The 72,089-nt window shown below is 40.1% G+C and overlaps 1 long non-coding RNA gene across 2 annotated transcripts; it reads left to right on the top strand.

The window, feature by feature from the left end:
- The first annotated feature begins 26,068 nt into the window (after window positions 1-26,068).
- On the top strand, window positions 26,069-55,065 carry LOC138752313 (uncharacterized). Of its 2 annotated transcripts, none has more exons than XR_011350513.1 (4): window positions 26,069-26,155; window positions 40,285-40,391; window positions 44,414-44,458; window positions 52,885-55,065. It is a non-coding gene; the product is annotated as an uncharacterized lncRNA (long non-coding RNA). The 2 variants fall into 2 exon arrangements; XR_011350514.1 differs by lacking the exon at window positions 52,885-55,065 and adding an exon at window positions 46,630-47,003.
- Window positions 55,066-72,089: the final 17,024 nt, after the last annotated feature.

Raw genomic sequence — 72,089 nt, 5'->3', positions numbered from 1 at the left:
GCGCTCCTCTGGAGAAAATAACTTATAACCTGAGAAACATATACAGTCCCTTTCGTAAGACATGGCAGCCACGCATGCACTACATAGGCGCAAGGAGGTGATTGGTTTCCCCGTTCCTTCCTGCGGCTTCCTTTCCTTCACACTGATCCCGATCAAGGAAATTCAGGAATGAATATCAGCCCAGAGGCCACCCATTGAGCTACTACAATCCCTGCTCCTGGTGTTAAAGTTTTGTTGTTGTTGGTTGAAGTTCCAGTGAGTGGTCTTGTTTTATGTGTGGGGAGACGGGGGTTGGAAGAGACACAGGTCTGTGTATATATATATATATATATATATATATATATATAGTCAAAAAGAAAATGAATGTGAACTGGCATTGTTGGCATGACACTGGATATGGGTGGACAAGCTTGTGTGAAAATACAAATAAAATATTCAGAAAAAGGTGGGAGGGAAAAGATTTATAAGGGACCTGAGGAACACCTTTTTCACAGATAAGGTGGTAGGTATGTGGAAAGAACTGTCAGAGGCAGAAGAAGAGGTGAATACAATTTCAACCTTCAAAGAACAATTAGGCCTGGAAGTAGATGGGCAAGGTTTAGAGGTTTATGGGCCAAATGTAGGTAAATGGGACTAGTTCAGAGACAACTTGATTGACATGGAAAAGTTGTACCGAGGACTCTTTTCATCCTGTAAAAATCTGTGACCATTTGCTTTTCCTTTGAGAATTCTCCATGTTTTGGATTAAATGGGTGTCTTGAAATTTTCATCATAAGATGACAGACACAGTGAAAAGGTTGTTGAGATAGGGAAATTATTCCAAGGCAATTAAGTATTTTGACAGAGTTAAGGTACTTTTCACAACTAATGATATTTAGGTGATATTTGTCTTTTTTACCTGCTGATTGTGATTTAAGGCATCAATTAAAACCAAAGTTGTTCTCTGGAATCGAAACTTGACCATTTCTTGAAGGGTGTGTTTTTTAAAAAAATACACCATGGTAACAGGCCATTTCGGCCCATGAGTTCATGCTGCCTAATTTACACCCAATTAACCTATACCCCCAGTACATTTCGAACATTGGGAGGAAACCAGAGCCCCCAGGGAAAACCCATGTAGACATGGGGAGAATGAACACTCTCTTTACAGACAGCATGGGATTGGAACCCTGGGCCTGATTTCTGGTGCTGTAAAGACATTGCACTAATCGCTATGCCAAATGTGCCACTCATACGCCAATCGTCTTGCCCATGTTAAAAGGTAAAAGGTAAAAAATGTAAAGGTTCCATTATTGCCACTTAATACTACATTTAGAATGTAACATACATGAAATTCTTTAACTTTGTCTACCGTAAGGAACAAAAGGAATTGCCATTTTGTCAAGTGCCCCTCACAGAAATGAGGCCCCAGTGAGGAAAAAAACCCACAACCCTGGATTTACAGGACCAGTTCTTTATCCATTGAGCTATCAGAGCCTAAACAGAAGTACATTACACACACTTATAGGTGTCCTAATGATTATGGGGTGAGGGGGGGGGGGCAATTTAAAGATATAATTTTCTGGTGATCTCTTCACAAAATGATTCCTGGAGCCCTTAACCAAGTCAAATAAAAGAAAAAAAACACAAAAGCTGTAAAAATTGGAATCTTGAGCAAACAATGAATTGCTGAAGGAACTGAACAGGTCAGGCAGCTTTATGTCTGTGTGCTGCTTGGGAGGCTTCCTAAATAACTCAAAGATGCAAGATTCAAATAACAGAAGAGATTTTACTTACTGATGCCTTCCACCATCTCAGGGAACTACACACACACACACACACACACACACACACACACACACACACACACACACACACACACACACACACACACACACACACACACACACACACACAAAACATACATACACCCCACAGTGATGCATTACATTTACTACAGTAAGAAGGGTGTATTCTTACATGGCTACAAAATAGTTCACATTTTCCTGACTATATAACATCCCTCCTTCTCAAGATAAAGAAAAATTTAATGTTCTTTGTCATTTTATTTCCATTGTAACTTAAGTAACTGAACTTGTACACTAATTTATTTACACAACTATTTTTAAATAGTTTTTATCGATATCGCACAGGTGGTATAGTATGTTGCTTCACCATCGTATGGATTTGGCTGCAACCATTGGGTTCTGTGTTGCTGGTCCACGTGTAGGTGATGTAGCTTGTTGCATTTCACCTGACAACTGCTGTGTTGATGTTTCGATATTAGTGGTTGTGGTCTCTTCACTTGATACCTCACTTGATATTGGTGTTGCAGGCTTTGCTGGTATTAAAGCTTTCTGCTTCATCACATCTTGTGTCATCTGGATGTGAATTCTGTTCCTCCTCAGCTGATTGTCAGAGTCTGTCTTGACAATGTATGATCTTGGTGTTTCAGCTTCTGTGATGACCTTTGCTGGGGTCCATGTTTCCAACATCATCTCTTGAATATGCACATGCTGCCCTCTGACGAGTTCTGGCAATGTTTGTGTATGTTTGTTATAATGTTGGCGTCCTTCTTCTTGTGCGTCAGCCAGTCTTCTTCTGGTTTCCTCCTGGTCTTCTGGAGGATGTATTTTGCTTGGTAGATTTATTTAATATATCCTGCCATTTAGAAATTCTGTGGGGACTTCACATCAGCCCTTAAAGGTGTTGCTCGTAATGATAGAAGAGCGAGGTCTGGGTCTTCTTTTGTTTCGCAACACTTAACTAGTGTGCGATTTACAGTTTGCACTTGTCTTTCAATGAACCCATGGGCAGTATGGGGATGATGTAGTGATAACAAACCCATACTCTGCAGCCAGCTTTCTGAATTATTGTGACATGAACTGTGTTCCATTGCCACATATTTCCTGCTCGGGTATTCCTTGTTCAGCAAGGAGCGCTCTCATTTCTGAGGTGATAGTTGATGCTCTCAGGTCTTTCACCCTTTTGATGAATGGAAACAGAGTAGTAACAGGCTGCTATTAAATACCACTCTTGATTCTCTGTGAACAAGTCTGCTCACACTGTGTGCCATGGCCTGGCAGGTACTTCTGTGGAAATCATTTCCTCTTTTTGTTGTGTGTTTCTGTTGATCCTTTTGAATATCTTATTCATCTGGACTTCCTAACTGACAGAGATCAATTACAATTCCTGGCAGCTATCCAGACCTAGAATTGCTGGTCCATCTGCGTCTACCATGTAGAATGTACAGAGGATGTTCTTTCCCTTATGGCAGCCGTTGATCTTAGCTCTCTCTAGCTGCTCGATCATGGGCCAACCATAGGCCATTAATGTGACATTTGCTGTTTTCAATGCACCGTCTTTTGGACACCCTTTTATTATGTTCTCTGGGAACATCTGGTGATAGAGTTTGAATGGAAGGAAGTTGGTTTATGATCCAGTATCCAGTTTCACCTTTAGGTTAAATATCGTAGGCTTGTTCTGGATTGTCCTCTGTTTTTGGATCCTTGTGTGAAACTCGCTCCCTTCCTTCATCTCACCCGACATCTTGTGAAGGTGTATGGATTCTACCTCCAGTATCTGGGTGTCGGAGACCTCATTGTTGTTTCCTTTTATGTGGTGGATCTTCTTCTTTTCTTTTTTCTTCACTGGTATTACTGTTTTCTTCATACCAGACTTGCACATCTTCACCCAGTGGTTTGCTTTACCATAGGCTCTATATTCAGAATTGTATGCAGGGCATTTGTTTTGGTCATTGAAGGGATGTTGTCTGCCACACTTCTTGCAGGTCTTGGGGATTTGCACTTTTATGATTGTGTTCTTTCTAGCATCAATCCTTCCTTCCTTTTTCTGTGGGTGGGTCTGCATTGATAGGGATTTCATTTGCGTCCTTGTGGTTTTGAAGGCTTTGGCTGAGTCTATAGCTTTGGCCAGCTTCAAGCTATCCTTCTCTATAAGAGACTTTTGCACTTTGGGATGGGCACTCCCCCACATTAGTTGATCAACTAATCTTTCCTCTATATCCTTAAATCTGCATTTTGTAGCAACAATTTTTAGTCTAGTGAGGAAGTTATCAACAATTTCATCAGTCTCTTGCATTAAGCCTTGAAATTCATAGCATTTAATTCTCTGATTCGACCTGGGTTCAAGGTGAGAAGCAAAGTTTGCAAATATCTGCTCTGGATCATTTTTCTCCACCCCTGTAAGCTCCCAGCTATGAAATAAGTCAAAGCCTTGCTCCCTTGTCCAGAGAAGTATATAATTAACCTTCTCCTCTGCTGTAGCATTTTAAAAATAGCTCTTGAAGGCTAAATTGCACTTCTTCTGAAACTTTTAAAATGATCCAACAATGTTTTCATCCTCCCCAACCATCACTGCGTTAACTGCTGTTGCTCCATCCATTTTTCCAGTCATGCTTTTTTCTTCTTCCTCTTCATACAAACAATTATATGGCGTTATTCCTGTTCTCTTATACCACTGCCACCATGTGTTATTTGGGAGGCTTCTTAAATAACTTAGAGATGCAAATTCAAATAATATAAGAGATTTTACTTACTGATGCCTTTCACCATTTCAGGAAACTGTTCACAGACATGCACTATACATATACTTATGCCCTTCAGTGGTACACTATGGTTACTACAGTGAGAAGGGTGTATTCTTATACAGTTACAAAATAGTTCACATTATCCTGACTATATAACAGGCAGTATACATGGGCAAAAAATATGAACCCTGCTCAGGCAAGAGAGAGGAAGGGAAGATGAAGAAGAGACCAGAAATAGCATTTAAAGACATCTCAGCACCTTCCTGGATTTCTGGAGTTTAGCTGGGTGGAAAAGTCAAGCATTTGAGGGGGGAAATAATGACACTTAACTTCATTTCAAAACTTACACTGAACCCTTACTGTGATGACTCAGTTTCCATTCCAGTGATAGCTGGTGTCACGTACAGAAGTAATTATGCTATGATCTGCATCACTTGACTTGTTGTTGACCAGGATACAATTATGATTGAGCACTCTGCTCCCACAGGAGTAACCCAGAAACCAGGCAGATAAGTGAGATACAATGTAAGTATGAGTCGTACCTCACATTAAGTTTACCCCCCACTCAGAGGTCCCTTCCAGAAATGCACATCCCACCTGATCCTACAATTTCTCATCCATGTCCACAATCACTCACACCTCCCCACACCGTGGCCCCTCCCACCTCTCCTCCCCTACAGTCCTTTCTACCTTTCCTCCACTACTCTCCCTCCTGGCTCTCCACACCTGCTCTCTCCCATATCTCCACAACCACTCTCCCTCCCACCTCTCCACACTCACTTCTCCTCCTACCTCTCCACACCCACTCTCCCTCCCACCTTTTCACACTCACTTCTTCTTCCACCTCTCCACAGCCACTCCCCCCACCTCTCCACATCCACTCTCCTTCCCTACTGTCCCTCCCACCTCTTCAAAACCTCTGTCCCTCCCATCTCTCCACAGCCACTCTCCCTCCCACCTCTCTCCACCTCCTGTCCCTCCCACGTCTCCGGCCTCACTTTTCCTCTCACATCTCTACACACACACACTCCACCCTCCCACCTCTCCTTACCCAGGGACCTTCCCACATTACACAACTACTCATCTGGTATTGGATCCCTCACTTTTCGCCCACATCCGTGAAGGTGAAATCTTGGCTTGTACTCCCCAGCCCTGGGAGTGGAGGTCTTGCTGGCCCATTGTCAATTGATTTTTGACGCAGCGAGACCACCACAATCACTGGCCACTAATTATCATCATTTTTAAGGTACAATAACATTTCTAACTTGTAACACTAGACAACAAATTTTTTCAAAAGGTTTTCTTCCTGAAAAAATTGGGGATTATGATAGACAACTTCAAGCTGAACACAAAGATAATTTCAGATTTGCTGTATCATGTTGGAATTTGAAGAAACATTAAATGAACTTTTGCGGATGACACAAAGATTGGTGGTGTTGTGGACAGTGGGGAAGATTACTGCAGATTAAAAGGTGATTTAGGAAGGCTGGAGGTGTGGGCTGAGAATTGGCTGATGGAATTTAATACAGATAAATGTGAGGTGCTACATTTTGGAAAGGCAAATTTAAATAGGTCATATACATTGAATGGTAGACAATTGAGGTATGCAGAGCAACAAAGGGATTTAGGAGTTATGGTAAATAGTACCCTCAAGGCTGATACTCAGGTAGATGGTGTGGTGAAGAAGGCATTTGGAATGTTGGCCTTCATAAATCGGAGTATTGAATTCAAGAGTAGGGAGGTTATGATGAAATTGTACAAGGCTTTGGTGAGGCCAAATTTGGAGTACTCTGTACAGTTTTGGTCACCAAATTATAGGAAAGATATAAACAAAATAGAGAGAGTACAGAGAAGGTTCACGAGAATGTTAACAGGATTTCAGGGTCTGAGTTACAGGGAAAGGTTGTGCAGACTGGGGCTTTTTTCTCTGGAGCGTAAAAGATTGAGAGGGGACTTGATAGAGGTGTTTAAGATTTTAAAAGGGACAGACAGAGTAAATGTGGATAGGCTTTTTCAATTAAGAAAGGGGGAGATTCAAACTAGAGGGCATGGATTAAGGTTGAAGGGGGAGAATTATAAGGGGAACATGAGGGGAAATTTCTTTACGCAAAGGGTGGTAGGGATGTGGAATGAGCTTCCGACAGACATGGTCGAGGCAGGATCATTGGCTACATTTAAGGAAAGACTGGATCGTTACATGGATAGGAGGGGACTAGAGGGGTATGGACCGGGTGCTGGTCAGTGGGAGTAGGAGGGTGGGGATTTGCTACGGCATGGACTAGTAGGGCCGAACTGGCCTGTTCTGTGCTGTAAGTGGTTATATGGTTATATTGAATTTAGCATGTTTAATCCCATCATGATGTTGACACATTGTGTTCATTCAACCTAAAAATGCTCTGCCGCTGATTTTCATTTGTACTCAGCATCTGATGCCTCTCCTGTCAGCCTGCATTGATGGGTTCCAGTTTCCCTGATACCACTTTTCCATGGTTGCAATGTCCTGGTGAAACCCTTTACCATGCTCATCACTGACTGCACCAAGATCAGCAGGGAAAAAGTCCAAGTCCAAATGCAAAAAAAAAAATTCAATGACATGTTGCTCTTCATGGTTTTGTAGCTTGAAGTAATCTTAAAATAGGACAGGAAATCACAAAAAATTTATAACTAAAAAACAGTATGTGATAGAAAAATTTTAAGGTTATATTTATGACCAGCAGCCCCAAATTCATAAAATACACCCAAAAGTGTTCAGGAAACAAAATATTAATTGTCCAGTGTAATCAAATCACATGGAATTTGACCAGAAAATGGATTGTGGGTATGTGGCTTGCGTGACTGAATTTATGCTGAGGGTAATGTTTGATGAAAGAATGCAGATATGAATATGGTCATTAAACATTGGAGAAATTGCACTGTCGATGAGGCAAAAGATTATTCAGCAGGCAGTCCTCTGAGAGTTAACTCTGTGTTGATGTGGATGCTAGGGTTACGTGCCTCCAGGTTTCATTCAATGGAATAAATGCGAGAGTTCACACAAAAGTCTTTTGCTGCATTTTGGCCCCCAAGTTAGTGTGATTGAGCTGAAAGAAATTCTGTTTGATTCAAAAATTGATGATGGACAGGCATTCAAAGAGTGCAATGACAATTTTCAAGTTGAAGGTTGAAGATGCATTCTGCTTTCTCCAACAGTGTCTGAAGTAAAAAAAATAATGTCATACTATTCGAGGTAAAAGAATATCAGTCCAGATTTGTTAAATCATAATTGTTGAAAACTGTTGACATATTGTACATGATTCTAAAGAAAATTTGATATATGTGCATTACATGACTTTGATGGTATCAGTTCCAAAACTATATATGCTATATCAAATTAAATTGTGTTCTGGGAATGCACTGATAGCTCATGACTACTGTCACTACCCCAAACCATCTACGAGGCTACTCTGGGGTCTGACAAAACAAACGTATGATTGGAGGCGTAGCCGAGCTTATTGTGCTGTGGCACTTTCGTGTGATGAATTAGGGAGGAGTGCACAGGAATGATCTGCAGGAGAATTCAACCATCCAACCCTCGCTGTGCAAATCATTCAGGCCATTAATCAGAACCTCATCAGTTATGTACAATTTTAATCCTGTTTCCCTATTGAGAGTTGAGCAGGTGAACAGCTCAAAAATTGCTGAAGGGGGTCACCCACTGATGTCTCTCTCTCCCTATCATTCATTTTCCATTTTACCCTGACTTTTTGAGCAGGCAGCAAGAACATTCATTGCATCCTCCTTTGGCTGCACAGATTGGCAAAACCTTTGGTTCAGCTTAAGGTGCCATCCTGGCCAAGTCAGGATTGTTGGTATCTGTAAATTTTACCTTTCCAAAATTGCTCAATAAGAATTAATCATTTTGGAACTCACAGCATACTGTTAAAATTTAAGGTTGACCCAAAAATAATGTCAATATTTAAATTTGATTGGACTGGTAGCTGAAAGTAAAAGGTGTGAAGAAATATTGGAATGGGGAGGTGCACATGTTTAGAACTATTAGTTTATCTGGAGAGAAATGAGTGTATTTGGATGGCACAGGCTTGTGGGCTGGAAGGGCCTTGTACTGTGCTGTATTTTTAAATTAAAATTCAATTAAAAATGGCACATTGGTTGCTAAGTCCTAAATGGCCCATTACTGTGTCGAAACATTTATGTACTTGTTAAATGAAGCACTGTTCTAATTGCCATTCTGCAATCCACAAGGTGTTTACAGCAGACAGTTAAAGCTATTTAGCAGATTGAGAAACGCAGCAAGTGATTTAAAGTAAATAGCAGCAAAATCTTAAAATTTTGATGAAGATTAATGTGCACTTGATATCCCAGATGACACGTGATGAAGGGAATGACAATTTGATCATACTTAATAATTAATATACTGCTAGAAATTAAAAAGCTGTCAAAGAGTAATCATTAGTCTGTTAATTCCGATCATTGCCTACTAATGTTTAAAAAAAAACAGATCGCTGGGTCCAGTTAATGAAAGATAATGGTATAACAAACACATCAAAGCTATTAATATAACAATATGGGAATTCTAAAATAATAATTGGTTTAATGATTATGGTGTGTCTAGACACACACAAGATCTTTACTCTCATTTCGTCTGATTTTCCATTATTGAACATATCTTTCACAGCTATTTTGTACAATAATTTAGATTTATTTCTATACTCTAGGTTATTGATATTCTATACAATAATTGGAAAATATCTCATCTTCAAATTGCTATTTAGCTAATTTTCTGGAGAAAGGGGAGTGGGTACACATTAAAAAAGTTGTGACTGCCTAATTATTTGTGATTAAAAATGAAAATATCGAAGCAGGTTCTTTGTTGAAACTGAAACACACCATAAATATCAACTTTGTCAATTAAACACAAGGAATCAGAATCAGAATTTATTGTCATGAACCTGTCACGAGATTCATTGCTTTGCGGTAGCATCACATTGCAAACATTGGTATAAATGACATTTCAAAAATAAGTAGTGCAAGAAAATAGGAGGAAGTGAGGTAGTGTCTGTGGTTCATTGTCCATTCAGAAATCTGATGGCAGGGGGGAAGAAACTGTCCTTGTGCCGCTGAGCGCCTGGCTTCAGGCTCCTGTATCTACTTCCTGATGGTAGCAGTGTGAAGAAGGCATGGCCTGGGTGGTGGGGGTACTTGAGGGTAGAGGCTGCTTTCTTAAGATACCACCTCTTGTAGACATCTTCGATGGAGTGAGGACTGGTGCCCCTGATGTTGCTGGCCAAGTTAACAACTCTCTGGAGTTTATTCCTGCCCTGTGCATTATTCACTCCTTGCCAGACAATGATAGTGGATATCTGACTAATAATGCTAATGGCTCATTTTATTTTATGTGTGCACACATGTTTACTTTGGGTTTAATGTAAGTGATACCTGAAGAAGGAGTCGGGCCCATAATGTTGACTGTCATTTGCTTGCCTTGGATGCTGCACAATGTGCTAAGTTCCTCCAGCACCTTTGTGCTCTGCACTACACTAGACCCCACCATCTGCAGATTCCTTGCAAAGTAGTATCTTAGGTGATTGTGGAAGTTTGGGCCTAAAGTTTTACAACAGAGGTTGGCGCAAAACATCTCTGCTCCTGTGCATCATCTTATCAGCGAGAAGTTCAGCAGGCCTTGAATGGATGCAAAATGGTACTGTTTTATACAAGAATTGTCCTGGTGTCCTGGCCAGTAATATGCCCTACGCATCCTGCACAACAGATTATCTGCTCACTATCATATTGTGACAGGTTCCTCTGCATACGTTAACCATTGTGCTCATTGCTTTACTGCATCGACCATAATTCCGAAATATGTCATTGGCTCTATAGCATTTGGAACATCCTGAGGTCTTTAGATACCCTGCAAGTTTGAGTCACTGTCTTGAGTTGTTCAGCCAAATTGCTTGGAACGTTCAAATCTGGTGTCTTCCCTCCTCGGAATTTTCCTCTTTTATTTGATCTGCATAAATACCTTCAACATATTTTTGTTTACAAGCATTTAATGAATTGATTTAAAAAAAAACTTTTCTTCAGCTATTTCTGGCATAGAGTTCCAAAAACTCTCAGTACTAACAGTTCTGCTCTCCCTTCAATGTGATGTTTTCCTTGGAATGTGAGCATAAGGCTTTGATGGGGAGAGTTCCAAGATTCAGACCCAGAGTGGCAATGTATTATGCCAGACTGAGGATAGCACAATTAGAAGAGTTAATTAATAATCTGGTTGTGCAGGGTCTTTTAGGAAAGAGTGACCATGACTGGATTCAGTATGAATCCAGGACTCATCTTATTAAATGAAAGTGGATAGGTATGAGCAGTGAGTAGATTAAGAAAGAATTGGGAGCTTCCATGAAATGCATAACAGTGGATAGGCAATGGTCAAGAGGCTACTGAACAGAATAAATGAAAGGAAATTAATACAAATGAAAATGCTGGAAAAATGAATGAAATTAAAGGTGATAGATCTCCAGGGCTTGATCCCAGAATGCTCAAAGAGGGAACCATGTAAATAGTGGACATATCTTCTAAAATTCTATAGATTATGGAATGGTTTCTGCAGATTGAGATTTCGTCAGTATCTCCCCCACAATTCAAAAAAAGGTGGGATAAAGCTCAATGGACTGGAAAATGTTGCAGTCTATTACAAAAGGATGAAATGACAGAGCACTTAGAAAGTATCAAACAATGATATCATATGGAATGAAACTATTGTTTGCAAAATCTTTTGGAGTTTTATGAAAATGGGTTGTGGAATAGATAAGGGAGAATAGATAGATGCAACATATTTTTTTTTCCCCAGATACCTTTGATAAAGTCCCATCCAAGAGCTGCAAAGTTATAGCATGGGTTGAGGTTAATACACTGGCACAGATGGACATTAGTTTAACAGACAGTAAACAAAATAGAAATAAATAGGTGTTTTGAGGGGTGGTAGATGGTTACTGGTGGGGCCCTGCAGGGATCACTGTTTGCACCCAGCTTTTCACAATATGTATCATAGAATTAGATAAGGGTCTTGAATGTAATATTTCTTAGTGCTATGGGTAGGATGTGTTTGTGTTGGAGAGAGTGCAGGGGAGATCTACCAGGATGTTGCCTGGGATGGCACAGTTCAGTAATGAGGAGAGACTGGAAAAGCTAAGTCTGTTCTCCCTGAGGCAGAGGAAGTAAAGAGCAAATGTGATTGAGATTTTGATATGGCAGACTGCAGGAAAGATTTCCCCATATCAGAGGTAGAATAAATTCAGGGTAACAAGGGAGAGAGGGGATATGATGAGGGGTCCATCTTCATCTAGAGAGTGATAGGCACCTGGAATGTATTGCTTGAGAGAATGGTCAAAGCTGAGACAATGACGGCGCTAGGCTACGGGGTTAAGACAGAAAGGTGCCCACTAGTTGGCATGAATGAGGTAAGCTGAATGGTCTGTTTCCCTGCTGTGATTCTTCCATGACCCTGATCTTGCTGGCAGCAAAATGCCAAATGGAGTTGTGAGAGCACTAGTTGAATGAGTGGACAAATAGATGCAAGTACAGGCTAATATGGATAATTATAAATTTATACATTTTGGGAGCAAGACAAAATAGCAGACTACTATTTAAATGGTGATAGATTGGATGCTGATGTATAAATGGACCAGGAAATCCTTTTAAATCACTGAAGCAGTAAGGAAGGCAAATTATATGTTATCCTTCATATTTATGGAATGGTAGCGAGATATAAGAGGCCTAATGTCTATCTTATGTTTTTTTTAAATGAGTAATGAGCTTAATGTATATGTGCACAAAAATTCTTACTTGCTGCAGCCAAACAGGTACTTTACAAAAACACAACTAGAATGTATTATGTTAAAAAGAGATGATTATGATAATACAGATTCTATCATCAATGTGTATATGTACAGATGGTAGTGTAGGATGACTGTGATTGGCTGAGAGTGTAGCCACTCCTACTGGCAGGTCTTAAAGGGTTGCTCCTCGCCAGACCAGATCATTCTGGACTGGTCGACTGGTGATACGCTCCAGTCTTCTAGTTAATAAAAGCTTTGGTTTGGATCAACAAGCCTTTGATTCTTTCAACGCGCTCTACAGTGATACATACAAAGATTGATAAACAATAAATATTCAGAATTACAAAAGTGCAAGTAAAGAAGTGACATTTCAATAGTCCTTTTTGTGTGTCAGTGCATTTTAAGATTTATGTAGACGGGGGCCGTTCAAGAGCTCCTGGAAAGAAACTCTTCTCGAATCTAAAAGTACTGGTCTTTAGACTCCTGTATCTTCTTTCCAAAGGTAGCAGTGAAAAGATGTTGTACCCAGGGTGATGGAGGCCCTTCAGGAAATTAGCTGCAGTTTTGAGCATCATGCCCTATAGATGTCATCAATGGAAGGGAGGTCAGAGCCGGTGATGGATTTGGACTTCTGCATTCGTGGGGACTTGAATTACCAAACTCGGCTGCAATGCAACCTGTCATGTAGTGATCTTACTTTGTTAGCAATATGACTGCTGTGTAGCTGAGAAGTGGGTGTGGTGTATGCGTTTCCTAATGCTGCCCTTCTAAATTTTCTCTCTAGGAGAGTTTCATTAAAATCTGCATGGACAAATTCAAGGGTGAGTATTAATCCATTATCATGAAGTAATTTGCCTACAAGGCCAAAGAATAAGTAAGCTGATGAACAAGGGCAGCAACCCCTGCAGTTTGATGGATAAGTAAGCAATCAATAAAAAAATCAAGAAGGGTTTTAAGAATTCTGTAAAGAATGTCATTTATTAATGTTTCACCTGTGATTTGGAAACATTATTTACACTTACAGGGCACCATGGTAGGCCCTCAAGGCATCTGCACAAGGTGTAATCTAAAATATTGACTTTATTTGGTAAATTAACCCACCGATATACAGCACTTGATAAATGAGGAGCCTTGAGACAAATCATGGGTGTAATGGAGTTTGTCTTGATATCCTTCAGATGAGGCTATTTTGTCATTAATATTATGCATTGGGTGTAATTTCATTGTGTTCATTCTCTTGCTAAATGGTTCAGGAATTAAAATCAGTGAATTGAAAATCCTACAAAGTGCAGTGACTTCCATACCTGAAGTTTTGACTTGGTCTCTTGCAGATGAAGCTCTTAAAATGTCCTTTTTGAACCGTAGCTATGCCTGACAAGGACCCCACCATTAAATGCTCAGTAGAGAAACACAAAACCTGCAGATGCTGACATCTTGAGCAAATAAAGAATGGCTAGTGGAATTCAACAGGTCAGACAGGCAGCATTCATTAGTGTCAGTCTATGGTCAGTCAGTGCTTTGGGTGTGAACCCTTAATCGTGATTAATGGAGTATGGGCGACATTACAGATTTAAAGTGTGAAAGAAGCTGAGGGAAGGTGATAGAATATAGGACAGAATGCATGAGAGGGGGAGAGTCAGGAGGGGAGAGAAACCATTAGGATATGGAATGGGGAAAGAAAAGTTACAGAGAGGAAAAAAATAAGTTTGGGGGTTGGTGAAGAAGAGATGGAATAAGTGGAATCAGATGGGGGTGAGAGTTAAAATCAGAAAAATCTATGTTCATGCCATTAGGTTTATGGCTATCTGCGAGGAATATGGGAATATGGCAACCTTGCCTTGACAGTGGATGAGGCCAAGGGCAGGCATGTCACTGTAGGAATGGTTTTAAATTTAAATTTAGACATAGCAAAGTAACAGGCCTTTTTGTCCTCCAAGCCTGTATCACCCAACTTCATCCAATTGACCTACAATCCCAGTACATTTTTTGAATGGTGGGAAGAAACCAAGGCACCTGGATTCAGACACAGGGAGAGCGTACCAAAGACCAAAGGCAGTGCAGGATCTGAATCTTGGTCCTGATTGCTGGTGCTGTAACAGGTAGGTTTGGGAGAATTAAAATGGTTGCTCGAGTTTTGACCCACAAACAGAGTGTAGATGTTTGGGAAGGTGGTCACTCAAATGATGTTTGGTCTCACCATTGTAGGCCTCACCGAGTGCATCGAATGCTATAGATTAGTTTGGACAATGTGCATGTAAAGTTCTGCCTTGTCTGGAAGGTCTGTTTGTGGATCTGGATGGAGATAGGACAAGTTTTGCACCTTCTGCGGGAAGTGTGTAAAGGGGTACAAGGTTGGGAGGGGAAGGAAGAGCAAATTTGGGAGACTTAATCCTGCAAAAAGTGGAAGGTGTAGCTGGTAGTTGGGTCACGCTGAGGTTGGTGCAAGTATCAGAGGATAACGTGACAAATGCAAAAGCTGGTATGATGTCCTTATTCTGCCTGGGGTGGAGGGGGAGGTGGGGTAATGGGAAAAATGGAGATATGGATGCAGGCTTTATCAGTAACAGTAAAGTGGAATCTACATTTCTTAATGAAAGAATATTTTGCATGTCGCAGAGTGGAAGGCCTCATCCTGGGAACACACAAGGTGGAGGAGTTATGAGAAAGGAATAGCATCCTTACAAGGGTTGGGAAAGGAATGGCTGTTTGCTGGGTGTGCAGTGCTGTGGTGTAGGCAGGGAACATGCCCATAGAAATGAGAACAGTACTGTGGTTTTTGTGTCTGAGCCATTATGGATGCTAAAAGCAGATTTGCAGGAAACAAGTTGTTCACCTACTCTACAGAGAAATTTGTACAGAATTGACAATTGTAAATTGTACTTAATGCTGATATTGTCAACATGGACACTGACAATGCTGATATCTGAGTTTGATTTTTCAAAATGATAACTTTTTAATCATGATTAAAAAAATGTTGTTCACCTGATTGCAAGAAATGGGAAGGCTAGATAGAGAAGGTTCATGTTTCTAAACTCATGTATCCTCTGCTCAATGTGTCCTATAATTGGCTGGCTGCTTTTAACATTTAAACATTTCAGACACAGTGAATATCTTAAATTATCTGTGTCACTCCCACCTAGCCTGGCATACAATCATTTGATAAACACGACCTCCAATGCTCTCACCTGACCCACTTTAACAGCATCTGATTGTCAGCCTAGGTCGCTTTAACCATTTTTCATCAAAATCCATGGCCTATCCGATAGCTTTTGTACACCTGCTAGTGCAAAGAAAAGTCTGTCTTTACACAAAATTCCCATTGTAACAATCACAGCACCCGGAGTCTTACGCAAAATAGAATTTTGTAGAGAGGATATTTGTATAAAATGAAATAAAATGAAATGGCCCTGCTTTCACCTGTGTTTTTTTGCACGGTGACATCTTCAGCTCATTAATTGGTCATTATTGCATCAATGTTTCTGGGAATGAGTTGTACAGAAATTGGCTGCCAAAATTAAAACAGTGGCCTGATTGTACAGGGTTTTTGTAATCTTGGGGTGATGTAAATGCTATTTCTTCATTGATTGGCATTTCTAAGTATCTATATAAACGAACTCGTCTAAGTTAATGTTCTCAGCAGTGTAAATATGGCAGAAAGGCATGTAGAAATTAACCTTTTAGTAGGAATAACAGTGCGACTAAATAATGGAAAAATAGTGATCTGTTTTGAACTTGTATCTATGACTGTTGAGTAGATTCTGGGATAATGGTAATTGCTTCTCATCTACAAAGTAATGATGGCTGGGGCTTCCCATCAGGTATTGTACTTCATTTTGTTGTTAATGAGGATATTTTGGAAAACTGATTCCAAGGAAGGATATTACTAAATATATCATGAACTTGAAGGAAGCCAATCTCGGGCATGGATTATGCTGCTGTTTCTGAGTTTGAAATCAAGACTGGCTTCTCAACACGTGAATATTTTATACATCACTCTCAGCCGACATTACATCCTGAACATCTGTTGCCATGTTCATTATTGTTATAGATTGTCACATGCTTAAGTTACATTTATTAATTTTTAAAAACTTTAGACATACAGCATGGAAACAATCCCTTTTGGTCCTTGAGCCTGTACTGCCCATTTATACCTAATTGGCTGACAACTGGATATGTTTTGAAAGGTGGGAGGAAACTGGACCACACAGAGATAACCCATGCAGATGTGGGGAGAATGTAAAAGTTCCTTAGAAACAGTGTCGGATTTGAACCCCGATCGCTGACGCTATAACAGCTGCCCATATTGGGCATAAACTAAATGGAACAAAATATGGTATTTTGCCTAGATAAGACTTCTATTTCCTATGTCAATTAAAAATTGGCTAGGAAGTTGCGTTGCAACAGCTAAATCTAACATCGGTGGAAATTGTATTGTATTCTGCTTTGTGAAACATAAAAGTCTACAGACGCTGTGATTATACTGAAAAACAGACCAAAATGCTGGAGGAGCTCAGCTGGTCTTTTCAGCATCTATAGAAGACAAAGATATATAGCCAATGTTTCGGGCCTGAGCCCTTCTTCAAGGAATAAGCCAGAAAGTCTCAGATTTTGGACAATGCTGGATGGGGGTGGAATCCAGACTGACAAAAGGTGTTAATTGGATATGATAAGGGATGAGGTAAGAATTTGTCATGTTTGTGCAAAAGGAGACAGATTGGAGAGACAGAGATAAGGAAAGGCGATGGTGTCTGGGGTTCACTCTTCACCCTTGTCGGTAGTCATGCACATTCACCCACCTTCTGTCCTCCTTTAGTCTCACATTTCACATCAACTCTGCTACCCTTCCAGTCTACCATCCCCTTGGGCTTTTTCCCCTTGAGATATCAGTTTGTTTCATGATGATCTTTGAACCTTTGCCTGTCACCTACCCTCTTACCAGATGAATTCAATGTGGGGACTTCGTCGTGAGACTTGCTTGATATGCCTGATTTTGACAGAAATCATATAAACTGTTGATGAGCTGAAAGGACTTAGTTTAAGTGAGCCTTGACTGTTTTTATCACCATCGCCCATTTTCCAGGACTGGAAATCCATTATCCATTTGCCCCTCCTTTCTTCTGCTGTAACTGTAATTACGTACTTTTGCTTTTTGCTCAACTTTGAGCATGTCAAATAAAACTGTAATTATGTAAGATTAGCAACTCTAAGTTGGCAGCCTGTTCAACTTCTGTCACCAAGAGCAGAACTTGAGAAACGTTTGTGAAATGTGCTGAAAAATAAGAATGAAAATTTGTCTTTAAAATTAGCTGGAAGCAGATAACCAGAATAGTAAGTAATCTTGTCCTTTCAAGACCATGCCAAACTTACAAAGTTCTTCTTGTCAAGGCTGACAGAAGAATAAATGAAATTCTTTAATCATTATTTTAACAGGTATTGACATTTGCAGAATTTTTGAATGATTACATAACCCTTGGTTGTGGAAGATCTGATTTATGGACGATCTGACTTTACACAAATTCTCCCACAAATGCCATGCTATTTTAATAAATATTCATGGAAATATTTGTGTGAACTCTAATTGCTATGAAAAGGGTAGAAAATGGATGACATTATTGGAGAGAAAACAAAGTAGTACCTCAGGATTAATGGAAAAATTGGTTTGTGGACCTTCCTCTGAGATGAAAACTTTATACAACCTGGGGACTGCTGATATTTTCCAAGCCGACCAACTGGAGATAAATAAAATAAAATGATTGCTGTTAAAGGGAATGCATATTTAATTGTAAGTGAAAAATGAATCAAGAACACAGGACAAGTGGCAGAAGAAAGAAGACTCCACAGGGTGGATGCAGGGAGATTGTTTCTCCTGTCTGGGGTGTCTAAAATCTGGGGTTTATAGTCTCCTACTTTTCATGACTTAGAAAACCATTTGGCCCATTAATATCCATGTTGGTGCTCAGAGCAATCCCATTTCCTCCAATTCCACTTCACCTACTCTCTTTCACATGTCCACCAACTCCATCCAGATTCTTCTACCATGTACCTGGAACAAGGGTAATTTATAGTAACCATTTAATCCAGTAAATGTCTAACCAGAGTGTTTTTGGCATGTCGGGAGAAACCAGTGCACTCTGGGAGAAACCCATTCAATCTAAGGGAGAGCAAATTCCACAAAGAAAATGCTGGTAGTCAGGGTACCCAGTTTGAAGAGCTGCGGGGCAACAACTTTTCCTGCTTTGCTACTCTACTGCCCACAGTATAAGGTGACATCCATTTATGAGGAAAAATCTCCCCACTCAGCAAAGTGAATTTTGGAAATTATTATCTAGAGGGGTGTATAAACTCAGGAATTGATCTCACTGAAAATTGATCAATAGAATTTTGGATGTAAATGGAATCAAAGGATATGGGGATACAGAAATAATGTCAATGGAGAAGATCATCTACAAGCTTAATGAATGGGCCAGGAGGCCTACTCTTCTCATGCTTCTAATGTTCTCAGGAGCAACATGAGAATCAGCAAGAGTTTACAGACTTGCACCTCCACTAATGTCAATAACACAGGATCAGAGAACATTGTCCATCAACAGTGTGGCTCAAAGCATAAGGCCTATTCACAGAAGATGTGTCTCTGGAGGGACAGAGTGTTGTGTCATGTGTTTGCAGCCTGTTGGAAGGAGATCTGCTACTAGGTAGTCTGGTTGGTCAGTTGACTAGCAAAGGTCCTCAAATCTCATGTCTGGTAATCACAATATTTCTGGTGAAGATGCTGGTAGGAATGCCTGGAGGCTTAAGTTTCAGCCATGGGATGGCCTTCAGGTACAGGGTATCATGGCTTGCATTTATGGATCATACAGGAGTGCCATTAATAGTGAGATCTTCAGCTTCCTCAATGTGCAGCTGAAGTGAACTCCCCTGAAGATGATGTATCACCATAGTGAATTGAACCTGAATTCATGAAGTCCTATTGGGTAAAAAAAGGGAAATTATGGTTCATGTTGAATCAATTCCTCTTTAATTATGAGCACAACTAATCCTATAATAATGGATTGGCTTTAAATAAAATAAAAGTATAGGATAAAATGTAAGGAGTCATGCCTTTTAGCGATAACTTTGTTTTATGAATTCATATAACACTTGGGAAATGAGCAAACCTGTAATGCGACCTCAGTCACCATTGAAACAGTATCTGGGTGAGACCAGAGATCATTTTATACATATCATTTTTCAGCTGGCTTTTAACATCATGTTAGGATGGCTGAATGCACATGCTTGGTTGATAATCTCATCACCAGCTTGTTGGGAAGACTTTATCTCCCTCTGTCAGATATCTTGACACTGCTCTTCACTTGTACGTTCCTATCTCTATATTGTCAAAGGGATACGTCTAGTTCTGTGGTTCTCTCTAGTTTTCTCTGCACTTTGATTCTGCAAGAATGGGCAAAGAAGCAGACAGATGCGAACAATGAATAGGTTCCCTTGCAGATCATAGTATCTTTGTTGAGGGTGGTTATGAGGGATCAATTAGATATTCCATGAAGAGAAATATTTCTGGATGAGATGGAGAAATATGGATGGACAACATTCTCTGATGGGCTCCACTAATTCTGGGCTGCTACAGTTTTGTCCAATGTGGAGGGGGGAGGGGGGATGGGTTGCTTGGCTTCACTTGGCTCCTTGCTCATGCAGGTAGGTACAGATTAAAACATAGTAAGAATAAGTGGCTTGGACAATGATTGTCAAATAGCTATCCTGCCTAACAACAGTGAGGCTGTGGACAAGCTGATGTTTCAGATTCCCTGATGAATGAACACTACAAGTAGAAAGTTTCCTTTGAAGTTGGGAGATGTGACACCTATGAATTTAGGGTCTCTTGCAGTCCTGTAAGAAAAGCTCAGTAATTTTCAGGTGAGCTGTTTGTGTGGATCAAGGAAACAGGTGGTGGTACTGGAAGTGTGTGGTGCACTGTGCCATTACATTAAATTTGCTGCAATTACAGTCAGAGTCGTAAGAGGTATTTGGTTTTGGTGATGGCTTTGTGCATGAAATGGTGTAATCTCACTTTAAATCTGTGACTATGCTGGAAACTTATGCTGGAAACTTTAACATAACATAACATAACAATTACAGCACGGAAACAGACCATTAGGCCCTTCTAGTCTGCACCGAACCAAACACCCCTTTCTAGTCCCACCTCCCTGCACAATGCCCATAACCCTCCATCTTCTTCTCATCCATATACCTGTCCAACCTTTTCTTAAATAATACAATTGACTCCGCCGCCACTATTTCACCCGGAAGCTCATTCCACACGGCTACCACTCTCTGAGTAAAGAAGTTCCCCCTCATGTTACCTCTAAACCTCTGCCCCTTAATTCTTAACTCATGTCCTCTTGTTTTAATCTTTCCTCCTCTTAACGGAAATAGTCTATCCACATCCACTCTGTCTATCCCTTTCATAATCTTAAATACTTCTATCAAATCCCCTCTCAACCTTCTACGCTCCAAAGAATAAAGACCTAATCTGTCCAATCTCTCCCTATACTCTAGATGCTTAAACCCAGGTAACATTCTGGTAAACCTTCTCTGCACTCTCTCCACTCTGTTTATATCCTTCCTATAATTAGGCGACCAGAACTGCACACAGAACTCCAAATTAGGCCGCACCAATGTCTTATACAATCTCAACATCACCTCCCAACTCCTATATTCCATACAATGATTGATAAAGGCCAGCATACTAAAAGCCTTCTTCACCACCCTATTCACGTGAGTTTCTACCTTCAGGGAACGATGTACCGTCATTCCTAAATCTTTCTGCTCTTCTGTATTCCTCAATGCTCTCCCATTCACCACGTATGTCCTATTCGGATTCTTCTTACCAAAATGAAGCACCTCACACTTATCAGCATTAAATTCCATCTGCCATTTTTCAGCCCACTTTTCTAATCCCTCTGTAATCCTTGAAAACCTTCTTCATTATCCACTATTCCGCCCATCTTAGTATCGTCTGCATATTTACCAATCCAATTCACCACCCCATCATCTAGATCATTAATGTATATGACGAACAACAATGGGCCCAATACAGATCCTTGAGGCACACCACTGGTCACCGGCCTCCAACCTGACAGACAATTATCCACTACCACTCTCTGGCCTCTCCCTTTCAGCCAATGTTCAATCCATTTGACTATCTCAAAATTTATACCTAAAGACTGCACCTTCCTAACTAACCTTCCATGTGGTACCTTATCGAAGGCCTTACTGAAGTCCATATAGACAACATCCACTGCGCTACCCTCATCCACATTCCTAGGAATGCCCAGGAGTATTGGATAGGGGCAGACCTACAGTATGTGCTTTGTACACTGCAAGCCTGTATATTTCAGAGGGAAATTATCTCTGTACGTATGCAGAATATTGTTGAAAACAGTAATGGGTTAAGAGAAATGCCCGCCACCAGTTTCTGTTGCAGTGGCGAGAAATATAATCAGTGAGTTCCACAAGAAAGGAGAAATATTGGCAAGCAGTGCTTCACATCCTACTGACTTTTCAGCAGGACTTAATGGGCCATTGTTCTACACATCCGGAGGCCCTTGCAAACACTTTCACCTTGTAGCCTTCTTATTAAACAATTGCAGAGAAGTTATTCAGACAAGGAATATAAAAGGTTGAAAAGATAACTGCTGCTGAGAAAAGGGGGTGATAGTAAACCGTCCATGGCACAGAACTCAATTCTGGCCACAGCGGGCTGCATATTTTCATGCTTCTAGGAAGGATTCCCTGAGGAGTAGATAAAACTAATAGGGAAAATCGTCCAAAAGCCATGTTGATTTATTGTGACCGAGAAGACAAAGCTGAGGATGCTGTGGCGTATATTAAAAAAAAACTTACTGAAAAGAAGGAATCTGCATTTATAATGCACATTTCCCAGCCACCCCAAACCATTTACAGCCAATGAAGTCCAAAAGCACAGCCACAGAATGAATCCGATCTGAATTTGCTGTTACAAAATTGATAGTTTTGCACCAACATAAAAGTGCAAATGTGGCTATATTTGCGAGAAAGGATGGGATCACACATGAGAAGGTGCTCGTCAAAACTCATTGAGACATCCAGTGTGCCCTGAATGTAACAGCTTCAAAACTAAGGCAATGGTGCAGTGCACCCACGTACTTCACCAGCATCATGTGTGTCGATTATAGTGACTGTTTGTGCTGAAGGAGTTGTGATGTGCAAGATTTCAGAGTGATGACCAAATAACTTATTGTTTCAGTGACTGTATGAGGGATAAGAGTCGGGCGAGGACAACCAGCCAGCTCTGCTTCTACTCAAACAGTGCGGGCGCCGTGGATTGTCAGGGCTGGATTTTCTTCTTGAGCCTCTCTATTGGGGGCACTCATGCAAAAACTGCTCTGACCCAGAGGCGAGACTGGCTCTGAACAATAGCTGAACATTTGTCCAATGTCGAAAGATTGGCAAAGAAATTTTGCATGCAAATGATTGTCACCAACGTTGGATCTATTGGTGCTACATTTTGAGTTTGAGACTGGCATACCTCCTTTAATGCAAGATGATTGTTCCAAAAGATCAGAAATGTCAGGATATTTGGAAACTTTTCATCTTCTGCATAAGAAGACAATTAAAATGGATAAGATGCAACTCCACAGCAAGCGTTGTATTGCCCGTAAGCTCATCTGTGATGCTCTTCATTAAGGCAAGTCAGAGTTGGAGGCTGAATCTTTAAGCCCTGGAGTGTAGGAGGCTTAAAGGTAGCTTTATGAAGATTTGTAGACTCATGAGTTGTGGAGATAAAATGCACGGATTACAGCCTTTTTTTCCTCCCAGAGTAGGGGAATCTAAATCTAAAAGCCATACGTTTAAAATGAGAAGGGAAAGATTTAAAAGGGCCCCGCGGCTACTTTATCCCACTGAGGGAAGTCCATATTGAGAATAAGCTGCCAGTAGTAGCTAGGGAAGAAGGTACAAAAGACATTTGGACAGATATATGGATAGGAAAGGTTTAGGAGGAGACGGACCAAATGCAATAAAATGGGTCTAACCCAGAAAGCCATCTTGGTTGGCATGTGTGAGTTGAGAAGACTGACTGAATGACTCTGTAAGTGAAAAGGGTCGAGCTAGCAATGGAAAATCTAAATTGAAGGAAGCTGATACTCAACCAATTCCAGTGGTTACTGGAAAAATATACTGTGGGTAATATGGTACAGCTTTTGATGCATTGAGTATGTGTGACGACCATAAATAATGTTGCGCTGGTCCTTCTACATGTGAATAACAAGACATAAGAGTCTGTAGACCCTTGAGAGCAGTACATTGGTGGACCTGGTCACGTCCAGCTCACAGCTCCAGGGATATTTGCTGCTATTTGTGGGGAGTTTACATGTTTTCCTTGTGTTCGCTGGGGTTTCGAACAGTACTCTAGTTTCTTCCCACATCACAAAAGTGTGCAGATTGACATGTAAATTGGCCACTGCGTGTAAGTGAATAATTGAATCTTGGGAGAGTTGATGGAGGAAGAATGGAGAATAAAATAGGTTAGTGTGAAAAATAGGTGGCAGATGGTCAGTACGAATACAGTGGCTAAGGGGGTCTGTCTCCATGATGTACCTCTCTATAAATCTGACTGTGACAATGCAAAGTTTGCTCTAAAATTAGCTCCATTGTCTTTAAAAAAAAATCACTCTTCTGCTCTTTGAAAAAAACACAACAAAAAAAAAAATTGCCTGGGAAAATTCTGAAAGGATGATGAATGAGTTTAATGATATTTGATTATTTCAAGGTCTGACAGAGACAAATCCACACTTTGTGGAACCATGGTTATTAATGATGTGTTGATATGAAATTCTTGTTGACAACTAATCTATAGGACACTAAAGTAGGAGACATATGGTTAAACTTCAACAGATGCATTTCAACTCCTCCAGTATTTTTTGTAGCTCACAGATTCTTTGGAAATTCATTACTGAACCCTTTGTTCCGCACAGCGTGCTGAGACATTAAATGTGGTCATGTTGTGTGTGTGCTCAGGCCACAAAATTTCCTTCCCTATACTTTGATCACCATAGATATCAATATAGTTAAATTCATACTTGCTGCAGGTTTGTTTGCCTTGTGTATAAAGTGGTAATGTTTATTGAGAATGAGTCACACTCAGATCTGACACCCTGCACTGACTGGTTGCCTGCTGGCACGATTTCATTTTCTTAAAATTGATAAACAGCTACTTTGGGTGAGCGACTGGAGAATGATCATTAAACCTGATATGTCCCAAATTTCTTTGGAAAAGCATGGATTGCAACAAAAATGTGTATTTTGCCAAATGTTTTTGTTGACCTAACAATTCATTAAAAAATATAGCAAAATGGATAGGAATAGTGAAGTGTGAGCCAAAGCTTTTGCTTCTGTTTGCTTTTGATATTTCTTCATGTTGCCAATATAAAGCACATTTGGGGATATTTATTTTTCACACTATTTATATCCCCAACTTTATCTCCTCACTGGCACAGCTCTTCAATTCAAGTATTAACCTTTCATGTGAGAAATACTCAGCAGGCCAGACAGTATCTGTGGAGGGAAAGCAGTGTTAACACTTCAGATTGTAAATGCTCCATCAGATCTAGTGATGGTCACTTTACCACAAATACTGCCTGACCTGTGGAATGTTACCAAACATTCCTGTTTTTATTTCAGATTTTCCACATCTGCATTTTTTCCATTCATGATAACTTGATGTTGTTCCTCTCACACACCTCTGATTCCAGCCCTGCTTCCACTGCCTCTTTAATAAGGTTGATTGGTGTGTCCTTAAGCAGTTTTAAAATGACTGTGTGCAGAGTCCCTGACATGTGTGTAGTCCAAGGATCACCTGTTGCTCTGTGAAGGTGGTTCATCCAATTTTATTTTTTTATGGAAGGAGGTTGAAAGGAGATATGATAGAGGTATATAAAATAGGATCAACAGCTGTTTTGCATGGAGGGTGTGTGTAAAACTAGAGGGCATAAGCTAAGGTGAGAAGGAAGGGGTTTAAGGGGAATCTGAGAGGTAAATCTTTCAAGCAGAGTGTAGATGGTTTCTAGAATGAACAGTCAGCGGGATGATGGAGTCAGGAACTAACAGCATAAACAGCATTTATGCCTTCATAAATGATCCTTGAGCGGCTGCAAGGCAGCAACTCTAAACCCTCTCCAACGTAGTTCTAGAGGTGGAACGGTGTGCTCCACCTCGCTGCATAAAGGTACATCTGCTGCAAGCCCAAGGGGTGGGCTGATGATGTTGCTATGACACCGTCAGTCCACCACCCTTCTCACCTCTCTCTCCCACTCACTCATCCCTCTCCCTCCATGACCCCATCAGGACAGGAGTGGTTGATGGGGTCAGTCAGGGCAGGGGTGCCTAGCAGGGGCCATCAGGGAGTGGCCAAGCTGGTGAGGACTGTCAGGGGTGGGTGGGGTAGACTGTGGTGGCCCTGCCAGCCGCTCTGGCCTCCGCCACCTCACCGGGCCGCTTCAGCCTTCAATTCACAGCAGAGCAATAGCCGTCTTCCTTCCCATAATCCCCTATGCAGCTAGAACCATTCTGGGAAACACAGACCGGTTCCAGGTGCGTGGGGGATTATGGGTAAGGAAGATGACTATTGCCCTGCTGCGTATTTATGACAGGCGTCACCACGGCAACAGTCACCCCACTTACAGCGGGTGTGGATGAAGCACCAAGTAGCCACTCCGCATAAAAGCAGCACTGGAGCAGCCTTTTAGGGTTGCTCCATAAACAGGTGAGTTTAAAATTTTTACCTGAATTTGAATCCGGCCTCGAAGAGGAGGCCGGCATAAAAACACCCATAGAAAAGACATCCTGATAGGTAATGGAGTGATCAGGGCATAATGAGATGCCAATTAATGAAGGACTAGGCATGATGGTTGTCTACATGAATACCTTGGGCCCAATGCTGCTTGAAGTGTAGGAATACAAAACAGAATACTTGACTTAAATTTATTATTTTGTTATAAACACAGCATCTGGTCTATCGAAACCAACTAAACAATCACAAGGGACCCAGAAAAATCTGTGCTTCATCTTTACATTTTATAGCATTGTCATTCAAACTCATAAATGTAATCATAGCTGGTTATGCACCACCACATCAACAAAGTCTTGTACCTCCAAAAACATTCAATTGACTTCATAAAATGAATGTTAAGACACATTCTCTACAGGAGCAGGAGAAGGCCAGCTGGCTCCTCCACCTTTCAATAAAAGCAGGACAGATCCAGTCTCAGTATCACCACCACTTCCTCCCCAAACACCTTGATTCCCTCATGCCTCAAATGTCTGCTCACTTCTGCTTTAAATATATCCAATTACTCTGCATCCACAGGCGTTGGGGATAGAGAATTTCAAAGATTTGCATCCATATGCAAAAAAAAAATCCTTCTTATCTCCATTTCAAATGGCTGATTCCTTATTCTGAAGCTATGGCTCTGAGTTCTAGACTCCCCTCCCTCCAACTGGGGAAATTTTCTCTCAACAACCTCCTGTGAATTTCCCTTAGACAATTAAGAGACCCAATGAAATTGCCTTTCATCCTCCTCTATTTCATTGCCTGTAGGCCCAACCTGCTTAACCTTCCTTCATCTATCATCCATTTCATTCAGGAATAAACCTAATGAATGTACCCTTCACTGACTCCATCCTTAAATATGCAATGTTCCTGATGCAGTCGCACCAGTAGCCTGGAGCACTGCTACTGTTAGGGCTCCGCAGATTCGGGACTAACCTCCCAAAGGTCTGAGGGAATACTTTGTTAGTACCTGGAGATTTATCCACTTTTATTTGCCTCCAGACAGCAAGCACTTCCTTGTCGATACGGAGTCTATGATGTTACTGCTGTTTTGCCTCACTTCTATTGACTGCGTCTGTCTCCCGAGTAAATACAGATGCAAAAAAAAAATTATTTGAGATCTCCATCCAGAGATGACCACTCTGATCTTAAAGAGGACCAATTTTGTTCCTTGCTATCCTTTTCCTTTTAATATTTCTATAAAATCCTTGGGATTGCCCTTCACCTTTATAGCATGGGAGTCCCAGTCAATATGTGGAACGATGAAATCACCTACTATATCAACCTTATATTTTCTTTCCATCTCTCTACTATTCTGCTCCTCCAATTCTTGCTGACTATTGGGTGGATTATAATATAATCCTATTGACGAGGTCATCCTTTCTCATTCTTCAGTTCCACCCATATAGCCTCAATAGACAAGCCCTCTAGTCTGTCCTGCCTGAGCACTGCTAGCAATGACTAGTAATGCCACCTCACCACCACCCCTCTCTATCACATCTAAAACAACAAAATCCTGGAACGATGAGCTGTCAGTCCTGGCCCTCCTGCAACCAAGACTCACTGATGCCCACAATGTTATAATTCCACTTTTTGCTCCAAGCTTTTCTGCCATTCCTGCAATACTCCTCACATTGAAATAGATGGGATGTCCCACCTTGTTCAGCGTTTCTATTTCTGTCTTTGCAAGCTTAATATCTTTTTCTACAGTCATTCCACTATCAGCTCTGGCACTCAGATTCTCAATCTCCTGCAAGTCTGATTTAACCCTGAGAGCTGTGGTTTTAATTTCATATTTAAATATTTTTTATTGAGTTTAACATATAAACTTACATATAAAATTTTATGAAAAACATATAACAAGTAATCTCATACAGATACAAATACACACAAAAAAAGGATGGAACTACATTAAACAGTTCCTTAAACCAGATGAGAAACAAGTTATTGAATTAATCTATGATAACCATGTTAAACACATATTTGCCAAATTAATCTAGATAAAATAAATGATAAAAAGAAAAAAAAAGAAAATAACAAAAAAACTCTAAAAACTAAATCTAATCTACCCCCTCTTTCTAACCAAGGTAACCTTGTAAAAGAAAAGGGAATTTATGGAACGGATAGCAACCTCCAGAGATCGGATAGAGAATGTCCTGAACATTTAAAATTCTTCATGCTTCTGATCATGATGGTATTTTATAAATGGGCCCCACATATTTACAAATTGAAATGTTCTATTTTTAATGTTGTATCTAATTTTTTTCTAAGCTTAAATAGAACATTACATCATGTAACTGCTGTGTATGGATAGGAGAAGAGACATCTTTCCATTTCATTAAAATTGCTAATCTGGCATGGTAAAGGCTATAACTTTCTCCTGAATTGTAGACAGAGGTATATCTGGCTCATGTGCAAAACTAAACAAAGCAATTAATGGACCTGGTTCTATTTTAATCTTAAAGTTTGGAAAATATCTGTTGTGTTGGGAAAGGTATCAGATTTGGTGGGATCGCAGAGAGATGAGCCTGGACACAAGGACTTTTATTATCAGACAACAATTTATAGAGATTTTGGGAAATGTTATGTAATTAGTGGTTGGAGCCCAACCTTGATTGACAGGTGATGTGACTTCCAGACAGGGAAGGGGCACATGACCACCTCCAATGCACACATTCTAGACAGGCAGGGGGCAGGGGGAGGAAAGAAGAGTGGACATCTTTCCTCTTTCCAAAATCTCTCTAAATTTGGGCATTCTCAAAACATATAGATCAGTGAAGATTCAAAAACTTTGCTTCTTTTGAACAATTATCAGACAAATTCAATATTTCTAACAGACATTTTTTTAGATATTTACAAATTAGATATTTTGTTTAGTCCATGGTTTCTGATTTTCCTCAAATCTCAAATATTAATGTTCTTGATTTTTTTAAAACACTTTTTTTCCATAGTGGATTAATAGCATATATTTGTAATGATTTAGTGGATTTAAGATCAGCCTCAATGGCTGGAATTAAGAACAATTGGGAATGAGATTTGAACATAACATTTTCAGATGAAGATTTGTATCCACTCTCAGTTTGATTAATGATTTTTCATTTTGTGCAAGGCATTATTTACTACAATTTAAGGTGGTACATAGAACACATATGTCCAAACTTAAATTATCTCAATTTTATACAGATATTGATCCACTATGTGAGAAGCATAAAATTTTTGAAGCTTCACTGATCGATATGTTTTGGGAGCAGTGGTTTTCAAACTTTTTTCTTTCCACTCAGATACCATCTTAAGTATTCCCTATGCTACAGGTGTTCTGTGATAAGTAAGGGATTACTTAAGGTGAGGTTTCTTACCCGGGCTGGAGGGGCCTGCCTCCCCTCCTAGGTCGGTCCATACTGCCCGGACCGGGGCCGAGGCCACCGCAGTTCACCCTGTGCCTGGACTGGGGCCACCGCCTCCCACTCCCTGCCCGGACCGGGGCCTCCGTCTGCCTCACTCGACCGAGGCCGGGGCCGCCGTCTCCCCCTTGCTCCTGCCCGTATCGGGGCCGCCGCCGTCTACCCTTCGCCCGGACCGGGGCCGGGGCCGCCGCTGCTCTCCCTGTGCCCGGACTGGGGCCGCCGCCTCCCCCTTGCTCCTGCCCGTATCGGGGCCGCCGCCGTCTACCCTTCGCCCGGACCGGGGCCGGGGCCGCTGCTGCTCTCCCTGTGCCCGGACTGGGGCCGCCGTCTCCCCCTTGCTCCTGCCCGGATCGGGGCCGCCGCCGTCTACCCTTCGCCCGGACCGGGGCCGGGGCCGCTGCTGCTCTCCCTGTGCCTGGACTGGGGCCGCTGGACCTGCATAGGAGAAGGCCACTCCGATATAAAACCTACGACCCAAGGACCTCGCTGCCACGTCCCAGCTTGCTTGGCCACGGCACACGAACCATGGGTGTAAAGGGTGGGGCCAGTACTGCGCGCACTGCACTCCACCTAAAAGCTCCTTTGCGCAGGCCCGAGGACAGGTCCACGTCCTCCCCCTCCACGTCCTCCCCCTCCACGTCCTCCCCCTCCACGTCCTCCCCCTCCACGTCCTCCCCCTCAAAAGATGCTCACAAACTCAAGCTAGCATGCTGGAACATCAGAACCATGCTAGATAAGACTGACAGCCATCGACCTGAACGTCGGTCTGCCCTCATTGCACATGAACTCCTCAGACTTGACATCGACATAGCCGCTCTCAGTGAAGTCCGCCTGGCAGATGTAGGCAGCCTCCAAGAACGCGGCGCGGGCTACACACTCTACTGGTCTGGCAAGCCTTCGGATGAACGACGCCTGTCTGGTGTAGGCTTCATGGTCAAGAGCTTCATTGCCTCCAAACTCGAAAACCTTCCGACAGGCCTCTCGGACCGAATCATGTCCATGCGACTCCCACTTCAAAACAAGCGTCACATCACCCTCATCAGTGTCTATGCTCCAACCCTCCAGGCGGAACCAGCAGAAAAGAACAAGTTCTACACCGACCTGCGCAACCTCATCCAACGTACCCCTACAGCCGACAAGGTTGTCATCCTGGGCGACTTCAACGCTCGTGTCGGCAAAGACTCAGAAACCTGGCCAGGAATCCTGGGCAAGCATGGCGTCGGCAAGTGCAACGACAATGGGCGCCTCCTGTTGGAGCTCTGCGCAGAACAGCGGCTTGTCATTACAAACACCCTTTTTCAGCAGAGGGACAGCCTTAAGACCACCTGGATGCATCCCCGATCCAAACACTGGCACCTCCTGGACTACATCCTGGTGCGAGAAAGTGACAAACAAGATGTGCTCCACACCAGGGTCATGCCTAGCGCGGAATGCCACACTGACCACCGGCTGGTTTGCTGCAAGCTCAACCTTCACTTCAAGCCAAAGCCCAGGAACAATAAAGCCCCCAGAAAGAGGTTCAATGTTGGAAAACTGCAGTCAGACGAAGCGAGAGGAAACTTTCAGGCAAACCTCAAAGCAAAGCTCGACGTTGCAACCCGCCTCACGGACCCGTCCCCTGAAACCCTCTGGGATCAGTTGAAGACTACCATACTGCAATCCACTGAAGAGGTACTGGGCTTCTCCTCCAGGAAAAACAAGGACTGGTTTGACGAAAACAGCCAGGAAATCCAGGAGCTGCTGGCAAAGAAGCGAGCTGCCCACCAGGCTCACCTTACAAAGCCGTCCTGTCCAGAGAAGAAACAAGCCTTCCGTCGCGCATGCAGCCATCTTCAGCGCAAACTCCGGGAGAACCAAAATGAGTGGTGGACTAGCCTCGCCAAACGAACACAGCTCAGCGCGGACATTGGCGACTTCAGGGGTTTCTACGAGGCTCTAAAGGCTGTGTACGGCCCCTCACCCCAAGTCCAAAGCCCGCTGCGCAGCTCAGACGGCAAAGTCCTCCTCAGCGACAAGATCTCCATCCTCAACCGATGGTCAGAACACTTCCAATCTCTTTTCAGTACCAACCGCTCAGTCCAAGATTCCGCCCTGCTCCAGCTCCCTCAACAGCCCCTAAGGCTAGAGCTGGATGAGGTTCCCACCCTGGATGAGACATATAAGGCAATCGAACAACTGAAAAGTGGCAAAGCAGCAGGTATGGATGGAATCCCCCCAGAAGTCTGGAAGGCTGGCGGCAAAACTCTGCATGCCAAACTGCATGAGTTTTTCAAGCTTTGTTGGGACCAAGGTAAACTGCCTCAGGATCTTCGTGATGCCACCATCATCACCCTGTACAAAAACAAAGGCGAGAAATCAGACTGCTCAAACTACAGGGGAATCACGTTGCTCTCCATTGCAGGCAAAATCTTCGCTAGGATTCTACTAAATAGAATAATACCTAGTGTCGCTGAGAATATTCTCCCAGAATCACAGTGCGGCTTTCGCGCAAACAGAGGAACCACTGACATGGTCTTTGCCCTCAGACAGCTCCAAGAAAAGTGTAGAGAACAAAACAAAGGACTCTACATCACCTTTGTTGACCTCACCAAAGCCTTCGACACCGTGAGCAGGAAAGGGCTTTGGCAAATACTAGAGCGCATCGGATGTCCCCCAAAGTTCCTCAACATGATTATCCAACTGCACGAAAACCAACAAGGTCGGGTCAGATACAGCAATGAGCTCTCTGAACCCTTCTCCATTAACAATGGCGTGAAGCAAGGCTGTGTTCTCGCACCAACCCTCTTTTCAATCTTCTTCAGCATGATGCTGAACCAAGCCATGAAAGACCCCAACAATGAAGACGCTGTTTACATCCGGTACCGCACGGATGGCAGTCTCTTCAATCTGAGGCGCCTGAAAGCTCACACCAAGACACAAGAGAAACTTGTCCGTGAACTACTCTTTGCAGATGATGCCGCTTTAGTTGCCCATTCAGAGCCAGCTCTTCAGCGCTTGACGTCCTGCTTTGCGGAAACTGCCAAAATGTTTGGCCTGGAAGTCAGCCTGAAGAAAACTGAGGTCCTCCATCAGCCAGCTCCCCACCATGACTACCAGCCCCCCCACATCTCCATCGGGCACACAAAACTCAAAACGGTCAACCAGTTTACCTATCTCGGCTGCACCATTTCATCAGATGCAAGGATCGACAATGAGATAGACAACAGGCTCGCCAAGGCAAATAGCGCCTTTGGAAGACTACACAAAAGATTCTGGAAAAACAACCAACTGAAAAACCTCACAAAGATAAGCGTATACAGAGCCGTTGTCATACCCACACTCCTGTTCGGCTCCGAATCATGGGTCCTCTACCGGCACCACCTACGGCTCCTAGAACGCTTCCACCAGCGTTGTCTCCGCTCCATCCTCAACATCCATTGGAGCGCTCACACCCCTAACGTCGAGGTACTCGAGATGGCAGAGGTCGACAGCATCGAATCCACGCTGCTGAAGATCCAGCTGCGCTGGTTGGGTCACGTCTCCAGAATGGAGGACCATCGCCTTCCCAAGATCGTATTATATGGCGAGCTCTCCACTGGCCACCGTGACAGAGGTGCACCAAAGAAAAGGTACAAGGACTGCCTAAAGAAATCTCTTGGTGCCTGCCACATTGACCACCGCCAGTGGGCTGATAACGCCTCAAACCGTGCATCTTGGCGCCTCACAGTTTGGCGGGCAGCAGCCTCCTTTGAAGAAGACCGCAGAGCCCACCTCACTGACAAAAGGCAAAGGAGGAAAAACCCAACACCCAACCCCAACCAACCAATTTTCCCTTGCAACCGCTGCAATCGTGTCTGCCTGTCCCGCATCGGACTGGTCAGCCACAAACGAGCCTGCAGCTGACGTGGACTTTTTACCCCCTCCATAAATCTTCGTCCGCGAAGCCAAGCCCAAGAAAAAACTTAAGGTGAGTGGAGGAAAAAAAAGGTTGTAAACTACTGCTCTAGACCTAATATTTTGGTCCATTTCCTTTGGAGTTATGAAACTGAGTCAATTAGGTACAATTAAAACAGTGGTTTTCAAACTTATTCTTTCCACTCACATACCACCTTAAGTAATTCCTTATTAATCACAGTGCACCTATGGCATAGAGAATACCTAAGATGGTATGTGAGTGGAAAGAAAAAGTTTGAAAACCACTGCTCTAGTTCAAATGGAAACTGCCCTGCCTGTACTCTTAATTTGGTGAATAACATTTTATAGGGCACCTTATAGAATGCCTTTGAGAAACCTAATTGTATCACATTGTGTGTTTCCTCTTCCTCTTACCTGGTTGTTATATTGTCAACTCCAGCACATTTGTCAAACATGATTTCCTTTTCATAAAATAATATTGATTTTGTTTGATAGTTTAATTTGTAAGTTTTCTATTTCGCCCCTAATAATAGATTCCAGCATTTTCCAAATAACAGAATTACAGCGATGGCTAATAGTTTCCTGATTTCTTTCCCTGTTTTCATGAATTGTATTTTTTTCCCTGTTCTGTGGAATTTATCCAGAATTCAGAGAATTGTTGTGAATTATGACCAACACATTCAATGTCTCTGTGGGTATTTCCTTTAAGATAGGTAGAAATTATAAGGTCGAATAGATTTACTGGCCTTTGGACCCATTAACTTGCCAAATAGGATGAATTCTAAGCCAAGTATTTTGTACATTAAGTGCCAAATCAATATTTCTTTTTTTTTTAGACAATCACAACTTTTCAGATTTGAGGTACAACAAGTTAATGAATTAAAAAATGACAATAATTTCTTAAATCGATTATGATATATGTAAGAACGGCTGCATTAAAAATTAATTGGTATGAACATACTGCAACAGCCTTTCAATTCATTTTTATCAAAGTCAGCATGTAATCAGCATGTAATCTGTCACAACAGCTTGTACCTCACAATTTTCACGTATATGGCCGTACAGCAGGCAGTCATTTTTAATGCATTTCCATTTTAATTGAATCCATTCATTATAACAAATTGCAGTATGAATTCGGAAGGAAGTCTGGCAGAAGGCTAATTGTTTAGCTGTTGTCTCCCAGCAGAAAGCACTGCAGCTGTGGCAGCTGCAAAAAAAATGTCATCTTTTATTTCACTTCCTTATAGAATGAATGGCTTGCTTTATTACTTTCGTCCTTCAACTTTGTTCCTCATTCAGTGGTGATTCATATGACCAACATAATTTCAAATGTTTGTTAAAGAGGATTGCCATGCACACAACCAGAAAGTGCACTTCATATCTAGATGGATGATGTGACGTAAGAGGAAACAGTCCATGTTCATTTTAATGCATTATGACAAAGCAAACCCTTTCACTCCTGTGACAAGAATAATTCCAGTGCATTCATTGAATTACTCAGGCAAATTGCAATATGGTATAATTTATTTTCAGCTTTTGATGTGCCACTGGTTTATCAATAGGTATTATTTTAATAGTTCAACCCTAACTCCAAGCAAAATCTTTTCACTATTTTGGATTGAAGCTGTGATGGATAATAGAAATGAAACACGAAGTCTGAATATACTGAGATAGTAGTAATAACACACTGAAATGCTGGAAGAACTCAGCCAGTCTTGCATCATCCATAGGAGGTAAATTAAAAAATACATTACTAACATTTCGGGCTTGAGCCATTCTTCAAGGTATAAGCTAAAAGCAGGCAGGCGTTTTAATTAAAGACCAGAGATTAAAGGAGGAAGAATGGGACAGGGCAACAGCAAGAGGTGTTAATCGGATATGATAAGAGAAAAGGTGAAAGGAGCTCTGTGAAAGGAGATAGAGGGGAAAGGGAAGAGAGGGAGTGAGAGAGAGAGAGAGAGAACTAGAGGGAAGGAGACAGGAAAGACAAACTGTTTTTTTTTAATGGAAACTGGAGAAGTTGATGTTAATACCATCTGGTTGGAGGATGCCCAGACAGAAGATGAGGTGTTGTAAATTTTAGATCTTAAATTTAAATTTAGATATACAGCACAATAACAGACCATTTTGGCTCATGAGCCTGTGCCAATTAACCTACATCCCTGTTATGTTTTGAATGGTGGGAAGAAACTGGAGCCTCTGGGGAAAACCCATGCAAAAAGGATAGAATGTATAAACTCCTTACAGATAGCATGGGATTCGAACCCAAGTCCTGATCACTGGCACTTTAACCGTGTTGTGCTAACTGTTATGCCAACTGTGCCACCTATTTATGGGTGGTTTCAGATTGCCAATGCATGAGACCATGGACAGATTTGTCAGCAAGAGAATGGGACAGGGAATTGAAATGGGTGGCCTTTTTGGCTTTTGGTCTGGACACCTCCCCCTCCCATTCTTTCCCCTTATTTTTTAGTCTTTAATTAAGATTCCTGCCTATATTTTGCTTATACCTTAAAGAAGGGCTCAGGCCCAAAATGTCAGTAACATATCTTTACCTCCTATGGATGCTGTGAGACTGACTGAGTTTCTCCAGCATTGCTGGGTAGAAAGCCTTTTGAGGAAAGTTAACACCAACAGAGCAGCTCTGGTTAGAGACCATGTTCAAACTTTGAAAATAAGAGGAAAATGTATTCAAGGCCTCTTTTAGTTAAATTACTAGAATGGTTGGGGGGAGGACACAAAATAGTACAGAGCAGTAAGGAGAAGGTTAGAATGCAAACAAAGAAAGTTTGTAGTAAGTATTTGAATATGGATGGGCAGGTGATAGAGAAGGGAAATGATCTGGAAGAAGATGAAGGGCAATTGGCAGGAAAAGTAAATAATGTTGTTATTAAAGATGAGGGAAAAACAGGGATTAAAAATTGGGAAATCTCTGAAATTCATATATTTTAATGCCAGGAGTATTGTAAAAAAGGTGGATGAGCTGAAGGTGTGGATTGATACTTGGAAGTATGACGTGGTAGCGATTAGTGAGACATGGTTGCAGGAGGGATGTGATTGGCAACTGAATATTCCTGGGTTTCGTTGTTTTAGGTGTGATAGAGTTGGAGAGGCAAGAGGAGGTGGGTTGCATTGCTTGTCAGGGAAAATATTACAGCGGTGCCTAGGAAGGATAGATTAGAGGGCACATCCACGGAGGCTATTTGGGTGGAACTGAGGAGTAGGAAAGGAGAGGTTACACTTGTAGGGGTGTATTATAGACCACCCGGAGGGGACCGAGACCTAGAGGAGCAAATCTGTAGGGAGATAGTAGATATTTGTGATAAGCACAGGGTTGTAATTATGGGAGATTTTAATTTTCCACATATAGATTGGGAAACACATTCTGTGAAAGGACTGGATGGGTTAGAGTTTGTGAAATGTGTGCAAGATAGTTTTTTACAACAATATGTAGAGGTGCCAACCAGAGAAGGAGCAGTGTTAGATCTACTGTTGGCAAATGGGATGGGTCAAGTGACGGAGGTTAGTGTTGGCAAGCACTTCGGGTCCAGTGATCATAATGCCATCAGCTTCAATGTCATTTGAAGCTAGATTTGAGGAGATGCGAAAGGACTTGCAGGGTGTGCATTGGGACAATTTGTTTTATGGGCAGGATGTAGTAGAGAGATGGAAGTCTTTTAAAGATCAGATTTTGAGAGTGCAAAAGCTTTATGTTCATGTTAGGTTAAAAGGAGGGGCAAAAGGTTTGAGAGAGCCGTGGTTTTCAAGGAATATTGGAAACTTGGTTCGAAGAAAAAGGGAGGTGTACATTAGATATAAGAAGCATGGAGTTAAGGACATGTTTGAAAGATACATTGAATGTAAGAGGAATCTTAAGAGAGGAATTAGGAAAGCTAAAAGAAGGTACAAGGAAACTATGGCAAGCAGGGTGAAAACTAATCCAAAAGAGTTCTACAAATATGTTAATGGTTAAAGGAAAGCTAGAGACAAAATTGGTCCCTTAGAAAATCAGAGCAGAAAACTGTGTGTGGAGCCTAGAGAAATGGGGGAGATATTGAACAGTTTCTTTTCTTCGGTATTCACTAAGGAGAAGGATATTGGGAGATGTGAGATAAAAAAAAGCAAATTGGGTAAATATGGGGAATATAGAGATTACAAAAGATGTAGTTTTAGGGCTTTTGAAGAATATAAAGGTGGATAAGTCTCCGGGACCAGACGGGATCTTCCCCAGGACATTGAGAGAAGTGAAGGAGGAAATAGCAGAGGCTCTGGCAGTAATTTTCCAAATGTCATTAGATATGGGGATAGTGCCGGAGGATTGGCGCATTGCGCATGTGGTTCCGTTATTTAAAAAGGGTTCAAGGAGGAAGCCTGGCAACTATCGGCCTGTAAGTTTGACGTCTGTGGTAGGTAAATTAATGGAGAAATTTCTTAGAGATAGTACTTATAAACATCTGGATAGACAGGGTCTGATCAGGAGCACTCAACATGGATTTGTGGGAGGAAGGTCATGTTTAACCAATCTGATTGAATTTTTTGAAGAGGTGACTAGGAATGTGGATGACGGTAGCGCAGTGGATGTTGTCTATATGGACTTCAGTAAGGCCTTCGATAAGGTACCACATGGAAGGTTAGTTAGGAAGGTGCAGTCTTTAGGTATAAATTTTGAGATAGTCAAATGGATTGAACATTGGCTGAAAGGGAGAGGCCAGAGAGTGGTAGTGGATAATTGTCTGTCAGGTTGGAGGCCGGTGACCAGTGGTGTGCCTCAAGGATCTGTATTGGGCCCATTGTTGTTTGTTATATACATTAATGATCTAGATGATGGGGTGGTGAATTGGATTAGTAAATATGCAGACGATACTAAGATAGGTGGAATAGTGGATAATGAAGAAGGTTTTCAAGGATTGCAGAGGGATTTGGGCTGCTTAGAAAAGTGGGCTGAAAAATGGCAGATGGAATTTAATGCTGATAAGTGTGAGGTGCTTCATTTTGGTAAGAAGAATCAGAACAGGACATACGTGGTAAATGGGAGAGCATTGATGAATACAGAAGAGCAGAAAGATTTAGGAGTAACGGTACATCGTTCCCTGAAGGTAGAAACTCACGTGAATAGGGTGGTGAAGAAAGCTTTTAGTATGCTGGCCTTTATCAATCATTGCATGGAATATAGGAGTTGGGAGGTGATGTTGAGATTGTATAAGACGTTGGTGCGGCCTAATTTGGAGTTGTGTGTGCAGTTCTGGTCGCCTAATTATAGTAAGGATATAAACAGAGTGGAGAGAGTGCAGAGAAGGTTTACCAGAATGTTACCTGGGTTTAAGCATCTAGAGTATAGGGAGAGATTGGACAGATTAGGTCTTTATTCTTTGGAGTGTAGAAGGTTGAGAGGGGATTTGATAGAAGTATTTAAGATTATGAAAGGGATAGACAGAGTGGATGTGTGTGCGCGCGTGTGTGTGCATGTATGCATGTGTGTAGATGTGTGTGTGTGTGTGTGTGTGTGTATAGAAGTTTTATAGTCGATTTATATGTTTCTCATAAAGCACATTTATTTTATTATTATTTCATGGCATTGGAGGTGGTGTTCCCATGCTTTCTCTTCCCTTCTCCTTCTTGTTGTGTAAAGTCGACATCTTCATCGATGTTTTGCCTGTTCATCGCTGGTTTCTGAATATGTCCCATTCCTTCAGTCTAGCACTTCTTTTAGGCAACATTACACACCTTTACATTTGATATGTCCTTAGAAAGTTTGGTAGGTAACACTCCAAGTTATCAGCAGATTGTGATCCTTGCTTTGTCATACCTTCTTCACTGCTCCTTTACCCATTTAACAATAAAATAATCAGTGTGCTGAAAGAGACTTCTGGTGATTTGTTCAAGATGAGACGAGTCATCAGTTTGTTCCACTTTTATCTGAAAATGGCAAACTTTCATGAGATTTGTTCCGCAGACTGTTTCTTCATCATTATAAGATACAGGGTTCCTTCCACTTGCAAACTGCTGGGTGTCAGTGCTTCAAATTAAGAAATGGGTGACCAGGGCTTCATTCTACGCCTCACAAGGCACTGATCTTGGCATCCCTTTGTCCTGCGCACACTTAATTTTTCAGTTTTCAGTAAAAAAGCTGATTATTTTAATTCACAAATTCAAAACACAATCAAAAGCATTGAGTAAAACACAAAAGTCTACAGATGCATGGAAACAGGCCCAGCAGCCCACGTGTCTTTGCAGATGATCAAGTACCTATCTACATCATAAGACGACTCAGCCTAATTTATTATTTACTCTAAGGATGTAAATATTGATTGAATTATGGCTGATATATCTTTCCATCTTAACCCCATTCTCCCCACAACCTTCAATGCTCTTTTACTAATAAAGATCCCGTCAACCTGGAGGGGTGTCACATGATGTGGTAGAAACAGGAAGCAGGAACCCAACCCTCCCAGGAATTTGATTAAAAAAATAATTATTTAACCTAAGTTTTAAAAGCCTACTCTGAAGAAAAATAATATTTAAACACTTTAAGAATGTCACCAAAGAAAGATGAACAAGTTCCAGGAACCTCTGGAGTCCAGTGAACTAAAGAAGAAGATCAGGAACAGAGGCCTATTGTACAATGGAAGTTTGGGGCTGGAGTTTAATCTCCCCCCCCTGTCTAAGTGGTTCACCTGTTGGGGCAGTTAGAAGCGCTGAAGTCAAAGAAGAATAAGATTGAGCGCACATGCGTGTCAGGCATAACTAGTGCCTTTGTCACCCTAGGAGATAACAGCTGCCACAACATGACTTGGAGGAGGATGAAGAATGAGGCAAAACAGACACAAACAGTGATAGTGACAAAATTGAAGAACAAGAAATATTTGCTAAAGGTAAAATGTCAACAGAATCAAAAAAAGGGAAGTCTACACTTGAAGGTTTAATGAAAGAATGAAGTGAATGAAAAAATATTATACTGTTGTTTAAAATTTGCAAGTTTTTATGGGTAAAATGGATGAAAGAGTTAAGATTATAGAAGAAGAGGTGAAAGATGTAAAGGAAAGAGTGGGAAATTTATTTTTAAATTATAATTTTTATTTTTTTTCACACTATGAACCATATCAACCAAAGTATGTACACAGTGGTCTTTTCTCCCCTTCCCCCCCCTCCCCTCTACCCATCCCCTTCAAAATCCATAAATATTCAACATATACAATACAATAAAACCATAAAACAATATCTTCATACAAAGGAAAATAAACAAGAAAAATGCATCATCTATTTATTACACACTGAATCTTGTCGTTTTGTCTTATCAATTTCATTCTCATTTTAGGGTATGGAGGTCGTAGGCAAGCTCTCTCTGATATGTTCCATGTATGGTTCCCAAATTTGTTCAAACATTGTGACTTTATTTTTTAAATTATGTTATTTTTTCCAATGGAATACATTTATTCATTTCCATGTACCATTGCTGTATACTCATGCTCTCTTCCCTTTCCCAAGTTGACATTATACATTTTTTTGCTATCGCTAAGGCTATCATCATGAATTGTTTTTTGCAATAAGTTTCATTTCCTGCATTGATTTAACCAAAAATTTGGCTACTTTATTCTTTTTACTTGTCTTTTGTCCAGTTTTATCCAATGTTGGATCCAAATTAAGGTTAAAGTCCCCTCCTATCAAAATATTTCCTTGTGTGTCTGCAATCTTCAAAAAAATATCCTGCATAAGCTTTTGATCCTCCTCGTTAGGCGCATATATATTGAGCAAATTCCAAAATTCTGAGTATATTTGACACTTTATCATTGCATACCTCCCTGCCGGATCTATTATTTCCTCCTCTATTTTGATTGGTACATTTTTGTTAACTAATATGGCTACACCCCTAGCTTTTGAATTATAGGATGCTGCCATTATGTGTCCTACCCAGTCTCTCTTTAGTTTGTTATGTTCTGCTTCAGTTAGATGCGTTTCCTGCACAAATGCTATATCTATTTTTTCCTTCTTTAATAAATTTAATAGCCTCTTCCTTTTAATTTGGTTATGTATTCTATTAATGTTTATAGTCATATAGTTCACCATGCCATCTTATATCTTGCATACACCTCTTTTCCACCTCTTCGCCACCTCAATCCCCCTTTTCCCCATTTTCATTTCTTAGTTTTCTCTTATTACACTTAACGTATGACAACACATTTAAGACATAAAGTACCCCCACAGTTCCCACATCCACTAATACCTTAACCCCAAAAGATCCCCCCTCTCTGAGTTGCCCCATATCCCTTGCCAGGCAACCACAACTCCCCTTTTCATTTGGATTATGATCTTGTTCACAGCGTCAACTGATTTTGCAGTGACGGTTATTCCCCCTCTACCCAGCCCTCTCCAGAAAACATTTTTTAACACATATAACAAAGCTCTCTCTCTTCTTTTTTTCTCTCCTTACTCCCTTCCTTCCCTTCTCTTTTCCCTCTTTAGTTCTTTACATATACATTATTTTTACATCTTTATATATACTTTATCGCCATTCTTCATTCTTGTAACATCTCTTCATCTCTTCTTCTGTCCTGCAAACGTTCTGCGAATTCTTGTGTTTTCTCTGGATCCAAGAACAGTCTGTTTTGCTCCCCAGGTATAAATATTTTAAGCACGGCTGGATGTCTTAATATGAATTTGTAACCTTTTTTCCATAAAATCGATTTTGCTGTATTAAACTCCTTCCTCCTCTTTAAGAGTTCAAAACTTGTGTCTGGGTAAAAAAATATTTTTTGACCCTTGTATTCCAATGGTTTATTATCTTCTCTAACTTTATTCCTTGCCCATTCCAGTATATTTTCTCTTGTCGTGTATCTCAAAAATTTTACTAAGATGGATCTTGGTTTTTGATGTGCATGTAGTTTTGGAGCTAATGCTCTGTGTGCTCTTTCTATTTCCATTTCCAGTTCTTCCTGCATTTCTGTCATTCCCAGGACCTTTGGGATCCATCCTTTTATAAATTCTTTCGTCTACTATAATTTTCCAACATATCAATTTTCTGAGATAACAACTCTTGGGTCTTTAATTTTTTAATCACTTTCTTCCAATTTTTCTCTTCAGTCATTTACTTCTATTTCTACAGCCATTTCCCACTCTTCCACATTCTCTTCTCTTTTCCCTATTTCTGTCATGACCAGCTCTAAACTTTGCATTTTATCTTCTGTTCTTTTCATTTTCCTTTTAATTGCATTAAACTCTAATGAAAACCATTCTTTTAGGGATCTCATTTGTTCTTCAAAAAAAAGCTATCTATATTCTGTCCATCAGTTTTACCTTCTATTTCTCTGTGAAGATCTTGGTCTTCGTCTTCCTCTTCTGTGTCTGTATCTGTGTTTGTGTCTTCTTCTCTTCTTTGTGTCTCTGTCTCTTCTGTTTTTCCTGATAAGCTGCTTGTATCTCTTTGTTGGGCCTCTTCTTGCTGGGCCTCTTGTTGCTGGTCCTCCACTCCTGGGCTGCTCATCTGTTGTGGCACCTGATGTTGATCTTCTTGTTGGTCATCCCTCCGTCTATCTCCCTCGCCTGTTCCATCACTCCCTCTTCTGCTGCCTTCCCCATCCTCCAGCTGAGCACCCTGGTGTCGGGCGTCCCTCAGCTGTTCACTCTGTGAGACCCTGCTCCTCTGCTGAGCCCCCTCCCACTGGTGTCCTCTTTCTCCTTTGATTGGGCATTGCGCACTTTTGTTTGGCTCCAAGAGCCATTTTTGTAGTGCACCGGCTGGTGGGTCGCAACTCCGCAGGGCAGGCACTGACCTTGAGGGTCGGGTGCTCCTCACCACCACACCGTCCTGTTCCTTTGTGCAGGTAAGGCCTTCTTCATTCTTCTCCTGTGATTTTTCTGCTTCTTTTTTCCAGTTGTTTTTACTTTCTCCTTCTTGGAAGGCATCTTCTTTCTCTTCTCTGTATCTTTATCTTCTATTTCTTATATTTTATTTTTGTTATGCTTTGCTTTTTCCTAACTTTTTTCCTATTTTCCTGGAGAGGGCTGGTTTTCCCGAATGGACACTACCCCATCACGTGACTCCTCTAAGAATGGGAAAGTTGAGACTGATCTGGACATGTGGGCTACTGCGAAGGACAAAAAGTGGAAAAAGATGGATGCACTAGAATATTTTAACAAAAGAAACAATATTAAAATTGTTGGACTCAAAGAAGGCACTGATTTTTTTCCAAGAATGGATACCTGAAGTCCTGGGACAGGACCAACTTCAGATCAAAAGACATGTTCTATACTGATAAAGTTCTTAAGATATCAGGATAGAAAAAAGATATTGAATGTAGTGGTGGAAGGAGCAAAAGATAGAGGTGGCCCGCTTGTGTTTGAAGGAAGAAGAGTATTATCTTGATATAAGGGCGGAATTATTGAAAAGAAGATGAGAATTTACTCTGGTTAAAAGCTCCCTCTAGCAGAAAGGGTACAAATTCATGTTGCATCATCCAGCATCTTTAAAGATTATTTAGCCGAGTAATGATAGAAAATTCTTTTAGGACTATAAGTGTGCTGAACAATTTGTGGAAACATTGCCAAATATTAGACCACAAGAATGATTAATTAAAGATAATGCTGTGTGTTTTCCTATTTTTTAATATTCAGATAAAACTCTTGTATACAGAAAATGATAAATTACTATATGGTGAATATTCTGGGGGGGTTGGGGGGATAATGAGGGACTGATTTCTATCGTACCATGTGTACTTTTGTGGCAATTGCTGCAACTCGTACAATGGAGGGGGGTAGTTTAGTATATTATATTAACTACACTGTGGAAGGGGTTTGTTAATTTTAATATATGTTATGTATGTTATGTGATATATGTTTTAACTTTATTTTTTTTCTTCCTTTTCTGCTTGGATCATTGGAAAATGTTGCCCCTTCACAGAGGATAAAGACTGAGCAACTTATTGGAGGAGACGTGCAGGGAGAGGTGAAGGGAAAACATGTAGATGTTGTGAAATACCTCTATAGAGATGAATAATACAGTGAAATACATAAGTTTTAATGTTAATGGGATAAATGGGAAGGTTAAAAGAAAGAGAGCATTGTCATATATTAAAAAATAGGACAATGGCCTTCTTACAGGAAACTCATTTAACTAAGAAAGAACATGAAAAATTATAAAGAGATTGGGTGGTGCAGGTCTTTGCTTCTTCATTTAATATAAAAACAAGAGGAGTGTCAATTTTGATGAACAAGAATCTTTCAGTAAGAGTATAAGATGTGGTAATAGGTTCTGCAGGTAGGTAGGTTATGATGCACTGTCAAATATATGCATAATCCTGGACCATAAGAATGTATATGAGCCAAATATTGATAATGAGAAATTTATGAAAGAAACATTTCTTAATTGAGCAAATACTTATGGAAATATTTTAGTAGGGATTTTAATTTTTGTCTGGATCCAGTTTTAGGTAGATAAATGAGAACAGTAATGAGGACAAAAACATGAAAGCTACTTTGGTATTAATGGGAGAGTTGAATTTAGAGGATACCTGGAGTAGAATTCAGCCAAGAGAAAGAGATTATTCCTTTTATTCAAATAGACATGATTCCTATTCCAGAATAGATATAATTTCAATATCAGGTAGGATTATAGAAGATGAATATATAGTGAGAATTTTGATATCACACACCTTTGAGACTGTCATTTATGATGCCAGATAAAGTAAAATCTGTCTATAGGTGGCATTTTAACTCGTCATTGTTGAGAAGGTCAGAATTTCATGATTTTATTAGAAGACAAATTTAGATGTTCTGTGAGACCAACTGCAATTCAACTACCAATAACTTTATTATATGGGATGCTTTGAAAGCATATATAAGAGGACACTTTATGTTATACTTCAAAGATTAAAAAGGAACATACCAGAGAGGTGGGAAAATTTGGAAAAGTAACAATTAACAGAAAAAGACCTGCAATTGAGAGGGTCTGAAGAAAATCATAGAGAACTTATTAATAAAAAAACTTGAATGTTATATATTACAAACATATTGTAATGCACGTCGAAAGAACCAAAGACTTGTTGATCCAAACCAAGGCTTTTATTAACTAAAGGACTGGAGCATATCATGAGTAGGTGGATCAGTCCAGAATAACCCAGTCTGGGTAGGAGCAATCCTTTAAGACCTGCCAGAAGGTGTGGCTACACTCTCAGCCAATCACAGTCATCCTACACTACCATCTGTACATATGTACATATACACATTGGTGATAGAATCTGTACTATCACACATATAAAATGGAAAAAATGATTACAAGAATTAAACAGAAGTATTATGAACTGGGTTAAAGAGCCCATGGCAGTTGAAAGCGGAACAGGTCTCAAGAACGATTAAGGCAATAAAAGCAGATATGAACATGACTAGTTATAAACCTCAAGAAATTAATGAGGCTTTTAGATAATTTTACTAAATTTTATCAATCAGAATCTCAAGGAGATGTTAATAAAATAGAAGAATTCTTATCATAAATAAGACTTTCAAGGTTAGATTTGGAAAAACAGGTGGAACTGAATGCACCCTTTACTCAGGAGGTGGTTAGGGAAGCATTGAGTTAATTGCAAAGGAATAAATCTCCAGGTGTTCCTCTTGAATTTTTTGAAGAATTTAAAGATTTGTTGATTCCACTTTTTATGAAGGTGTGAGATCAGGCATCTGAAACACATACTCTCCCAGCAACATTTTCACTGGCAATTATTACTGTGATACCACAAAAAAAGATAGGGACCTGTTGAAACTGTCATTTTATAGACCTATTTCATTTTAAAATTCTTATTTGATCATTGCCAAAGACTTGGCAAATTGGGAAAATTCTTGCTGAAATTGATAAATATGGACCAAATAGACTTTGTGAAAAAGAAATAATCTGCTGATATGTAAGCAGGATGTTTAGTTTAACAAATGTGGCTCAAAGGAGAGGTTATCTGAGAGTAGCTGTGGCATTAGATGCAGATAAAGCACTTGGTAGACTGAAGAGGGTTTTTTTTAATGCTGCAAAGATTTGGACCAGGTCAAATTTTTGCCACTTGGATCAAAGGATTATACAATGAATAAAAAGCTAAAGTGGTGACTAATGGACAAATTTTTATATCTTTTCAGTTGTCAAGATCTTGTAGACAAAGATGTCTGCTATCTCCAGCTCTATTCATTTTAGCTATAGAACCTCTTGCAGAAGTAATTTGTCAAGATTTGGACATTAAAGGATCTAGGATAACCAGGAGGAATATAAAATTAATTTATTTGCTGATAATATATTGATATATTTGACAGAATTAGCAAACTCGTTACAGAAATTGTACTCAAAATTGGAAGATTATGGGAAAGTTTTGGATTATAAAATAAATTGGGATAAGAATGTAATCTATATCCACTGACTCTTTGTCTGTCCTCCTTGTTACTTAAAAAGAATTCCAACAGATTTGTTGGGCAAGTTCTCCCATGAAGGAACCTATTCTGACTTCGGCCTTTTTTATTATGTGCTTTCTTTTAAGAATATTTTTATTGAGTTTAATATATAAATCCAACATACAAAGTTGTCTAATGGAATACACAACAGGTTATCTCATATATATAACACAAGAGATACCCCACTTAAATGGCCAGCAAATGGGATAAAATACTTAGGAATATGTACAGATAATAACTTAAAAAATGTATACATATTGAATTATTATCTTTACTCAAAAGAATAAGGTTTAAACAGATGGACTGTTTTACCCATCACACTAGTGGGAAGAGTCAATTTTATTAAAATGAATGTATTTCCAAGAGTACAATCTCTTTCAATCACTGCCCATACCATTATCTCACAGGTTCTTTCATGAGTTCAATAAATATGTCAGAAAATTTCTTTGGGAAGGTAAGATGTTGAGGGTCTCCATAGAAAAATTCATTTGGAAATATGAATTGGGATGCTTACAAGTCCATAATTAAAAAAAAATATTATTGAGCGGCTCAAATGAGATTTCTTACTTTCTTTTTTGAGGAAGGAGATAAAGCTGCCTAGGTGAAAATAAAATTGGATTAAATAGGAGAGAGAATGGCAGAGAACTTTATAAATAAATGGGTTGTGAAGCACGAAACTGGTGAGAGAAAAAGTATTTTTCCTGAAACACTTAGCCTGATATAAAATAAATAGTGATATTGGAAAAGGTGGGGGAGGGGTGAGAGGTCTTATCTTCCAAAACTCCTCTGATTCATAATAGGCTTATATCTTGAACAATGGGCTATTAAATTTTTAAAATCTGGTCTCGTAAAGGAATCAGATATATTGAAGATTGTTATGAGCGGGGACAATTAATGTCAATTGAACAATTAAACAAATAAGTACAGAATTCCTAACAACACAATCTTCTGCTATTTTCAAATAAGAGCACATCTAAGGGATAAATTGGTTCACACAATATTTTTACCAATTTGTAGTGATATGGAGACTCTGATTCAAAAGGGAAATACAAAGAAATTTACTTAAACAATGTATCTCCTACTTCAAATGAGAACCCTGAAACAGGGGGTTGATAAGTCCAGGCAGAAATGGGAATCAGACTTAAATGTAAGAATAGATGAGGAAACCTGATCTGAATGGCATTGAGATAGTATGACCAATACAATAAATATAACATCTAGACTAGTACAATATAATTTTCTGCATCAATTAAATCTCACACCACAGATATTAAATAAATTAAATTCAGACTTATCTGACCAATGTTTTAGATGTGACGAAGAGGTAGGATCTTTTTTACATTCAACCTGGTTATGTTCTAAAATGAGACTTTTTTGGGTTGAACTAGGAAATTTCTTTAGAGAGGATTACTGGAATTAAATTTCCACAAAATCCAGAATTATTTTTGCTGGGTAATATTACAGGGATAAGACCTAAACAGAAACTATCCAAACTTCAAACAGAATTTGTTAAAATTGCATTGGCAGTGGCTAGAAAATGTGTAGCAGTTGCATGGAAGTCTGATTCACAGTTGGAATGAAAAAATGCATAGTTGTATCCACCTTGAGAAAATTACATATAACATTAGAAATAAGTATGAAATTTTTTTACAAGTAATGGTGTCCAGATTTAAATCTTTAATTGTGTCCTGCCTAACCCCAAGACCTGTGTTGAATATCTCCAAAGAATATTAAATAGAATATGAATTTATGATCTGTGAAATGTGCATCACTTTTCAGCAATCTATTCTGCTTTCTTTTCCTTCTTTCCGATTTCTTGGGGTACTTCGAGAAACTACTGGATTTACTTTTGTACTTGTATTTTTTAATTTTGTAATTGACTGCATATATGTTCAAAAATTTTAAATAAACTATTTAAAAAAAAAGAACCCATCAACCTCTGCTTTAAATACATCCAGTGACTTGGCTTCCATGACCATCAACAGTGGGAACTAATCCGACAGTTCTGCTGCTCTCTGGTTAAAGAAATTCCACCCCATCTATTCTGAGGCTGTGCCCTCTGATCCTGGACTTTCTCATTTCTGAAAACATCCTGTCCATGTTCACTTTGGACAGGGCTTTCAATATTCAGTGGGTTTCAATGAGATCTCCACTCTCCATCTAGTCATCATTCTGAGTATAGCTCCAGAGTTCACCACCACCCTGTACTCCAAGTGGACTATATCCACTGACTCTTCTTTGTCTGTCCTCCTTGTTACTTCCTCAAAGAACTCCAACAGATTTGTCGGGCAAGTTCTCCCATGAAGGAACCTATTCTGACTTCGGCCTTTTTTATTATATGCTTTCTTTTAAGAATATTTTTATTGAGTTTAATATATAAATCCAACATACAAAGTTGTCTAATGGAATACACAACAGGTTATCTCATATATATAACACAAGTCAAATATAATTGTAATCAATCCAAAGTGCTGGTCAGATCTATGTGTAGATAGTAATTAATTCTAGATATAGACTGACTCATTATATTTTTCTGCACCGGTTATATCTCACACCTCAAAATAAACCAGAATTTTCTGATAGGTGTTTTAGGTGAGATATAGATATTGATATTTTTTTACATTCTACCTCATTATTCATGAAATTAAGACCCTTTGGGTAGAACTGGGGAAAGTGTTGACAAAGATTATGGAAATGAACTTCCCTCTCGACCTGGAATTGTTTCTTCTGGGGAATTTGGCAGTTATAAAAGTTAACTTCTCCAGAAGTAAATCTAAATTTATTAAAATTGCATTGTTAATAGCCAGGGAAATATATAGCAGTAACATGGAAATCTGATTCCCTACTTTACATTGGAACATGGAAGTGCAAAGTTGTATTCCCCTTGAGAAGATTACTTATAGTATTAGGAATAGATAAAGTAAGTTTGTTGAAATTTGGCAACCTTATTTAGATTACTTAAATGCCCAGATTGTATAAATTATTTTGATATTTGTCAGTTAGTGTACTCCTTATTAGAAATTTAATACTTTAAAATGATGTCACTCTGAGATGTTGAACCTTGCTCCAGTTGCTTTCTCTTTTCTATTTCCTTTCTTTTTCTCTCCCTCTATTCAGTGCTGTCTTTCCCCATTTCTTTCAGATCTGGGGAGGGAGCACTGGGAGAAAGGGGACTCTCCTTTTAATTTTTTTTGGACCTCATGAATGTTTTTCTATGATTTTATATTCAATTTATTATTGTCATTATATTAATGGAGTTCTATATTCTGTATTTTCTTAAATAAAATATTCAAAGAATAAATATATAGTCTTAAATCAAAAAACCTATCCATAGTTATTTACTTAACAATATTTCTTCAAAACATCAATATGGTAATAACCATTTATCAGATATAATACTGAATATAAATAAATGAGACTGAATTAACCATCCCTTGATCTAAACAAAGGGTAAATTCTGTCTTGATTAATATGATCCTTGACAACAATGTTCTTTCAAATACTCAGAAACCTTATCCTTAATAATGTGTTCTAGAATATTACCAACCATTGAAGTTAGGCTGACTGATCTATAATTGCCTGTCTTTTGCCTCTCTCCCTTCTTTTTATTTAATTTTTAATTTTTCACACTATGAACCATATTAACCAAAATACACACAAACATTTCCCTCTTGAATATACACAGTGTCATTTTCTCCCCTTTTTAGCCCCTCCCTCCTTCCCAACCCCCTCCCTACCCACTAAACATTCAACATATACAATACAATAAACCCATTAAAGAATGTCATCACACAATAAAAATAAACAAGAAAATTGTATCATCTACTGTTACACACTGGGTCAGTTCATTTAGTCTTCTTCTCATTCTATCATTTTAGGGGGTGGAGGTCCGCAGTAGGCCCTCTCTGTTGTGTTCCATGTACGTTTCAAAATTTGTTTGAATACTGTGACTTTATTTTTTAAATTATATGTTATTTTTTCCATTGGAATACATTTATTCATTTCTCTGTACCATTGCTGTACTCTCAGGCTTTCTTCTGATTTCCACGTTGACATTATACATTTTTTTGCTACAGCTAAGGCTATCATAATAAATCTTTTTTGTGCTTCATCCAATTTGAGGCCTAATTCTTTACTTCTTATATTACTTAGAAGAAAGATCTCTGGATTTTTTGGTATGTTGCTTTTTGTGATTTTATTTAATACCTGATTTAGATCTTCCCAAAACTTTTCCACTTTCTCACATGCCCAAATTGCATGTACTGTTGTTCCTGTTTCCTTCTTACAGCGAAAACATCTGTCTGATACTGTTGGGTCCCATTTATTTAACTTTTGGGGCGTGATATATAGCCTGAGTAACCAATTATACTGTATCATGCGTAACCTCGTTTTTATTGTATTTCTCATAGTTCCAGAGCATAGCTTTTCCCATTTTTCATTTTTTATCTTTATGTTTAGATCTTGTTCCCACTTTTGTTTGGGTTTATAGCTTATTTCATCGTTCTTTTTCTCTTGCAGCTTGATGTACATGTTTGTTATAAATCTTTTAATTATCATTGTGTCTGTACTCACATATTCAAAGCTGCTTCCTTCTGGTAACCTCAGTCTGCTTCCCAATTTGTCCTTTAAGTAGGTTTTCAGTTGGTGGTATGCAAACATTGTACCGTGAGTTATGCCATATTTGTACTTCATTTGTTCAAAAGATAATAAATAATTTCCCAAAAAACAATTTTCTATTCTTTTGATCCCTTTTCTCTCCCTTCTTAAAGAGTGGAGTGAAATTTTCAATTTTCCAGTCCTCTGGATCCATTCTGACTTGCACAATTCTTGGAAGATCACAATTCATGCCTCCACAATCTCTCCACCTACCTCTTATAGAACCCTGGGTTGTAGTCCATTCTGTCCAGGTACTCATGCCTCTTCAGTTCCTTCAGCTTCCCAAGCACCTTCTCCTTAGTAATGGTGACTACATTCACTTTTGCCCCCTTACACTAATCCCATTTAATTTCCCCACATTCTATCACTCACCTGTACACTGGGGCAATTTACCATGGCCAATTAATTTACCAGGTGTGCATATCTTTAGGATGTGGGAGAAAACAGAAACTGCCAGAGGAAATACAGGGGGATTATACAAATTGCATGTCGCAATATCCTCCTCATCTGTCAACACCAAAATATATGTAATGACCTTTAGCATGGTAATTGACCATTTTTTGCCACAGTTTCCTGATCAGTATGTGGTGATTTTCATTTGAAGTCCTGACAACTTAATATATTAGTTGTGCTGACGATATCTGCAGAGCCAAAAACATATTGAAGTAATTTATTTCCATTCCATAGCATGCATTCAGAGTAATGTGGTGCTGTAGTGCAAGCACTGGTTACATAAAACAATATTCTAAAGCACACAAAACAAAGGATGCATCATATCTTCAAGCACATCATTATAGCATGGATGTATGATTTCATTACTCTCTGAAGGTAAATCACTGTTTGGAATATAGTAGAAAAAAAAGCTCCAGGTTCATCTCCTGTTTTGTAATTTGGTTAAAATGAACTAATATTTTGATTAATTACTCTGTGTGTGTGTGTGTGTGTGTGTGTGTGTGTGTGTGTGTGTGTGTGTGTGGCAAGAACAATTGGGGACAGACATTGAAAGCTGATCCTGCTAAGGAAAATGTTGGAAACTACTCAAAGCAAAAACCTCTGATAAATGATCCATTTGAAGGATCAGAGTTCAAATTGAATATAAAACTGATAGCTTTGGAAAAAGAAATGAGATTTTTTTTATAAACAGAATCTGTTTGGAGCACTGTAAAATCTTCCACCTAGAAATTTGTGCACAGTTGGTAGAATTAAAAGCGTTGTATAGTCACGTTAGAATTTTGTTCCCTGTTCTGAAGTTCATTACAGGGTAATTGATTCTTTGTTTTTGCTGGATTGCAGGGGATTCCTCCCCCCATCCCCACAGGGGCCGGCATCTTGGGCACCATCTGCAGGATCCAACAGCGTCGAGTTCAGGCTGAGGGGCCGCCATGTTGAGCACCATCTTTGGGATCCCACAGTGATATGTGCAGACACTTGGGGCCACCATCTTGGACACCTCCGTCCTCCGTACAAGCAACGACCTAACATTGGCCTCCATCACACTCAACCAGGACAGCCTGCAACAGCTCATCAGGTCAATGATAGACATTAAGATAAACGGCCAAATGACAAGTTGCCTATTCTATAGTAGGAGCACAGAGAGCTTCATACACCCCAACGAGGCGCGGTGTTTCTTCCTCACAGTGAACCAGAAGATCTCTTTGGCCTCCAGATCACATATAGTGGATGTCCAGGGCTACTGCATTGTGAATCTAACCATGAGAGGTGCAGACTATAACGACTTTAAACTTGTGGTAATGTTGCAGCTCTGCGCTGCCGTGCTCTTGGGACTTGATTTTCAATGTCACTTTAAAGAGTGATGATGGAGTTCGACGGGCCCCATCTGCCCCTCACTGTCTCTAACCAGAGATTTTCAAACCGACTACTGCGCTCCACCCCACCCCCTGCATCATACATGCCAGTTACCCACCATGCACAACCTGCAGGCTCTCAAAACTTAAAATCACCCCTCCACTATTGTTGCCAATCTCATTGACTTTAAACCCATCACCACTAAAGGTAGACAGTACAGTGCTGGGGACAGGGCCTTTGTTTTGGCAGAGGTACAGTGTCTACTTAAGCAGGGGATCATTGAAGCCTGCACCAGCCCTTGGAGGGTGCAGGTAGTGGTAGTGAGGAATGTGGAAAAGAATCAGATAGTCATTGACTACAGTCAGACCATCAACAGGTAGACACAATTAGATGCGTACTCCCTCCCCTTCATAGTCAACATGGTGAACCAAATTGCACAGTATCAGGTCTTTTCTACCATTGACCTTACATTGGCATATTACCAATTTCCTATCCGTCTGGAGGACCACCAATACACTAGGTTTGAGGTGGATTGCCATCTCTACCATTTCCTGCAGGTCCCCTTCGGCATTAAGAACAGTGTCTCATTCTTTCAATAGGAGATGGATCACGTGGTGAACCAGTACGAGTTGTGGGCCACTTTCCTGTACCTTGACAATGTCATCGTCTGCAGCCATGACCTGCAGGATCATGACGTCAACCTCCATAAATTCTCAACCTCCTCAACCTCGCATATAATAAAGCCTGGTGCATATTTCACACAACCCGCCTCACCATCCTCGGCTGTGTCACTGCGAATAGAGTCTAGACCCTGATTGCACGTGGCCACTCCTGGAACCTCCACTCACCCACAGCCTGAAAAGGTGCCTTGGATTCTTTTCTTATTATGCCCAATAGGTCCCTAGTTATGCAGACAAGGCCTGTCCCCTTGTCAAATCCACATCCTTCTCTCTGGCGGCCTTCAACCACATCAAGGCAGACATTACCAAGGCCACAATGCATGTGGTGGATGAATCCTTCCCATTCTAGGTGTAAAGCAATGCATCAGATGTTGCCCTGGCTGCCACCCTTAACCATGCAGTTGCTTTCTTTTCCTGTACCTTACAGGGCCTTGAAATTCGACACTCCTTGGTTGAGAAAGAGGCCCAAGCCATTGTCGAGGCAGTTTGGCTCTGGTGTCATTACCTGGCAGCATCTGTGGAAAGAAAATAGATTTCATAGATGGCTAACCGGATGAGCTTTTCCACCATTTTATATTTGTATTTCAGATTTCCAGCCTCTGCAGATTTTTGGATTTATATTTGATGTAGGAGACTGTTGTTGAATGGAGTTGGGTTTATGGTCTTGCCTCAGATACATTCCTCCAGAAAATGTGGTCATAAAGTGGCTGTCTGGATTCCTCTCCTTTTCCTCCTCCTCTTTCTCCAGTGCCATATACTGTAGTTAGCTGATGCCAAGGCTAAACCGAAAACAGGACTTTTCACAGGGTCTTGAAATTGCTTTAATTTCAGTCATGGAATGTAACCCCTTTGGGGCACCAAAGAATGATCTCCAAATTCTTTTGCTGTGATCAGCAACAAAGAGGATATGGTTCATATTTACTTCCAATGTTTCCATTGCAGTTGTGTGCATTTAAATTACATGTTCCATGCAATGTTTTCAAGTTATTTACACTGCTATTAAAATATTTATCTCTGCTCTCATTCCAGATTGAAACCTCATTGATTTCTTGCCAAATAAAGTTTGACCAGTGCTAAATAATTTTTATAGAGCCATAGTTAGTAAGCAGTTGAGCATTTTACACAAAATTATATGGTTTGTTTTATTTAACATTGCACATAACCTTGTGGAAAGGTGGAAGTAATCAAACAGTCTGCAGCGAGATCCTCTTTACTTTAAAATTAATCTTTCAGAGGCCAGGAAAAATGTCATGAAATTTGAACTTGGCCCCACAATATAATTGAATGCGAACCTACAAGCCAACACAAGGGGAGAAGGAAAATAGCAATAAAATGATCATAATTAACATCTGGGCATTCCTGTTATTGTAATTAAACTGGCAATGCTGAGAAGAGATGTTTGCCTAGATAGTCACAGCAGTGAGTGGTGCTAAACACATTATAAACTGGAGTCTCCATAACAGGATAACATAAAAAGGACAAATATAAACAGTGTGTCTGCATGTTTTGCACTGAGGACTGGAGAACGCTCTTTTGTCAGGTTGTACTTGTGCATGTGATGTTTGAGGGCACTGCAAGGGTGTAGAAGAACTTTGACAAAAAACCCCACCTTAGTTACAGTCTCACTACTGGTACAAATGTACCCAGACCAGACACAGATTCAGAAAGACCAAAGGAACTGTGTTATGGGCCCAGAGGACCCCAAAACCCAGCAGCAGTAGAATTTCACCAAGATAAATGGTTACTTAAACAAAAGTTGCTTTTAATTATCTTTTAACATAAAAACAGGTCAAACTTTAACTTATTACTATTAACGACTTAACCCCCTTCTAATGTGTGTGTGTAAGTTCAGAAAGGTTCTTTAATTCACAGTCCAATCTCACTTCTCCCTCCTCCAAGTTCACCAGTATCAGGCAATTCTTACACTGTGCACAAAATTTAATATTTATGAATTTCACCAGGCTTTGGTGCTTGAAAGGTACTGATCAGGAAGGTTCTTATCAGTTTTCAGAGAGGGATTTGCTGCTCGTTGCACACAAACTGATTCCTTCTGATCAGCCATGCCAGTGTCTTGCCAAAAAAACTTGCCCCATCAGGGTTTTCCAGTTGATAACCTCTTTCTTTCAGGTCACCAAAGAGTTCCTTTTCTGTTACCCTTATCTCAAGTGAAATATTATCCAGCCAGCCATCTCCTTTTGAATGGACAACAAGGGCTTTGATCAGGCTGAACTAAGAACTCACAACCTGTCTTCAAAATAGAGTTTTTCCACAAGCTTGTCAGCTTGTCCTGTTCCAGTCCCAGCTGCTGCTGCTGAACTGTAGAACTGAATTTTTTTTCTCTCTCCCTCTCTCTCTCAGAGAAAACTACATGACCCTCTTAGAACAGCAAACTGCATTCAGACAGACTGTGGCACTGGACCCAATCTTCCAAGTCCGTTTATCTGTTGCTGTCCAAAACAATAATCCATTACTCCAGCATGTCCAATTAACACCTACTTGTGAAGTCCTTCAGCAAATCAGTTTCCATTGTCTTTACAAAGACACTGGGAGCCTGGACTGTCTGGCTTGACCAAAGTGTGGTGCGCTGTTAGACAGAATCAGACACACACAAGGTAAAGACTGAACAACAGGCTTTAATCCACAAAAACCTCCACAAAGCCAGGCTGGCTGTGGTTGCAGCAACTCAATGTGAGGCCTCAGGAGGCCAGTGCAGGCTTATAGCTCAGAGGGTGATTGACACCCGACCGGGTGGGGCTTGATCCATTCAGACCGACTGATTGGCAGCCGGCCAGGTGTTGTCCTGTCCCCTTACACTCCTGCAGGTACAGAGGTTGCCCCCTGCAGTAGGCTGGTGGTGTACCACTACACAAAGCTCTGGCATTTTAAATGAGATCTGTTTTGTGAAGTGTTGGTTTGTGACCTACACTAAAAAAAAACCCACCACAATTTATCTCCTTTAAAACATATACAATATGAAATATAACGCAATCTGTCACAACTGAAACAAGCTTTCTGTCAGCTTTTTCACAGCAGCTGATTTATTTTTTGCTTCTTCTCAGAACCAATCACAATTCCATAGAATTTTACTACTTGTCACAACTTAATCCAGTTCCAGCAATGAGGCCTTTTGCAAACATGATGGTGCAGGTAGTCAGTTTATCTGCTGCTGAAGATGGAACAGTTGCTGAGGGAGGAAGAAGGCCAGATGATAATGTAGGTGGAAGAAGCTGGGTTTACTGAGACAGAGTGGTGTGGAAGTTGGGGAAGGAGGGTTGTCCTATTGGGTGAGTGAGGGAGGGTAGGCGCTTGAGAATGGTGGGGAGAATGGTTGGGGAAGAATGAGGATAGGACACTGGGAGGTAGACAAGTCTGTTAGAAGACAATGGAGAGGAGGCTGGGTGTGAGGTGGTGGTGGGAGGAGGGGTTATTGACAGTGGTCATGGAAGAGGATCTTCAAAATGGGGGGGGCAGCTGGTCCATCCCCAACATCCACTCCACTCTGTCCCTGTAAACCCAACCCCTCTCATAGCATCCTCCACCTATGTTATCACCTGGCCTTCTCCCTCCCCAAGAAACTTTTCCATCTCCAGCAGCAGACAAATCCAGCTCCTGTACCATCATATTTCCAAGGGCCCTCGATGCTGGAACTGGATTAAGTTGTGAGGAGGAGAAAAATTCTACTGAGTTGAGATTAGTTCTGAGAAGAAGCAAAAAATGAATGAGCTATTGTGAAAAAGAAGGCAGAAATCTCATTTCAGTTCCTTTGGTTTTACTGAATCTGTGTTTGGGTGCAGGTCTAGTACTGACCTGTATCTTTCTGAATTTAGAGAACCGGCTGAACACTGCATATTAACAATCGTTGTGCACCGTAAGACCACGGAGTATTCTGTGCAGTTCTGGTCAAGCAGTTATAGGAAAAACATCAGAAAGCTTGAAGGAGTGCAGAAAAATCAACCTGCTGTTGGTTAATATTCTCCAGGAATATTCTGCATTTTGATTTCCTCACCGTAAAATGTGGTTTATTTTCTTGTCTCCTTTCTGGAAACATATTTATTGAATTTCAAACAGGCTTTCAATAGGAGAAGACATGATCTCCATTTTGAGAAGCTGTTTCAGAGTCAAAAAGGGAAAGATCTAATGAAAAAATGTAGCTTGATAATGTTGGGCTCTTTGCAACAATGACAGAAATATCACAAGGGAAGGAACTTAAGCACAAGTTTGGCAGAACACTCATTTAAGAACTGAGTCTCCCTTTTTATGGATCAACAGGATGGATGAATTGATCAATGATGGAAAGGATCTTTTCAAACTTTAGCACATGTAGTTGAGCTGAGTGAGTTTATAGCATGACTTAAATACATTATTGCAGCCTGACAACCATGAATAGTCTTTTTTAAATTCCATCAGTAATATAGTTGGTTCATCACTGATGACTTGACTGTGGAAATCTTTGACCAAACACTAATGTTGTGAAGCAGAATTATTTTGTCTCCTAACTCATGTACAATTTGGAAAATAAATTTAACAAATAATGCAGAGTAGATAATTTGTAGATAAATGGATTACTAGAAAATATAATCACATTGATAGAAGGCAGATATATATTTAAATATTTGGGACAACGCTACAGGGCACCAGACTAGATTTTCATGTGATGCAGTAGCTCACTAAGCAAAAATCGAAGTTAAAGAAAGGGGACAAGATAATAAACCACTTTTCATGCAAATTACTCCTGGAGAATATTAACCAACATTTTGTCCCATCATATTGGGGGAGCAACACCTAATATTCCATCTGGGCACCCTCCAACTGGATGACATTAACATTGACTACTCTGGTTTGCACTAGGCCACTGCCTGTTCTGCCCCTCTTCCTCACCTCTCTGTTCCTTCATATCTCCACCCCCTTCCCTCTCCATTCAAAGAACCATCTCCTCCCCCTATCATCAGCTATTTTTCTCCTGCCCTCCTAGCCATATCCACCTATGATCTCTTGTGCCTATGGGCCTGTGCTCCTCACCATGTCCCTCCCCCCACACTATTTTATTTAGACACCTGCCTGTTTGTTGCTCTAATCTGGAAGAAGGGCTCAGGCCCAAAACTTTGGTTATGTGTCTTTATCTTTGCAACATAAAGAATGCTGCATGACTTGCCTGAGATTTTTAGTATAAGAAATAATTACTCCCCTCAGATAAGCTTTAAGCATATCCCATATTATAAAACTGTTGTAAGTGGAAGAAAGATTGTTTTCACAAAATATTTCTGTCTCTTAATAAATTCACAAAAATCCTTCCTCTTTAATAATGTAGGATGAAAGCATCATCTGTACACCTTTTCTTGCTTTTCCATTATCGTAATAGTTAACGTTAAGTCTTGCCAAATATTCTGTTTTTAGTGCTCTACTTTGTAACTGGGCAGACATTAAAAATAAGTCAATCCTTGTATGTGAATCATGTACCCTTGAATAGTCTCTTTCTAAGGGGTTGACCCACCTCCATGTATCAATTAAATTTAAATCCTTCATAAATGATAATGTTGTTTTTACACCTTTCATCCTTGTTATTGTTCTCGCTGATTTGTCCAATATTGGACCTAAACAAAAATTGAAATTTCCTCCATTCAATACATTTTGTCTCCCCCCTCTGGGTTTTAAAAAGATATCCTTCATAAAGACTTAATTATCATAATTTGGGGTGTAAATGTTCATAAATGTTCATTATTCTGCATAAATTTTGCACTGTGCCATTACAAATCTTCCAGTTTGATCAGTTAAAGTTTCTTCTTTTATTTTTGATATATTTTTATTAATTTAAATTGCTGCACCTCTTGCTTTTGTTCCAAATGAAGATGATATTACTTCCCCCATGTGTCCTCTTTTTAATTTTGCGTGGTCCAACTTGGTGAGATGCGTTTCTTGTGGGGGGGCGTGGCAAGATGGCGTAGGGAACAGACGTGCCTTCCAGACCTCTCCTGACTCTGATTTATTGTTTTGTCTTTAAGTGCCCGTTAAAGTTCTTTTAAAAGTTTATATATAATAAGAGGTGCTGGATTAATACCTAATGGTTTATATGCAAAAAAAAAAGGTAAAAGAAAACATCAACAGACTGTTAAAAAACTACATTTTCCAAAATTATCTGAGCCTACTTGTTTACAAGAAGCCAGGTCTCAGCGTAGAATGGATCCAGAGGAAGACGTGCAGAGTTCGGCATTGAAACTTTGTTTTAAGCCAGTGAGGCTCTCTGAAGGTCGCATTCAACAGCTTTCAGACCAAAGAGCTGGACGGGTGCCAGTATTTCACACAACGGCCACTGTGAGTGCTGTTACTGAGACTTTGACAGTTGAATCAGCTGGGGCGCCACCAGCTGGAGAGTTAAAGAGCTGTCATTCGACTGCTACAGTGGTGGCGCTGCAAAATGCATCTTCAATTACAACGGTCTTTCCAGACATTGATTCAGTGAAGATGATTAAAGAGATTTGGCTTAAAGATAACCCTGATCTTCAGTCTCCTGGCATTGCTGGGGGGACTTTGAGAGGGATTTTTATACGAAGTCAAACTGCTAGAAAAGATACTAAATTAAGGGAAGGGACAGAAGATCCCGTGGTCTTTAAGGAACAGCAAGACCCCATTATGCCTGAATCTACTTCTGTTGAAATGTCTGTTAAGGATCTTGAAGATAAGATATATACTGTATCAAGTCACTTAGCTAATCTTGTGAACCTGTTTATTTCCAAGATTAATGCGATGGCGGAAGCCATTAATGGAGCTTTTAAGCTTGAAACCATTGAAAGATTTGAAATGTGTGATCAAGGTTTAGTCGATGCACAGGATCAACTGCAAGATGAAAATAGAATAATTGAAACATTGCAGATCCAAAATAAAAATTTAGCAAAAAAGGTTGATTATTTGGAGAATCAATCTAGACGGAACAATGTGAAAATTGTTGGTTTGCCAGAAGGTATAGAAGGACCAGATCCAAGAACATTTTTTACTGAATGGATTCCACGAGTGTTAGGACAGGATAAATTCCCTGAAGGTTTAATACTGGAATGTGCTCATAGAGTTTTAAGAAGAAAATCTTTTTCAGGACAGTATCCAAGATCTGTTTTGATCCGTTGTTTAAACTATTGTGACAGAGAGACAATTGTACTTACGGCTATTAGAAATGCCCAGCAAAATAGATCTCCTTTGATGGTTCAGAATAATCCTGTTTTCTTCTATCAAGATTTGAGTCAAGAAATTATGTTTCAACGACGCGAATTTAATTCTGTGAAAGAACGGTTGTGGAAAAAAAGACATAAGGTAACATTCAGGTATCCTGCGGTACTGAAGATTTTTCAGGATGGAAATCAGCCAAAGTTCTTTGACAATCCTAAAGAGGCTATGGACTTTGCTCAGTCTTTACCAATCATGCAGTTTTAGGAACGATGTAGTCCTTCAAGGTCTCTAAAGAGAGTAGAGATGTAAGGTGGGATCCAGATTTTTAAAAGAAATGGAAGCAATGGTGACTGAAGTGGTAACGTTGATTTAAAAAAATAAATCTTTTATTTTTTTTTGAGAAGAGTTTAAATAGTTTAAATAATGATGATAGTTTAATGAAATGGGAGTTGGGAGAGGGAACTGGGTGGGCACTAGTTTCCAGAAGTCATCAGCTACCTGTGAGTTATCTCACACCCAATATTTTGGGGGAGTTACCGCTTTGGGCGGTTTAAACAGGAGGAGGTAGTCGTGACCTCCGACCTGTTTTTTTTTCTTTTTAATTTTCGGGTTAAGAAGTGAAGGTTTTTTAAAATTAAAAAAAAAATAAATAATTTTTTTAACTCTTTCTGTTTTCTGATTGTAATTGAGAGGGAATTAGGAGGTTTTTTTTCTCTCCTTTTTTTTCTCTCTTTTTTTGGTGGGGGGTTTTTTCTTTCTTCTTTCTTTTTTAAGAGGATGATGTCACAGAAGATAATAAGTCAAAAATTGAGGATGTTGAATTAGATGAAGAGGAAGATGAGGGGAAAGGTGATAAGAAGAAAAAGAAGAAAACCAAGTACAAATACATTGAGGGAGAAGAGTTTAATAAAATAAAGTTAATTTCAATAGAGAATTTTGAAGATGTTATAAATGAAGAATATGGAGAATTTTATAAGAGTTTGAACTTTTTTTTCTTTTTTTTTCTTTTTTTATATAAGGGGAGGGGAAGGGAATAAAAAGTTTATCTGATTGTTTTTCTAAGGGATGTTTTTGTTCTCTCGATGAATTATAAAGGAAACTTGGTATTAATGGAAATTCTGTATTTATGTATTATTAATTATGATTTTTTGTATAACAGATATGTGGTTGATATATGATTTTAATATTTGAACTTAGTTTTAAAGTGGATTTCATTTGTTAAATACATGTATTATGTTTGATTTAAATATATGTTTAAGGGTATTATTTTAGTATTGATTTTTTTTGTTGTTAGTAATTTTTTTTGTTGTTAAGTTTTATCCTTTTTTTTGTAAGTGGGGTTTTTTCTATTTTATTTACAACATTGTTAATTAATTCTTCACTCTTTATTTTGGGGGGGAGGGTTGGACTAATTTTAAATTAGACGATTAATGTGTTATAATTATTGGGGGGGGTTAATTTGTGTAGTTTAATGATGTAGTATTCTAATTTTTATTATCTTATTTTTTATTATTTCTTTAAATGTAATTTTTATTTTATTCATGTCATAAAATTTTAAATAGTTTAAAAAAATGTGTTTCTTGTAAAAAAACTATTTCTGCCTTTAGTATTTGTAGGTATGCCAAGACCCACTTTTTCTTCACCTTCCCGCATTAAAACTAATAAATTATAATGTTCTATCTATGTTCTTCTTTAAAACAATATTTTTTTTAACAGTAAAATCTCTTTGAGTCTTTAAATAATAAAGTGATTGTTCCCCTTTAAGAAAAACACACAATGTCCCTGTCCCGACGGTGACATATAACTAGAGTCCTGAAAGCCCGCGAGAAAAGCCCAAAGAATCTCTCAAGGTAGAAGAACCTCTCATTTAGCACCTTTTTTTTGCTATTCCTTTCCAGGTGCCATTTTTCCCCTTAGACTAGAGTTTCCACCCTGCTACCACTTTTCCCAGATTTTTTTTCTTTTTACTGAGCTCTCCATGAACATTTCTATTCACTTTAATTTTTAAGCAATAAATACAAAATGGCTTAGTAAAAATAATTAAAAAAACAATTTTTACTACTTTTACTTAGTTCCATTATAAATATTTTCACAATCTTTTCCCTCAGTAACCTTGATCTTTTTTGCTTTATATACTTTGCAGAAAGTCTTCCACCTTGTTCTTTTTCTTGAAAAATCGTCGATTCCCTTCCACTACTTCGACCTTCAAGGTTGCAGGATATATCACTGAGTATTTCAGATTTTTAACACATAGTTGTCTTTTCACATCTTCAAATTCTTTTCTTTGTTTAATTAAGGTCGGGTTGAAATCTTGAAAAAAAGTACCTTTTCACAATCAACCTCAGGCGGGCCATTATTCTGCTTAGAGCAGTTATATGCTGCTCCCAGAATTATCTCCCGTTCTTGGTAACTTAAAAGTCTCCCCAGAACTGGCCTTGGTCTTTGATCACCAACTCTTCTGGGTCCGAGCGTTTGGTGAGCTCTCTTGATATGCAGTTTTTCTCCAAATTTGTCTTCTCCCAACACTTGTGGAATCCATTTTTGAAAAAAAAGTTCACCAGATCTCTACCCTTTAGTCCAATAATTTGGATATTATTTCATCGACTAAAGTTCTCCACATGGTCAGTTTTGTCTAGCATTCCTTGTTTATCCGATTCCCATTTTTTGGTTTTCTTTCCAAAGCCTCGAGTTTTTCCATGTGTTTTCATCAATCCAAACTCTGCTTGACCCATTCTCTCCATCAAGTCTTCAACAATCTCTTTTATTTTGGTCATTTTCTCCATCATACCTCTTATCACCTTATGAATCAGTTACTCAAATTCTCCATTTTTTTTCCAGGATGATGCTCATTTCCTGACCCGACTCCCCAGTTTTACCTGGTTCTGCTGGTCCCGTCACCACTTTTCCCCACTACCTTTTGGATTTTTACCCGATGTTCTCAGTTGAATAGCAGCTTCTTGTTCTTGGCTGCCTTGGTTTCTTTGTGCTAGTTTTAACCATTTTTGATGAAGTATATCTTGATTTTCAATTTTTAACCATCTATTTTGTGCTCTTCACGGAGAGCTCAACCAAACCATTTCTGTCTAAGTCTGTCGCATGTCCATGCCCCAGCTGAAACCATACTTGAGTCCTTTGGTTCTAAATGCATGCCAAGTGTAACACCATTTCCAAATTGACCCCGAAAATCTCTCTACAAATTTGCTTATTTCATTGGGATCAACTCTCACTCTTCAAATGTTTGTTCCATAGGATAATTTCTTAGCTCAGGGATCAGCCTGGTGACCCTTCGCTGCCCTCGCTTCATGACAGGTATATCCGCCCTTGGTTAGGGAGAGCAGACCCTTACAAAATATTTCAGATGTGGTCTCAACCGCATTGTACATAATAGCCTAAAATCTGACGTGGAGGAAAAAACTGTGGATAGACTTGAAACAATGAACATTCCACCTACACAATTGGAGGTTAACATTTCTCAGCGCAATATACACTCCAGAAATTCAACCAGGTACTCAAGGGTTTTGAATGTCCAACATGACCTCCTTGTCAGATACACAGTATATTTAAACCCCTGCAATTCTGCTTTTGCAACATTATTAGAGTATTTGGCTGTTCTGAGGAGGAAACATTGTTGGCTGATCTGTTGGTAGACCTCTCTCTTAACCCATCTCAATGAGTGTGAACTTCAACCAGCTGATAACGTACCACTCAGCCCAGGGATGAGCACCAGTTAAGTCATGGCAATTTTTTTTTGTCCATGTCTCGATATTTGTGAGTCCTTTTAGATATGTCCTATTGCAAAGAAATTGCTGTAATTAAGTTCATTTATGATATCTAATAATGTACCAAATATAATTGGAGCTCGTCTTCCTTGATGTAATGCTCTTGATCCCATCCCATAATCATTCATTGTCATCCCTGTTTGACAAAAGTTATAAAGCCCTATGCAAATGAAAAGCAATTGGGCCTTTTAGAAGCAGACATTTCCTTGTTGAAGCTCTGGAATTTTGTGGAGAAAAACTTCAGCCGGAAAATCGCAGCCTCATCTCCTTTATCTGGGAAGAGAGGGATATGCCAGAGGATTTCAGAGACAATGTAATTATATTCACGGTCAAGAGAGAAGAAAGATGCACTTTAGCAACTACAGTAGGGTCTTGCTGCTATTGGATGAATTCCATTGTGGGTTTCCTCCAATTAATGAATCTAATAATTCAAAAATCTATGCATTGATATGTGATGTTAATGAAGTGCTGCTCAATGTCATAGGTCCGGAAAGAGAATAATTACAGTTTATAAAGCTTTAGTTATTTTCTTTATCTCTATTTCAATTTTCTTTGTCAATTGTCATTCTTTCCTTGTAATTTCTTTTTTTTTGCACTGATTCCTTCCATCATTGTTCTGTTTCTTTCTTTCCCCTTAAAATAGATGCTCTGTCAGCCCAGCAGTTCAACGTTCAGATTTATTGCCAGAGTAGATGCTTGACATCACACAACCCTGAGATTATTGTACTTGAGGGCCAAGCAGAATTTCTACTGATTGGCAGTGCAAAAAAAACTGTACTCAAGAATAGATATGTATACAAATAGGAGAAATGCAAACAAAGAAAGAAATGTAAACAAACTGGCTGTAATACAGAAAATAAATATTCAATAATAAATAACACTGGACAACAATTTTTTTCAAATGGTTTGTTTCCTGAATAAGACTTGGGGATTATGATAAAGAACTTCAAGATGAACACAAAGTTAATTTCAGATTTGCTGCATCACGTAGGAAGTTGGAGCAACATTAAATTAACTTTATTGAATTTTGCAGGTTTAATTGCATAATGATACTGACACATGGTGTAAGTTCAACTGACCTAAAAATGTTTTGCCACTGATTTACATTTATACTCAGCTTTGGATGGCTCTCGTGTCAGTGTCCAACAATAGGTGATCTGGCATTAATAGATTTCACTTGCCCTAATACTGGTTTTCTTCAAGCGTATACCGCTGCAACCGTGTCTGCCTGTCCCGCATCGGACTTGTCAGCCACAAACGAGCCTGCAGCTGACGTGGACATTTATCCCCTCCATAAATCTTCGTCCGCGAAGCCAAGCCAAAGAAAAAGAAAGAAAGAAATACTTGCCACAAATTTAACAAAATGTATTACAGCTGTTGTGACATCAATGAAACATGTCTGTGGTAGTGAGTCTTCCTGAAGACAATAAATTTTATTGTTAAGTACACTCACTATGCTATTGCCTGCAGAACATGTGCATTGACATGCATTTAATCCATATCAATGTAATGCACTGCATCTGCATACGTGAGCTGCTTTTAAAGCCTGTCTGCATCTATCCTGACTAAGCATGCCCAAGCTAAGATAATAATTGCATAACACTTACACGGAATGCATGTTCAGGCATGCTTGGACTGACCAAAACTGCTTGCTTTGTGGACAATATACTAGAAGATTCAAAATATGACATGAAATCACAAAAAAGAGTTATATCTAAAGGTTAGTAGACAATAGGAAAAATTTAAGATGATTTTCGTGACCAGCAGCCCAAAATCTATAAATTACAGAAAGAAGTGTTCAGGAAACAAAATCTTCCTTTTCCAGTGTAATGTCCAAAGTAAGAGTCCTTATGTGAATCTCTGATTGAATTTGTTGTCTTGGAGTTTGATGGTGGAGGGGTAGCAACTGTTTCTGAGCCTGGTGGTGCGAGTCTTGTAGCAACTCTACCTCTTTCCTGATGGCAGCAACGAGAACAAAGCATGTACTGGGTGGTGTGGATCCTTGATGATTGCTGCTGCTCTCTGATGGCAATGTTCCATGTAGATTTTCTTGATGAGGGAAGAGTTTGGCCTGTGATGCACTGGGCTGTGTCCACTACCTTTTATAGGGCTTTCTGCTCAGAGGTATTTGTGCCTCCTTACCAGGCACACTCTCTACACATCTGTAGAAGTTTACCAAGGTTTTCGACGTTATACCAAATCTCTGCAAACTCCTGAGGAAGTAGATGTGGTTTCTTCATGAGGAACTGTTCTGTGAGATAGTGACTCCCAGGAATTTAAATGTGATCACCCTCTCTGCCTCTGAACCCGCAAGGATCACTGGATCGCACACCTCTGGTTTTCCCTTCCTAAAGTACACAATCAACTCCTTGGATTTGGTGATATTGAGTGCAAGATTGTTGTTAGTACACTATTCGGCCATATACACAAAACTGTGCTGTCCTTATCAACTGTAACTTCCAATAGCTTGGCAGTGTGTGGTTCACCCAAGGTCTATATGTAGTATAAAGCACACCACTTCATTGCATTGTACAATGCAGCTGAAATTCATTAATAAAATGGAATGGAATGAATTTGAGAGGCAGAATGCAATCTTCAAGACCATTGCCAGAATGCAGCACATTTAGTATCACCAAACCGCGATGAAACGAGTGCTGCATTGTTAACTCCTTGCATACTGGGCCATCTTGCTTCACGGTCGAATAATACCATTGGTCAAAGTCAGGTGTTAATGTGAAATATTTCCCTAATTACCTTTTTAATGTCCAAATCACACGTCTGAACAGTAAAGTAAGTGAAGCAAAACCACACCAACTGTCACTGATAACAGGCAGATTCAAAGATTGGATTATTTGTTAACTCACTTATACACGTCATGACCCTTCTGACTGAACAAGCTGTCACATAATGCATAACTTAATCTTCTACCCTGAACAGTGTGTCCAAAGGAAATTCAGTGGAATCATCTTTGCAGTCCTGCTCTCATCTATGCCACTTTATTTCTTTATGGCCTTTAAAAAGAGGTTTGATTCACATATACATATCAGATGATTTATTCATTACAAATTTCCTTTCCTGTATTTTTAGTGTACCTTCTGATTTTATGCATTATTAAGAACTGTTTCTGGGCGGTACAACCTTTCCTATTGCCTGTTTACAATGGAGTGCTCCAATCTGGAGATTTTGCAGGAATTTAATTCATTTTCTATAACTGATCAGAATTTGGATTTGTTTAGAGGAATAAAATTAGCATTATTTTACAAGGTTCCCTTGCAGGGTTCTGCCCTTCTCATCATGCAGTTACATCAGGACACTGATAAATTTCCACATCCCTCCCGGCTTTCGAGCCAAAATTCATCCCCAACCAATGGTCAGTTCCAATCTAAGCAGATTATCTTGTCACCCCCTCACAGATGATGGCTGGACCCGGCTAGAAGCAAGTTAATTGCTGTGAATTGGATGGTTCATTGTTCAGTATTTGTTTTCCACACTATCTGGGGCAAGTTACCCAATAGTGAAGTACAACAGGTAGAGCAAAATAAGAGATAGAAGAGAATTGAATGATGGCAGTGAATGCAAGGAAAAAACCTGCTGGGAGCTTGAAGCTGCTGGTTGTTTGAATTCCGGATAACAGGGGCACACCCAATGACTTGGCCTCTTCAGCAGCCTGTGGCAAAAAAATCCAGATTCACCACCCTCTGACTGAAGAAACATCTCCTCATTTCTAACCTAAAGGGTTGCCCTTTTATTCTGAGGCTGTGCCCTCTTGCCCTAGACTCTCCCACAACTGGAAATATCCTCTCAATGTCCTCTGCATCTTGCCCCTTTCAATATTTGGATTGTTTTGATGAGATCCCCCCCTAGACCCAGAGCCATCAAGTGCTCTTCATACGTTAACCCTATCAACCCCAGGATCATTCTTGTAAACCTCCTCTGGACCTCATCCAACATCAGGACATCTATCCTTGGATTATGGGGCCCAAAACTGCTCACAGTTCTCCAAATGTGATCTGATTGATACCTCAGTATTACATCTTTGGCATTATTCCAAACCTGATAGTCTTGAAATGAGAGCTAACATTGCATTTTCCCTCCTCACTACTGACTCAACCGGCAAGCCAACTTTTAGGTCCTCTTCTTTCTGAATTCTCTCTCCATTTAGAAAATAGTCTACTTCTTTATTCCTTCTAAGATTGCATAACCACACACTTCCCTGTGCTGTATTCCATCTGCCAGTCCTTTTTCATAACCTTTCCAAGTCCCTCTGCAGGGTCCTTGCTTCTTCAACACTACTTGCTCCTCCACCTTCTTCATATCATCTGTAAACTTGACCACAAAGCCATCAATTCTGTCATCTAAATCACTTATGTACAACACAAAAATAGTGGACCCAGCACCAACCCCTGCGGAACACCAATCATCACTGGGAGGCAGCCAGTAAAGGCCCCCTTTATTCCCACTCTTTGACTTCTGGCAGCCAGCCAATTTTCGATCCATGTCAGTACCTTTCCTATAATACCAATCCTATCTTGGTTGGCAGCCTCATGTGCAGCACCTTGTCAAAATCCAAGTCAATAACATCCACTGACTCTCCTTTCCCTGCTCATTACTTCCTCAAATAATTCCAGTAGATTTGTGAGGCAAGATCTCACCTGAAGGAAGCCATGCTGACTTCAGCCTATTTCATCTCATTCTTTCAAGTTTTCTGAAATCTCTGATCCAGGTAATTTATTCACCTTCATCCTCTTCAGTGCAGTAGACTGCACACGCTTCTGCCCCTAATTCTCTTGAATTTCTGGCATGTCACTGGTGTCTTCCTCAGTGAAAATTGATGCAAAATGCTTATGTTGTTTGTCTTCTTTTTTTTGTTCCCCATTACCACATGGGTGGCACGATTAGTATAGCGCAATGCAGTTACAGCGTCAGTGATTGGGACCAGGGTTCAAATCCCACACTGTCTGTAAGGAGTTTGTATGTTCTCCTGTGTCTGCATAGGTTTTCTCCGGGGGTTCTGGTTTCCTCCCACCCTTCAAAATGTACTGGGGGTTGTAGGTCAATTGGGTGGCCTGGGCTCATGGGCAAAAAGGGCTTGTTACCATGCTGTAGGTCTAAATTAAAAAAAAATTAATTTAAATTCTCCAGCATAATTTTCCAGCGGTCTGATGTTCACTCTCTCTGTTCTTTATAGATCTGAATAAAAAACTTTGTATCATCTGGGTACCAATGACATAGATAAAAAGGAGGAAGTACTGAAAAAGGATTACAGAGAGCTAGGACAGAAACTAAGAAATAGGACAGCCAGGGTGGTGATCTCTGGTTTGCTACCTGTGCCAAGTGAGGATAAAAGTGAGGACAAAAATGGAAGGTTAAGAAAAATGAATGTGTGGCTGAGGGGCTGGTGTAAAGGACAGGGTTTTGGCTTCTTGGATCATTGGGATCTCTTTTGGGGAAGTCATGACCTCTACAAGAAGGATCTTCTTTGGCTTGGCTTCGCGGACGAAGATTTATGGAGGGGGGTAAAAGTCCACGTCAGCTGCAGGCTCGTTTGTGGCTGACACGGTTGCAGCGGCTGCAGGGGAAAATTGGTTGGTTGGGGTTGGGTGTTGGGTTTTTCCTCCTTTGCCTTTTGTCAGTGAGGTGGGCTCTGCGGTCTTCTTCAAAGGAGGTTGCTGCCCGCCAAACTGTGAGGCGCCAAGATGCACGGTTTGAGGCGATATCAGCCCACTGGCGGTGGTCAATGTGGCAGGCACCAAGAGATTTCTTTAGGCAGTCCTTGTACCTTTTCTTTGGTGCACCTCTGTCACGGTGGCCAGTGGAGAGCTCGCCATATAACACGATCTTGGGAAGGCGATGGTCCTCCATTCTGGAGACGTGACCCACCCAGCGCAGCTGGATCTTCAGCAGCGTGGACTCGATGCTGTCGACCTCTGCCATCTCGAGTACTTCGACGTTAGGGATGAAAGCGCTCCAATGGATGTTGAGGATGGAACGGAGACCACGCTGGTGGAAGCGTTCTAGGAGCCGTAGGTGATGCCGGTAGAGGACCCATGATTCGGAGCCGAACAGGAGTGTGGGTATGACAATGGCTCTGTATACGCTTATCTTTGTGAGGTTTTTCAGTTGGTTGTTTTTCCAGACTCTTTTGTGTAGTCTTCCAAAGGCGTTATTTGCCTTGGCGAGTCTGTTGTCTATCTCATTGTCGATCCTTGCATCTGATGAAATGGTGCAGCCGAGATAGGTAAACTGGGTTACAACTAAACCCAAAAGGGGTTGGCAGCTAGGTTTGGTACAGCCGTCGGGTGCGGTTTAAACTAATTTGGCAGGGGGGTGGGAACCTGTATGATAGGGCAAAGGACAGAAAAGATAAAACAGGAAAAGTTAGGTTAGGCAGCGAAAGTAAAAAATCAGAAAGAGCAAGGAGGGTGAAAAAAGCAAATCTGAAGGCTTTATATCTTAATGCAAGAAGCATTCGGAACAAGGTAGATGAATTAGCTGTGGAAATTGAGATAAACAAATATGATTTGATTGTGATTACAGAAATATGGCTGCAGGGTGGGCAAGCCTGGGAACTTAACATCCCGGGGTATACGATATTTAGGAGGGATCGGCAAGAAAGAAAAGGGGGTGGGGTAGTATTGATGGTGAGAGAAGGGACCGACACGATTGACAGGAAGGATATTAACTCAGAAGATGCGGAATCTATATGGGTAGAACTGAGGAATAGCAAGGGCCGGAAAACGTTAGTGGGGCTGGTATATAGGCAACCAAATAGTAGTGTAGAGGTGAGGGGAGGCATTAAAAGAGAAATTAGAAAAGCGTGCAATAAGGGAACAGCTGTCATCATGGGAGACTTTAATTTGCATATAGATTGGACTAGTCAAATTGGTAAAAATACAGAGGAGGAGGAATTCCTTGAATGTTTACGGGACGGTTATCTAGACCAATATGTCGAGGAACCAACTCGGGAGCAGGCCATTATAGATTGGGTATTATGCAATGATAAGGGGCTAATCAACAATCTTGTTGTGCGAGGCCCTTTGGGTAGGAGCAATCACAATATGATTGAATTCTCACTCGA

The sequence above is a fragment of the Narcine bancroftii genome, chromosome 2 (assembly GCF_036971445.1).
Source record: "Narcine bancroftii isolate sNarBan1 chromosome 2, sNarBan1.hap1, whole genome shotgun sequence".
Taxonomy (NCBI): Eukaryota; Metazoa; Chordata; class Chondrichthyes; order Torpediniformes; family Narcinidae; genus Narcine; species Narcine bancroftii.
Note: the sequence above shows the minus strand (reverse complement) of the source record. Positions and strands in the feature narration are given on the sequence as shown.